Here is a 72089-nt window from a genome sequence, read left to right on the forward strand (position 1 = left end):
AAAATAACACCTAAAGATCAAGAAAAGATAGCTTTCACATGTCCGTGGGGTACTTTCTATTGGAATGTCATGCCTTTTGGATTAAAGAATGCAGGTGCCACATATCAGAGAGCTATGACAACGATATTCCATGACATGTTGCATACATTCATGGAAGACTATGTGGATGACATCTTGGCAGAATCATACAACAGAGAAGAACATATTGAAATACTGGAAAAGATCTTTGATTGGTTAGAACAGTACAAGCTATGGATAAATCTTAAGAAATGTGCCTTTAGTGTCACTTCAGGAAAGCTATTGGGATACATTATTTCAGCTAGAGGTATCGAAGTAGATCTAGCTAAGGTCAAAGCAATCATGGAAATGGCATCTCCCAAGAATACAAGTCAACTCAGATCACTACAAGGAAGACTCCAGTCAATCAGAAGATTTGTGGCTCAATTAGCAGATAAATGTCAACCATTCACCCATCTATTACATAAAAATGTTCATTTCAAATGGGACCATCAATGTGAGGATGCATTCAACAAGATCAAGGCATATCTCATGTAACCACCCATTCTAATGTCACCAATTCCAGACAAGCCATTATTGCTCTATGTATCGCCCATTGAGGTATCATTAGGAGTTTTGCTTGCACAAGGGATAATGAAGGAAAAGAGCAAGCCATCTACTACATCCATAGAACACTAGTGGGATATGAACTCAACTATTCCCCAATAGAAAAAGAATTCTTGGTGGTAGTTTTTGCTTCTCAAAAATTAAGACACTATCTACTGTCTCACTTCATCAAGTTGATAGCTAAAATTGTCCCATTGAAATATGTGCTCAGCAAGGCAACATTGACAAGATGACTAGCAAAATGGATCATGATCCTAAGTGAGTTTGATATTGAGTATGTAGATAGAAAAACTATCAAGGGACAAGTCATCGCAGATCAACTAGCAGAGGCACCACTTCAAGATAATCATCCTCTACAAATTGCGTTTCCTGACGCTGATATCCTAATAGTCACAACAAAAGCATGGCAACTATACTTTGATGGTTCATATACACAACACAGATCAGGAGCCAGAATTCTATTTATCACACCACAAGGTCATACCATCCCGAAAGCATACAAATTAAGCTTTCAATGCACCAACAACACTACAGAGTATGAAGCTTTGGTTATAGGTATCAAAATGGCTGTAGAATGGAACATTACACAACTTTAGGTCTTTGGAGACTCTCAGCTTGTCATCAATCAAATCAATGATGACTATCAAACAAAAGATGACAAACTCATGCCTTACAAAAAGATGGTGGATGACTTCAAGAAATATTTTGTTGAAATCTCTTTTGAACAAATTCCAAGAAATGATAACAAAGCAGCAGATGCCATGGCAACACTTGCTTCTCTATTACAAACATAAGAAAATCAAGAGTGTTATGAATTCCTGGTTGAAGAGTTGTTTTACCGATCTCATAATTGTCCTGATTCCCAAACCATTTGTCAACATATAGGACATGATTCCTCTCGTATGAATTCCTAGTTTAAGAGTTGGAAGATAATCCCAATCCATAGGCCCCAATGATCGATACTTTGCGCAGGCATGGTCATATGAAATAGAAGGCCCCCAAGTAGCCATATCCAATCTCTGACGAGCATAATGAGCTATACCCTGTGGTATCCCCTGTATCCTGCTATACTATCTCAACACCCTCATACAAGGAAATTTCTCGATGGCATAAGGTGTCGAGCCAATCAGATATCATGTCATGAATACATATGGCATCTCTGCTGCATCCTCGGGCCAAATATCATAGTCCCTGTATGGCCTCCATATCACAGTATCTAGGTCATCCAAAGTCTGTCTCCAGTACTCTAATTTGCCCAGCTTTCGCTGGACAATGACACCAGGATACTCATAAGCATAAGGTCTACCTACAGGTCTCTCTCTGTCTGCCAATGGTTATGTGATAGGTAAATGCTCCTAGGCCCATATCTAAAGCAGAGTCACCCCTACTGATAACGCAACTGATCCTTGATATACAACTCAGTGCAAGTCGTGATACAAGTGCAATAACATACATGATCCCCATGAAAATCAAGTCCCCTCTATCACCATTTGCTCAAGAAGACTACCCCATCCAATAGATAATCCCTTTAACCTATGATCAGGACAAAGGAAGCCTCTAATAAATCCAGCAAGCACAGTCGGTAACGTGGCATACCCTAGCTCTAACATCTCCTACCACACAATATCATACTCATTGATCTCATCATCCTCAAACACATGACAAAGTGCCTCTGTCCCACCCCACTCGCTGAGATCATAATATACTAAATCGCCCATTACAGGGATCTGCAAAATTTGGTAGACATCCTTAGGTGTCACCATCATCTCTCCAGTTGGCAAGTGAAACGTGTTATGTTCACTATGCCAGTGCTCTACTAAAGCTATCAGTATTCCCCGGTTTATCAGAGGCTGGGGCATGTCAAGAAGGGAAGACAGACCACTTCTGCTAATGTGATCTCGCTCCGCCGAACTAAGGCAGGGTATCAACATCCATGTCTTCGGGAAACACTCCCAAGACTGAAGAATGCTAAAGTGCTCCTGCAATCAAATCACTTCATCATATCAATTTCTTGATTTATCTATCTATCAAATCAATCTATCTATCGGTCTATTCTACTCAATTGAGATTTTTATCAAATCTCATTGGGCCCCTATCAATGACATTCATCTATCATGAGGTCATTATCAATCTTATCTCATCTCACGTATGCATCGAGATAATCAGAGCTGATCAGCAAATTTAACAATCAGGAGCATCTAATTTTATCAATTAGATAGCCAATCAAATCTTACCCTATCAAAAATCAAAAAATCAAATCAAACCTTACCCTTTCAAAAATCAAATCCAATTGATAGCTACTTTGAAGAATCGAAAAATCAAATCAACTCATCGAAATCAAAAATCATGAAAAATCATCAACCAATCGTCAAATTGAAATAAAAAACTGAAAAAAATCAAAAAATTATCAAAAAAAAAAAAACCGAAAAAAAAACCCATCTCAAAAATGCAATTTTTTTCCCAACCCATCTAATGAAAACACTAAAAAAATGATTTTTTATGCTAACAGCTAAATTTTAAAAAAAATCAACAAAGCTAGGTTTTCTCGAAATACGTATCGATGGACTGTATGCCAGAGGACGCTCATGTTGCTGAACTCGCTCAAACCTATGCTGGTGATACGGGATCACCATTTCCTTCCTCCAGAGCAATTTTTCTCCAACAACTGCAGTGCACAAATGAGGAGTGAAAAAAGGAATTCACCTTTTTAAACTCATAATGGGGCATTTAAGTGGGATTTTTATTCCACTTATTGTTAATCATCTAATCAACTAATCAACCTGGTAGGACAATATTTTCAAATTTCTTATCGGGAAATGAATCGGATCGACTCTAAAAATCAGAAAATCATTAAAATTTACAAATCGCAAAATTTCAAAAATTTCAAAAAAATCGCGAAAAATTCAAAATCATTTGAAAATTATCCGATTCATCTCCCGAGGGGGCATCCTCACATCAATATCTATCAATCAACGTCTGGGGCATCATATCGAGATTTATCATCTCCAAAATTGAATCGACATCATATCAAGATTTATCATCTCCAAAATCGAATCAACATTATATCAAGATTTATCATCTCCAAATCAAATGAGTATCACATCGAAACCAAATCCACATCCAATCAAGATCGAATCTACACCCTATCGGAATCAATATCAGCAACATCATCAATCAAGTTTTCTTTGAACCAACGCATCATCACACATCGCTTCAAAGAGGGGCAAAATGTATACACCTAAAAATGGTCTAAAGATAGTTAATTAAATACGCAGTTATTTGATTAATTCCCCTTCCCAATTAATTGTTCACAAGCAATTTAATTAATTTCTCTATTCATCTACTAGTAAATAAATCTAAATGATTTATTTATATAGTTCATCTCACATCCCCCTTTGATTAATTAATTCTCAATTAATTAATGTCTCCCCATACTAATCAATTCTTCTAATCCCTAATTAAGATTAACAAACTCAAGTTTGTTGAGATTAATTACCATTTTTCAATTATTTGAATTTCTAAATTCAAATGAGCACATGGCTCCTAACTTTAACCACCCAACCTAACCATCCCCTAACTTAACCCATTCAATCTAATCTTGGGTCTAACTAAACCTATCCTATCTTGCACATTCTAACCTCCTTATCCTAACCTCTCATGGTGTAGATATTCTCTCCTTGAGACACATGGCACTTTTGCCACATGTCTCCTCCCTTGGACACTTGCCCTCTCATGAGCAAGGCTCCTTGACACTTGTCACCATAGAGATGACAAGTATCCCTTCCTCCAACCTCTTCTCCAACTTCCTCAATCTTGGCCCTTGATATCTTCAGATCAAATCTGGACCGTCGATTCCTGCCACCTCAGCTTTGGCCTTGGAATTCCTATAAATACCCCTCATTTTGAAGCAATATGGATCCCATTTCATATCAATTTAGGCATCATTACTATAGGCAATTTGCATTTCGATTATCTAGTAATTGGATTTGGAATTGATCATAGCATGTTAATCTAGTTTCTTACATCATGCATTTCATAACATCTCCATAGTCAATCATGATCATTTAGCTACTCAACTCTTGAGTTGCCACTTTGGAGGTCATTTCTCCACTAAGAGCCCATCAATCCAACACCTTGAAGGTCCTCAAGAATAGAGAAAAATGGGACATTTCAAGGAAGGCTTATGGTTTGCATCTTTGATTTAGTTTTGAAATTAAGCTTTTCAATTATGTTTTTATTGTCTCATTATATGTGTATGCCTCTTATAATAACCATATTTTTAGCATCACAAGTTGCATTCATGTAGCTGGTATAGGAGATTGATGAAGAGTTGGATGATGTTGTTTTAAAGAAATGATGGAGATAAGTATTTGGAGCTATGTTCATGACCACATTGGAAGATTCAACCAGACAAGCGAGATTTGATGTACAGAGTAGGCATTCTGATGAAGACTTAACTAATAGTGGTAAAGTCACTTAAATAGGTAAACTAACACAAATTTTGTTTTATTTTTGGTTTGTTATGTTAGTGGCTGACATAAGTTCAACATGCAATGCTACTTTTTCTAGATTCATTGAACCTAGGAAATTGTTCCAAGGTTATTATCCGACTAAGTTGGTGTCTATACAAAGTGTGATGAGTTATGAATGCATGTATGAGATCGAAGGTGAATATTGAAATTTTGATTGTGCGGTGATTAGTGAAGCTCTATATTGATGTGTTGTTGATTTTTTAGGGATATAAAGCAAATATTATCAGACATCGAGGTGTTACATGAAGATCATTTGACTATGTTTTTCCTAAAAGTTAGTAGCAGTAAAATCCCCTAACCAGGTAGGTCCTGATAGGCATTAATTTGTAAATCCCCTAATAGGGTATCTTTATATCAGAGTCTTAAATCCTCTTGCGAGGTTGATCCTAATAGGTCAAAGCTCCTAACAGGGCTCATCATATTAAATCCTTCAACCAGGTAACTCCTAACAGGGTCTGCTCCTAACAGGGCATATTTGTAAGGCCTTAATCGGTCAAGATTTCTATTCTGCAAATAGTGAATCTTGTGGGTATTAAATCCCACTATGGTTTTTCCCTTTTGGGTTTCCACATATAAATCTCTTGTGTTATGAGGAATTTGTTTTATTGGGCATTAGCTTATGTGGTGATATTCCTCTTATGCTTGTTAAGTTTTAAGTTGTTTAAGTTGGTGATCAGATTCATATTTTTTTGTTTGCGCTGATTCACCACCTGCCCCTCTCAGTGCCTTATAAGTTTGTCATATTTACATAAGTCTAACATCATTTTTATCCTCTCTAGCAACTTCATCAAATTTATTAGCTTCACCAACTACTACTCAACTTATTCTATGGGGGCAATAACTAGATTTTATCAATTCAATTAGTCATCCTACCTGCCACAATTACTTAACACATTTGCAATTTTCCTAACCCCTGGCCTGCACTTTAACCACATACACATTGATATTTATCATATATGCATCAGGAATCCATATATGTAGTTTTACATTACACATATGTGATATAATTCCTATATGTGCTCACATTAACCACATATGTGCTCAGAAACCATAAATGCATAATTCCTAATTCCTATGTGCCCACATTAACCACATATGTGCTCATAAACCATAATTCCTATATTGGCCATGTACATGCTATCATACCATATCCATAATTTTACCTACCTTCTACCCAATTTTAGCCTAATCTTATCTTGCCACATTTTTGGCTGCCTAATTTTTGACCCCTATTTATGATGCATTAAATACACAACAACAGGAAAGTGAATGTGTACTTACCGACTCTCCATACTCCTCTGGTTGCTAGTACCTTTGTACACACTTGAACCTGTGGAATTGCTCTACCATCTTGCTATATGCTCTACACTCCTTTGTTCTTCTTTGCGCCTTTCTCTCTAAATGTGATGGATGTAAATAAGGAGATTCTTCCCCCAAGCTCCTATTTATAGGTGTTGTAACCCTAATTTCTCATGTTACCTTTCTTTGATCCCTTAGATCCCTTATGACCTATTCATGGTCCACTTTTTGCCAGGCCAACCTTGTCTTTTCCTTTTTCTTGTCTAGCCTATCCTCTCTCTTATTAAGAGATTGTCTAACCTTTGCATTCACTTTTAAACCCAATCTCTTGAGAGGTCATACCACATTCATATTGGGGCAAATCATGTATTAGTTAATCTATTAACTTTAAAACAACATGATAAAATACATTGTCTAAAAGAGGCCAAATGTAGACACCTAAAATTGTCCTAGCCTAATATAAAAAATATTTTAATTTATTTAATTATCCCCTTTTCTTCTATTAATTAAATGAATATTTATTTGTTTAATCAGTTCACTAAACATTTTCTAAGCCTTTTTTTCTATCCTACTTTAAATAAATATTTTTATTTATTTGAATTCCAAATTGAGTAAATATTTTATTTATTTAATTTATGTGGCCCTTCTTCTATTAATTATTTAATTTATTTAATTATTCATTTACCTTTTCCCCCTTCCACTCATCTAACTGATAAGTGGCCCCTTTCCCATCTTAACCACCTCCGTTATTTTATTATTTCTTCTACCTACCCTTCAATCTTAGTCGACAATATTTTGTCTCGCCTCTTAATCTCAAACCTCTATTTTTAGGATGCTCTCTATAAAAGAAGCTTCCTCCTCTCTTTTTCATCATCAAATATTGGAGCATACTTGCATTCTATCAAATTGATTTTATCCTACATAATCTTTGCTATCAGAGTTTTACCTCATCACAACTACATTCATTATTCATTGATCTCTTATACAAGCATAAAAATTTGAGAGCAACATATCAAAACAAGATTAAATGGAGATAGTAGAACAATGAAGATCAAACCAGTTTGAATTGTGAAGGTATCATTTGAATTATTCTATGATTTTGTATGTTTAATGGTTCTTCATTGATGTGTTGTTGATTTCATTGTACATCTAGGGTTTTATGGTTGGAACTAGGGCTTGCAATATTAGGGTTTAAATTTAGCATATATAGTATTATTAGCTTATCCCAAAAGATGGTGATAAGTGTGTGTGTGAAAAGTGAATAAAGTCTACAAGTTGTAAGACACAACACTTCAATAAATCGTTGCATGCATGGTTAGAAAGATATAATCATGAATATAAAAACCATAACAAATTGACCTATCTCCTTCTAAAAGATGTGAGTATAGACTTGCTCTCAGATTTGTCTAAGTAATACTAGTGACTAGAGTACACCAAGTTGAAGGATTTAATCTATATGAGCACAAGATTAAGCTAAATGTATGCAAGATTAAGCTAGATGAATGAATATTAAGCTAGATGAATAAATATTAAGCTAAATGAATTCAAGCAAGCATGATTAAACTAAATATGCAAAATGCTAAACTAAGATGCAATAATCTCAAAGAATAATATCTTCAATGACTCTAGAGCAAAAACTGCACAATAACAAAAAATCTCCAGGGTGTCTTGAATGAGAGATGCAAGATGAATTTATAGAGAGTAAAAAGAGAGACCAACAGTCAAGATCAATTAACAATGAGTGGTTGAGATTCCTCAAGAAAATCACAATCCAGGTTAATTGAAATAATTGATAGATCAGATTAAGTTAATCTTGAGATGGATTCCAATTGTAGCTTGACTGAGAGTTTGCAGATTATAAGTTTGAGTTGGCATTGGAGATAAAATTAGTTGATTCCATGAACTTGAGATAAAATTTAGTTGATTCCATGCACATGAGATAAAAATAGGTGATTCCATGCACTTTTTTTTAATTTGCTCAAGATTTTTATTTAGAAAAAGCCTTTTCAATGTAACTAAACCTCTTTCCTCAAGAAAAGCTTTGAGTTTTAAATTTAGAGAAAATGATTAATTCAATTAAATTGCCTTTCTGATTTCTCAAGTTATCTCAATTTTAGAAAAACAAATATCTTAAGTTTGATTTCTTATCTCAATTTAATTCTTTTCTTTTGTTTTCAATTTAACTTTCTTTTGTAGATTAATTCCTTTTTTTGCGATTAATCTCTTTTTGTAAATTGATTCTTCTTTTTGTGATTAATCTCTTTTTGTAAATTAATTCCTCTTTTGTAAATTAAATGGAAAATTTATTTATTAATTACATATGCCAAGATATTTAATTAAATAAATAGAATAATTGATCAAAATGATTTACCTGGAATGATTTAATCAATTAAATAAATATTTAATTAATATAGAGTGATTAATTTACCGGGTAACATCAATGATTGAAGAATTAATTAATTAGGTGCTCAAGATTGATTTAATTGCCTTTGGTTAGGACCTTGGTGATGTTGTCAAGATTAGGGGCCCATGGTTTAGGTGACCATTTTTGGGGTATTATAATAAGGCTTTAGTAAAGAGGCTCATAGAAATGTGTGAAAAATTATCTCTACAACTTAGGCTGGGTTTATCAAGGGAAGATACATATTAAAACATCTAATTACAAGTTGGGAAGGTATGCATTAGGCCAAGCCTTGAGATCATTATGTTCTTATGATTATTCTAGACTTTGAAAAGGCCCTAGGCTTGTCTTCCAAGTTATGTAGGTGATTAATATATCATGTTAAGGGATTCCTCCACACAAGTGGACATTAATGGAGAATCGATAGACCCTATCATTTTGCAAAGGTCAATCAGATAGGGGTATCCAATTGTCCTCTCCCTCCTTATTATTTCAATTGATGCCCTTTACTACATTTTTAGAACTTATATTACATCTCCCCCAATCCATGGGATCACCATTATCAATGAGGATATTTTGTTGAATGCTCTTTTTTTATGATACCGTTTTTCTTATTATGATGGATGAGAATAATTATAATAATATTGTTCAGAGACAAAATACATTTTGTGATGATTTTAAGACCAAAATATCTACCAATATATTTAAAATTTAAGTCGGAATACAAACCCTCCAAACCAAATTATAACTAGGAATTGGTTGTAGATTGGGTTGAATCAGACTATCAAATATTTGGGCATACCTTCTATTGTGTCTCCCTCCTTGAAACACGTGGATTGAATTTTCCAAATAACTAAAAAACACATCATAAGTGACAAACTCATCTCCTTTTTTTGGTAAGTAGGATTTAGGTTGTCCAAAAGGTGATTGCTTCTCATTATGTATATTTTTGTTCAATTAGGTTCTCTAATTTTATCACTTTCAAAACTTGCAAAAATATATAAGGGACTTTGTCATGTCCCTTTCTCCAAAAATAGAACTTACTAAATATAGTAAGCCCCTTTATCCAGAAATAGTAAGTCAAGGCCACATGATAACTTTGGAAAAATAATATCATTTTAATGCTAATTTATTACAATGGATTTTTTTATATTTGGAGCAAATAAATATTTAATAAAATATCAGCTTCTAGCAAGTGTGAGTTTTTGGAAAGTGCCCTTACCATCTTTTAGCATCTTTTGTAATTAGTGGCCTTGTAACCATTATGACACATAATTGATTATTCATAACAATCCTTATGGTAGTTGTCATAAATGGGGGATTTCTTTCACAAGCAAGAATTCTTTCAATCTTGGTGTTTGGATTTGGGCACCCAAATTGAAGTTTTAATTTAGTTAAACGATACAAATGTTTTATTCTTGTTCATTATTATTTTTATTCTCAAATAAATGTTTATGCTTGATTTATTTAATGGCTACTAAACTCGTGTAGATGGAGACATGTTGAATTGGATTTTCATGCTTTCCAAGTAATCTAAGGTTGGGATACTAAGGATTGTTGAGATTAATCTACTTTAGAGGTTACCATTGTGCAAAATATTTGAAGTTTGTTTTTAGTTTTCAATGTGTTATAAGATTTTGGCTAAGGGATCATAGCATGGGGAACCTTGGTCTTGGACCAGGGCACCCCCCAGCATTGTGGTCCCCCTTAAATAAGTCCCAATTTGGGACCAGGTGGTCTCTCTCCTTCCCCGATGGAATCTAGTTCTCGTGGCTACACTTGACCATTGGAGGTTGACCTAATCAGTAATTTACTTAGGGAAACCTATATAAAGATATCCTATCATTTCATTTTAACATCCATTACGTATCCATAATATTCATGCATCTGTTAAACATTCATCATCAAGAATTTTTAGATATTCAAGGCAACATTTCATTCTTCAAGCATTATGGAGAAAAGTTACACCAATCTTCATGCAAGAATGTGTGTTTGAGTAGGTATTTCATGTTAATGTGTTTTTCATTCCATTACATTCAACACTTGTGATTATAATTAAAGAGCGTTGCATCAAATTTCTTCCATCAACAATTGCAGATCAAACGTGTATATGCTAGCATTTACTTTAATATTTACAATATTCAATTCAATGTTAATTCCTAAACCAGGGTTTGACCTAAGGAAAACCCCTATCCACAAATTTTTGTTGGAATCAATGAATACTAAGGGGGGGGGGTGAATTAGTGTTTTGCAATTTTTAGCTTTGAGAATCTTTCCTTTAAACCACTTAATGCATATGAAAGAAACTAAAGTGCAGAAACACAAGGCAAATATCAACAACACCAAGATTTTTATGTGGAAACCTAGTTAAGGGAAAAAAAACAACCTAGAAGGCTCATTGACTTACAAAGTGTTTGTAAGAGATTGCAATGAAGTTTGAACTATTAAGTAGCATCAACAAATGATTGGATATAGTTCTAGTTAAGAACAAAACATATTCTTACCCTGCTCTGCAATAATTCTCTATTCTTATATTCTACAATAGACCAGAGCATAAATCTTCACCTTCCACATGTGAAACTATGTACAAAAACTCATACACATATCTCACACAATCACCTATTCCAAAAATGATCAAATAAACCTTTCTTATATATTTGCATCACCAATTTAGGTCACCACCATGTCGGGTTCAAGAACACATCATAAAAGATGAAATGTGTACACTAGTCGGCTCAATCTGATCAGAAACAACTAAGTAGACTAAAAAAAATGTCCACATGCTTCCCATAAGTTATCTCACCAACCTCGAACATATAATCAATCACCAAAATCTATCTGCAAGATCCACAAAAATTAATTATCACATGTTACCATTGATAACCACTGTTCTAGCCAAAACATGACTACCGGATCTTATAACTTACACAAAACTTATCACCGGAGGCCACAAATCTAGAATAAGGTAAATTGCATATCCACAACACATCTTTGAGATCTACAAAGAAAAATACTCAACCAAAATACTGTACACTCTGCCAGATACACTATTCTCTCTAGACCCCACCAATACTAAATCAATCTTCAATCAATTTTCCAGAATGATGAAAACATGAAGTGCGGATGCCAATTCTGATATGACTTGCCATCAATGAAAACATCTCAACACACATACAGTGTCTCTTGCCAACAATCTCCTCCTTTGGCATTTATGGCAACACTTAGTGAAAAAGGACTGTCAAACCAAGACCAAAATATATACACTGCAACCAAAAATCTAATCACTAGATTCCAAAGAATCAAACAATTGGCTTAATGAATTTGATCAAACTAATATGTATTCCTTCAATTTTGGTTGTAGTGTATATATTCTTTGATAGAAGATCCAACTAATATGTATTCCTTTAATTTTTCATCTTCTTTATTTGTTGCCAATCTTCGAGCATCCAAAATGTCATACAAACTCTTTAGAATGACAGATGATAACTCTATCAAGGCTTTGCTAAATACATAATTCATATATTCAACTATAGTTTCTTCTAATGTCCTCTTCCCACTTTCATCAAAATTTTCATACCACTCAGATAGTGGTTTCAAATTACCATCCTTGACAACTGAATTAACAATCTATTCTAATGTAATAGGGGGCACAATAGTGTAAATACCTTGAAGTTTTCCCAACTTCAATGCCTCATCAAGCTTAGATTTTGGTTTCTTGCTGGATTTGGTTTTGCCAAATGGTTTCTCCTTAGAGACCTTGGTGGTCTTAGGAGATTTTGCCTTTACTTCTCTTACTGCCTCATCTGATTTAGTTTATTCTTTGTTAACCACCACAAATTTGACTGATTTATTCTTCTACATTCCACCAGATGGCTTAACTGATGATTTGGGCTTGGGAGGTTGAGAAATAGGAGCATTAATTTTGGTTCTAGCTTTAGGCTTAGGTACTGCTACCAGTTCCTTATTCACTTTTACTTATTTCCCTTTAGAGGTAACATTTTCCTTTCTAGCTTTCCAAACAACCTCTTTTGATATCCCCATGCTTTCTACAAAATCTTCAACATCTTTTCAGACCTTCTTCTGAATGATTGATCTTTTAAATTTCAAATGAATTTTTAGGCTCTTCTCCTTGTAGGTTTTGAACCTATCTTCATTAGAGTCTGCCAATTGGCTCAGCAAATGTTGCGCATATATTTTCAAAATTTGTTCATCAACCTCATATCCCATTGGTAGAATCCATGAAATTCAAGGTTCCACCACTTCCATCAAGTACTGATCATTGTAAAAAATGAAACAAATGGTGTTAGAATATTTTTCCACAATATATTTTGGGATTCTCTCCATCTCATGCATTTCCTCCAGAAAGTTCTTGAAATATCCCCATAGATTCTTGTTTCAAGCTTTGGAGTCATAGGAGCTGTAGAGATACTCCCAGATCTACATTTCCACAGGCCTATCAAATGCCCACTATACCAGACCAACTCCTGGAATCATTCTTGAAATAGAAGAATATGCATAGAAGTAGAGTACCATATTTGAATGGGTGCTTCTTGTTTTCTTTGATCTTCTTTAGATTCTTAATGAGATCACTTCGGAGAAAATTGCAAAGATCATATTTCTTATTCTCCCTTAACATCTCATATGCAACGTAAACTACAGTACCAGATACAAAGTTCATTCAGCTGGAGTAATAAATCTTATAGCCTATCACCATGGATGCAAACTAGATGTCATCCTCCAAGATGTCATCAATAGTCATTTCTCGTTTATCAAAGTTTGACCTAGTTGTGTTGGTTACAATGTCATTCTTCACTATTTTTCAGAGATGGCAATGGATCGGATGCACACAACCCTATTACTTCCTAAATCACACCTTTAGTGATCTTATGTAGTTTGTCCAACCACATGAATTCATCATGAACATGACTCAAAATGTACTGAATCCACTCATGTTCATATGCCATCATAAACTTCAAAAATTGAGAAAAACCCTTGTTTTCCAATTCTTGAAATTCAGGTTTCAACATAGAACTTTGATCGGATAACCGGTTATTGAAAAGATTTAGCAACTATGAGCTTCCCAATTCTTCAATCATACCATGTGTGTAAACCCTTATATCTTCAATATGTAAAGCACTCTTAGGTTCATCCTCCATTGAAATGAGTGGATAATTCTTAAAGTTGGGTTGAGCATGCTCAATGATAGTAACAACCAGAGGGGTTGTGGTACCAGATGCAGCCATTTGGTAGATTAAAGATTAACCAAAAAGGGGTTTTCACTAAAAAATACCTTTGATTCTAGATTAGGTTTATTCATCAAATCTCTTTGGAAATCGATAGCACCAAATTTTGCTTCATCTCCTTCTTCACTGAGCTCTCTATACTTCTCTTCAATCACAAAGTGAGAAATGAAGAGGAAAAGTTACCTTTTATTCACCACAGGCCTAAATTAAAATTTTCATTGTAATTGTATACACCTAAAACTAGTTTGAAGATAATTAATTAAATAAGCAATTATTTAATTAATCCCCCTTCTTAATTTAATTGAATTCATTAGCAATGTGACTAAATTCTCCCTTTCATCTACTTATTAATAAATCTAAGGATTTATTTAATAGGTTCATTTCAATAATCCCCTTTGATTAATTAATTGAAATTAATTAATCCTCCCCCCCATTTCAATCAATTCTTCTAATCCCCTAATTAATTAAAAAAAATCAATTTATGAGTTGTTGAAAATTTATTAGTCTTTTCCTATTATTTGAATTTTTAAATTCAAATTACCCACATGCCTCCTAACTTCTAACCAACTAACCTAACCATCCCTCTAACCTAAACCATTCCACCTAACCTTGGGTTTGCCTAACCCTATCCTATCTTTCATATCCTAACCTCCTATGGTGTGGATATTCTTCCCTTGAGACACATGGCACTTTGGCCACATGTCCCCTCTCTTGGAAACTTGCCCTTTTATGAGAAAGGCTCCTTGACACTTGTCACCATAGAGATGACAAGTGTCCCTTCCTCCAACCTCTTCTCCAACCTCCTCCAATTTCACCCTTGATATCTTCAAACTCAATCTTGACCATTGATTCCTGCCACCTCAACCCTAGCCTTGTAAATCCTATAAATATCCCCCATTTTGGAGCACAAAGGATCCGATCTCATTATCAATTTAGGCATTATTACTACAAGAATATCATTTGAGCATTGTTGTTATAGGCAATTGCATTAGCTTAATTTGATCATTTTCTAGCACAATTGTTGAATCATGTAGCTTAATCAATATCTTTTCTAGCTTAATTACATCATCATCATAGCTTAATCATGCATATATTTAGCTTAATTAATCTCTTGGATAAATCTAGCATAATCAATCTCATCTAGCATTCATATCATTATCATTTCAAATGCTCCATCTAAGTGTAGTCAAGTCACTGGGATTTCTTATCCAGATCTGAGAGAAAATCCATACTCGCATCTCTTAGGAGGTGATAGATCGCTTTGCCATGGTTCACCTTTCTTTTACTTTTAATTTTCTAACCATGTGTGTAATGATCTATTGAGTGTTTGTGTTGCAGCTACAGGTATCACACTTTTGAGTGTTTGTGTTACAGCTACAGGTATCACACTTCACAGACACGACACTAATAAATGCACTATGCCCTAATTATTTTGGGTGCTCTATATCTATCAAAAATTCTTCACCAGATCTCCAAATAGGCTCAAATATTTTGGAAATCTACTGCAATCATAAACAGTTTTGCAACCTATCAAAAACAAGCATAGATCTTCAAATAGGGGGTTTGAAATATTTGTATTATAACTCCCCCAAGGCCAAATGCTTAGGTTCAATTACCAGATGTAGTTCTAGCACTAGAATCGGGTGTGGACCTACTTCATGCCTTTGAATCTTTCTTCTTAACCCATGTCTTCTTCATTTGATCTCTGATCTCATCAACTTATTCTTTTCCCTTCTCATTTGGTTTTTCATTCTTGTTCTTGTCTTTTGGACCTCTCCTATTCACATTTTTTCTTCTACAATATTTAGCAATGTGGCCGGATTTGTTGCAAGAATAGAAAACAACATTTCCTTACATAGGTATTAAATTCATTTGATTTCTTCTACATTTATTAGCAACATGTCCAAACATACCACATTCATAACATCTGACATTCCTCTTATCTTGAAAGTTATTCATCATACTTTTTCATATATTTGCCTTATGACCATTCTTATTGCATTTGAAACATTGACTGACAAAAGATGAAGCATTATTGACCATCCTATTTCTACATGAACTAGCAATATAACTAAATTTATTGCAAACAAAAAAATTTCCATTTAATTTATGAACATTAGGCTATCTTACCAGAGGCTTCCTTGAGTTGTTCTTCTGCTGCTGAGTCTTAGGATTTCTTTGGTCAGACCTGAAGCTTTCTCCTTTCTCATATCCAAGACCTTGAGTGTCATTAGGATTCTTTTGACTTGAAATCATTTCATCAAGCTTAGCTCAAATGATCTAGAACTTATCCCTGTATTCATTTGCAACATCAAGATCATATCTAATAAGAATGATCTTCCTTTCAAGATATTCTTCATGTTGTCTAGCATCTTGTAGTTCAAGCTTCAGTTTTCCATTCTCACTTTCAAGTCTGCAACATTCTTCAAATTTGTCTTTTAGGGATTGAGCAAGCTTTTTTTTCATTCTTCTTCTTTTCTTCAATCTATTTTGTTAGTCTCATCACAATAGCTTCCATTTCATTCTTCTGGACTCTATTCACTCTAGTTATTCTATCACATTATTTTTTCTTTTCTCTCAAGGCCTCTTCATCAATGCTCTAAATTTCCTTCTGCTTAAGCTGATCAACAAGTTCCTTTCTCTTTTCCCTTGACTTTTTCAATTGATCCTTCAATGTCTCAATGTATTCCGTAGCATCTTTAAGATTTTCCTTCACTTGCCAATTCTCATCTTGTGCATGATCAAGATCTCTAAGAGCAACAACCAACTACTATTTTAGACTATTGAAATCCATTGATTCAACTTCTTAGATCAACCTCCAACTATTAGGCTTCTTCCAAGGAACTAGGCTCTGATACCAATTATTGGAATCAATGAACACTGAGAGGGGGGTGAATCAATGTTCTACAATATTTAACTTTGACAATTTGTCCTTTAAACCATTAATGCATATGAAAGAAATTAAAGTGTAGAAACACAGGGCAAAGATCGACAACACCATAACACCAATATTTTTACGTGGAAACCCGATTAAGGGAAAAAACACACTGGGAACCTAACCCACAATATTAATATACTATGCTAAAAGCATAAAATATTACATAAGAGGAATGCACATGCAGTTAGACACACTACGTAGAGCTCACTGCTCAATGTACAAATAAGGGCTACAACCTAGAAGGCTCACTACCTTACAAAGTGTTTGTAAGAGATTACAATGAAGTTTGATCTATGAAGTAGCATAAAAAAATGCTTGGATATAGTTCTAGTTAAGCACAAAACATATTCTTACTCTGCTCTACAATACTGCTCTGTTATGATATTTTGCAACATAACGGAGCATAAATCTTTACCTTGCACACATGAAACTACACACAATTACATATTCCTAAAATGATCAAATAAACCTATCTTATATATTTGCATCACCAAATTAGGTCACCACCATGTCAGCTTCAAGAACACATCACAAAAGATGAAATATGCACACAAGTCAACTCAATCTGATAAGAAACAACTAAGCGAACTAAAGAAAATGTCCACACACTTCCCACAGGTCGTCTCACCAACCTCAAACACATAATCAATCATCAAAATCGATCTACAAGATCTGCAAAATGAATTATCACACGTTACCATTGATAACCATTATTATAGCCAAAACATGACTACTAGATCTACTCACTTACACAAAACTTATCACCAGAGGCCACAAAACCTGGAATAAGGTAAATTGCATATCCACAACACATCTCCCAGATCCAAAGATCAAAATACTCAACTAAAACATTGTACACATTGTCGGATACACTATTCTCACTAGACCTCACCAATACTAAGATCAATATTCAGTCAATCTTGCAGAATGATGAAAACATGAAGTGTGAATGCCAATTTTGATATGACTTACCATAAATGACAACATCTCAACATACATGCAGTGTCTCTTTCCAACACTTTCTTCTCTCTTTCTATGTGTAGGGAATTGGCTCGGGAGTTGTACTTAAATATTTTGATAGAGATGATGATGACAAACAAGTTCAACTTTTGATGGAACAAAAGTCAGAGGACTAGGGTGAACCTCTACTACCTAGTCCCAAAAAATCAGCTCAAACTTTTGGGAGTAGGTTTTGAATCTCTTCTTTTTCCCAGATCCTAGCTTGTGGTTATGTTGGATATCTGTAGCATTTTGTCTTTGCAAATTTACTTCAATTATCCCTTGTTTTGCCTTAGTTTCACAATTCACATCCAATTTTCAAAAAGAAAGAGGGAGCAAACTAAAAACCAATGAATCTAATCATAATTTCAGCCCTTTTCATATTTTGATTGTGGCTAGATCTATTGGATTCACCCATCTTTCAATGTAGTGGTTCCCAAGTAATATTAGTGATTTTATTATCTTAATTAGTGAAACCCTAGATTTACAACACCACATTACATCTTGGTGAACCTAATTTCTTAAATGCTTATTTCTAATTTGTGGTCTTAGATTTGATTTGTATGCACTTAATAATAAATTGTGTACTCATAATTCATATTTGTAATTCAATTGCATTAATTTTATAAAAACCCTAATTTATTATTCTAAAATTGACTTGTGAGTTGCATAATTTTTTACTTATGTTTTCAAATCTGATTTCAGCTATTTCATAATGGAATTTACTAAATCTAATCGGTTTTTTATTTCACATATAATTACATTATTTCTTAGTTACATATATCAAAATCATCTATTGGATAATGGTTTCTTTTACTTTACATTTATTATTTTCATACATAGGTACTATTGCATATTGCATCTATATAATTTCAAAGATATTTCCTACTTTCAAATCATCTCTCAAAGATTTTATCCATATTGTATGTTGTTATTTTATGATACTTTTAAGAAAATTCATTACATATGTAGATCACATAAAATCTTTCATTAACAATGATAATCCTAGAAGTGAAAATGAAAAAGATAACACGTGTACCTCTCCTAGGGTATCTCATGTGAATGAGGAAAGAGTAAATACTCCTATAAATGAACTCTCTATGGAGAGAAAGAATTGAAGAGAAACATGACACTATCTTCTTCTCATATGCATACTCTAGTGCAAGGGGGGCAAGATTAAAATGTTGGTATATCAATCTCTCTATATCCTACTTATTCTCCTAGATATTATCTTAATCAACAACATATTTGTAAAGAAGACAATGTTATGCATTTTATTCATGACCTATCTCCTCACATTAAATTAAACAAAGATGAAACTTTAGATAATAAGGACCCTACTTCCCAACCTATCAAAGAGGACATAAATGATGATAGAAAGGAGAATCTACCTACAAAGGATATCCCTTCCTCATATAATTATCCCTTTGATTCCTCTATGTACCCTTACACTACAAATTTTAAAGAAATTAATGTAATAGTCCATCTTCATAGTTAAAAAATTCTTATAGGAGTGGTTATAATATAATCTCTAAACAAGGTTTTAATGGGAAGGGACATGGAAAAAATGAACAAGGAATCAAATTCCTTATAAACCCTCCTTCACAAGCTAGTACAAAATGTCTAGGACATCCTCATCATTCACCTATGGATGATATCCTTAAAGTTCAAAGGTTTTAATGGGCAGGGACATGGAAAAAATGAACAAGGAATCAAATTCCTTATAAACCCTCCTTCACAAGCTAAGCACAAACTCTATGTCCATCTAAATGTGCTTCTTCCTCAAAGAATCCTTTATGCACATATCATCAAACTAATAATCACAATACAAATGAATGTCCTTATTTTCAAAATGAAATAAAAGGACTCATTGATAATGGAAGTCTTGAAATAATAAAAAAATATCCTTCTCCTTCTAGCACATCTTGTCCTACATCTCAAGAGACAACACCTACCCCTATTGACTTTCAAAAAAAATTAGCTACTAGAATATTTTGGAGATTGAAGTGTGATAAGAATGATGTTTTTCCTTTCATGAGATATAACAATAAGAATGAAGAAGGTGATGAGTAGTATATTTTTCATCATTATTATTCTCATTCTCTTATAAATTGTAAATATTTTAAATAATTTGTTCAATACTAATATGATCAAGCACGCATATCTCTTACAACTGATCTTGCAATTTTTATTGGTGAAGAGGTAGTGCCTTAGCACTCCATTCACCTTATTATGTTTCTCCCCACCCTATGGTACTAGTAGTTTAACCTTATTGGGGGATCTTTGTCATGTGTGGTGATGCAGATTCACTTTCAATCATACTTGGGTAGCAACATAATTCATCCTTGTTTCCTTGCTTGGGGGGAAAGCATGGTATATTTAATTTTATCTCCTTCAAAGACTACCACTTCTTTTGAGTTGCATTTTGTATATCTTGATGTCTTTTCTCGCATTAAATCTTCCTTCATGTGAGTACATGTGTATTCCTTCTTAGGACCTTTTATTTTCTTAAAGTGATACATCTTTTATTTATAATCTCTCTTTGGAGGTTGTGTAATCCTTCTCTTTGTCCCTATGCTTGGGGGGAATTGATTTCTCCTATCCTTTCTAAGGATCCACTTTTCCATTTTTGAGTGGTATTTTCTTATAATATGATGTCCTTCCTTGTGTGAAGTTTTTTTTTTTCTCAAGTATTCCCTCTTATGCAAGAGTTGTGTATCCTTATGTACAATCTCTTCTTCACTTGGAAATCTATATCGATTATAAAAAAAACCCTCACTTTGGGTCAAAAGTGTGTTATCCTTCATCAAGAATCTCTTTTTCCTATAAATAAGAGGAAGATATGAATTATTTCTCTACTTCCTTTCTTTTGGTCAATGGTGTTATTTTTGTTCAAAATCTCCTCTTGGAGGTAGATACCTTTGAGAAAAGATCTCTTCCTCCTTCTCCTCCAAAGGATTCCCATTACACTTGTTCCAAGATATCTCTGTTTACAACTATCTTTTCCTTTCTTCTAAGAGTCATACCTCTTTATCTTGGATTTATGTAAATTGTTTCCTAAAGGATATCTCCTTGGTGTTTAAGGTGTGAATCCTTGTTTCTATATTCCTTAAGATATTAACATACCTTTAGTTGACATCTTATTGGGGGTCCATACATATCACCCTCTTTGTACTATGTTTTTTTATTTTTCATGTCTTATATGGGGTGTACATTCTCAAAATCAAACCTAACTCTTATACGAGATGGTTCATTACTGAAACTAGGTGAAACCCTTTTATATGTCTTATGCAAGGTATACATTCTCGAAACTAGGCCTAACACTTATATGATATGTTCTTGAAGCTAGACATATTTTCTTTATTACATGTCTTATATAGGTTGTTGCATGCTTGAGACTAGACCTAACTCTTGAAATCAAACAGTGACATATGCAATAGTGTGAGTTGACTAGCATAAAATAGCTTGCTAGACCTTTCAACTCTTCCTTTTTCAAGATGAGTGGAACTAGCATAACAAAACTTGCTAGACTATTCTGACTCTCCTTATTTATAAGAATATAACAATATAGCACAACTTGTTGTCTTGTGCATATTCATGTGGGTCACCTAGGATAACACAACTTGATAGCCTATGTCATACATGTTATTGTTAGGATAACCAGTGAACAACTGAGAGGGGGGGTGAATTAGTTGTTAACAAATTATAACTTTTAATCCATAATACAACCTTAAACAAATCAAGTATCGGTAAAGCACAAACAGATGTCGGTAGAAACACATACCGGTAAACAATATAACTTAACAGTTAACCAGATAATCAATGCAAAGAAACCATACCACATAACACCATGATTTGTACGTGGAAAACCTAAAAAGGGAAAAACCATGATGGGAAGCCTACCCACAGTCAGATGATACTTATGCAGATAGTATGTGTTATAATGAGGGGCCTGCACTTGCTGGAAGGCACACTGCCTAGAGCTTACTGCTCATTACAAAGAGAGTCTCACTGACTACAGAGAGGCTACAACCTTCTCAAGATAAATGGACAACAATCCAATAGAATGAATTGCTAGAATAGAATTTACTATGCCTGATTACAGTCCCAATTAAGCTCAATGCCAGAGGACTATATCCTCTTCTAAAACCAATCCAATCACCAATGAATGATCAACTCCTCTGCCTGAATGATATTACAATTTTTTCGCATTACATTCCTTGACCATGACCTTTCCAATAACCATGATACTTTACAAAGAGTTTCTACCTCTTATTTATACAAACCCTAAGGCCTAAACCAATTAGGTTGGCCCCCTAAATATATTACAATTACACAATCCCTTATTACAATGATATGCCATGTCGGCTTAAGATCAAAACAATAATAAAAAATCCATAAAACATCTCGAATCATCTAGGTAACGTGTAGAGTACACGCTAGCAAGATACTAGTCCATAACCTAGATAGGTACTAGACCTATTCTGGGTCCACCACGCCAAAGCAATGTCTTCAAGCAATTGAAGCACGATCAACAAACATCTTCAATATCCTAAAATCCTCGAAGAAGCTGCACCAACACCAATTATGCATCATGTCATGATTTCTCAATGAAATCTCTATCGATAAAGCCTTAAACCAGTGTTAGTAAGGGTTTATCAGAGTGTATGATAACATCCAATTACCAAGCCAATACCAACTGACCAAACACATGCTCATAGAGCATATAACTCATGAAATCCAGTATACTTCATTGATCCAAATGTCTCAGAAGTGTCAACCAGATAATCTCTTTTGTCAATAACACTAGATCTTATACCGATAACCTGTATGTCGGTAACCATCCATATCAGCTAGTGTAAAACTATCTGCCAGTAATAGCTAGCATTGACATCAATGACAAAACATCAATGCCACACATTATTAATTCATCCATTATGCCAACAATCTCCCCCTTTGGCATTGATGGCAACATTTAATGTGAAAAACATCTGAGTACCAAGAAATGCCAAACAAGTCTCCCCCTATGGAAGACAACCAACAATAAATAGCTCTCCCCTAGTGAATGATATCTTTGTAAGGCTCTGAACAAATCTCTCTCTCCAATGTATACAACTTCTTTTATTTTCACATCAATATCTCTCCCCCTTTGACATCAATACCAGAAGCCTGAAAAAAATATCGAAGCAATGATATAAACCTTTGATTCTCAAAGATGACTACTCCGCCTGAGTAGTAGCACCACTCATCAGTGCGAGAATGAATAATGTTTCTGATAATACATGTTAGACTAATGACAAACTTCATCAATCAAGTCTCTGTCAAAGGGGCTGTAACCCCTAACCTGTCTCTCAAGTATTCAAATTATTCCTTAGACAACGGTTTATTGAATATGTCTGCAATCTATTCTTTAGTGTTCACATAAACCAATTTGACTTCCTTTGCTTCTACCTTGTCTTTTAGAAAGTTATACTTTATTGAAATATGCTTAGTTTTAGAGTGAAATACTTGATTCTTGGACATGTCAATAGCTGCAGAGTTATCATAGTAGATAACTACCAATTCACTACAATTTACCCTAATATCCTTCAACATTTGCTTCATCCACAAAACTTGAGTGCAATTAGTTGTTGTTACAACATACTCAGCTTCTGCAGTAGATAAATAAATGCATTACCAGTTTCTTTCCAAGAAAGAAAGCTCCACCAGAAATGATTTTCCTACCATTAGTATCACTTGCCCAATCTGAGTCAGTATATGCACATAAAGTGAAATCATCATTTCTGGAATACCATAAACCATATTCTGTTGTTCCTTGCAAATACCAAAATATCCTCTTTACTACACATTCATGATTTTCTTTAGGATTACTTTGATATATTGAAACAATACTTACTGTATTCATAATGTCACGTCTATTTTGAGTTAGATATAATAAACCACCAATCATAGATTTATACCTTGTTGGATTTATCGGTGAAGAAGTATCTGTGATAGATAATTTCTCACTTGTAGCCATAGGAGTACTTACCGGTTTGGAATTCTCCATACCAAACTTTTTCAACAATTCCCTCAGATACTTAGTTTGATAGATAAAAATGCCTTTGTTAGTTTGAGTAATCTACAAACCTAAGAAAAATTTCATCTCACCAATCATGGACATTTCAAATTCATTTTTCATGTTGTTATCAAATTTCATGCACAGTTTATCTTTTCCTTCCAAAAATGATATCATCAACAAAAACTTCAATAATCAGAATATCATTAACAACAATCTTATAATATAGATTACTATCAGCACTACCTTTAGTAAAACCAATCTTCAAAAGATATTTATCCAACCTTGCATACCAAGCTCTAGGAGTCTGTTTCAAACCATGTAAAGCTTTCTTCAATCTACAAACCATGTCTTTGCCATCTGTCAGTGAAAATACATCAGGTTGCTCAATGTAAACTTCTTCCTCAAGCTCACCATTCAAAAATACAGATTTGACATCCATTTGATAAACCTTATAGTTCTTATAAGCTGCATAGGCAAGAAATAGTCTAACAGCTTCAATTCTAGCTACAGGTGCAAATGTCTCACCATAATCAATTCCTTCCATTTGAGAATATCCTTTACAAACCGATCTACCCATGTTCCTTATAACTTGACCATCCTCATTCAGTTTATATCTAAAAACCCATATAGTTCCAATAACATTCTTATTTTTAGGCCTAGAAACTAAAGACCAAGTTTCATTCTTCTCTATCTGATCTAATTCATCTTCCATAGATTTTAACCAATGTTTATCCTTACAAGCTTCAATAACAGTTGCTGGTTCAACTTGAGAAATAAGATATACCTCTTCATTTTCCAGTTTTATTCTTTTCATTACTCCCTTGTTCCTATATCAAATAATTTGATCTTCAAAATGATTTAATCTTACATATCTTGGAGTCTTTTGAACTTCAGGTTCACCACTCTGATCATCAGTCATAGTTGAATGTTCAGACAGTGCCAGTGTAACTGTTTCAGCTTCTTGTACCAATTGAGGCATTGCTAGTTTAATTATGATCATTTCCACTACCGGTTCTGTGTCATAAGATATAGAATGATTTCTGTACTGTTCATCCACTTTCACATTAGCACTTTCAACAATTTTTTGCAATATTTTGTTATAACATCTATATGCTTTGCTTTGAATTGAATAACTAAGAAATATCTCTTCATCACATCTAGGATCAAATTTTCCAATTGAATCATCTCTTTTGATATAGCATTTACTTCCAAAAATTATGAAATACTTAATAGTAGGTGTATGTCCAAACCATAGTTCATAAGGGGTCTTACCAGTTTCACCTTTGATGTGAACTCTGTTGAATGTGTAGACTATTGTACTCACTACTTCTCTCCGGTAGATATGAGGCAAATTGTCTTCCATCATCATAGATCTAGTTGCATCTAAAATGGTTATGTTCTTTCTTTAAACTACTCCATTTTGCTGAGGAGTCCTAGGTGCATATAGTTGTCTCCTGATTCCATTTGTCTCACAATAACTATTAAATTCATTGTTAGATTCAATGACAGTCCCAAAGACACTAAGAGGGGGGGTGAATTAGTGTCTAACTGTTTAAACGAATATTTAAACTTATTTATAACTTTTCTACCCAAAATAGTGTACCGGCAAATAAAAATAAATGCAATAAACACAAATAACAGAGACAACATAGAAACACACCATAACACAAGATATTATAACAAGGAAACCCGGTGTGGGAAAAACCTTGGTGGGATTTGTGACCCACAATATTTACTCATTGGCCAATGAATAAATACTACTTACAATAAAGGGGCCTGCACATGCAGGGAGGCCAACAGCCTAGAGCTCACTACTCAATGAGGAGTCTCACTGACTACAAAATGGATAATTAAATCCAATACAATGTACTACTCAAAATAACATCTCTAATACCAGGTTCAGTACTGGTTTAAGCTCAGATAGATACCTTAACCAAAAACCTTCGCTGCCACTAAACAATTATCTTCTACCATACATATCATTTATATTTCCCACTACTCTCATCACAAAATGACCTATAAGATTTCCTACATATATGAGTCTTTTACAATATACCAAGACGGCTTACAAAAGATAATTATATTAAAATAAACAAAATTGCATCCCATGTTGTCCTGAGTGCTAGTATTCTTTGTTACCGATGTAATCTGAATGCCGATGTAAGTGCTTATCGGTGTCGGTGCCTGTCGGTGCATGTAGAAACCTATTTCCAGTTGGTTGCCAATTGGTTGCCATCAATGACAATATCAACTATTCTCATTAGAGTGTAGAATTCCAACAATCTCCCCCTTTGGAATTGATGGCAACACTCATGATAAAAATCCAAAACTATTATCCAAAAACTGAAGTCCAAAAAGATGTGCTCCCCCTGAGCAAGTGATCTCCTCTGTACATGCATTTTTCTCTCTACTACTCCCCCTTTGACATCAATGACAAAGGATGTCATAATAGTATAAAAATGCTACCTCAAGGTATGTAACCGATTGGTTACTATCTGAAAAATGTCCACCAAAACTAGATTCAAACTTTGCATAAACTTGTTGCTATTAGTTAGAGTTGCCTTATTCTGCTAGATCATACCAGTGAGATAGTGCATTTGTTGCTCCGGTGATCATTCTCTAGTAATTGTTGCCTTATTAATTTCAGCTCTCTGAGTAATTAGACTATCTAACCTTGCACCAAGTTTATTCTTTAGTTCCTAGACATTGGACCTTATTCTTGCCTTTTCCTTCTCAAGTTTTTTCAACTTCTCCTCAAAAACTGTCATTTCCTACTCAAAAATTGAGATAAGTTCAGATGAACCTATCATATTATCCGTGATGTCATCAATTTATTTTTTTGCCTTTTTAATCTCCTCATCAATGTCCTCTATCAAACAATGAGGTTTACATGCTTCTCTATATAGCTCCTTATACTCCAAAATTGTAGAATTAAGTATCGGTAAAAGTGTGTCCAAGTGATCGGTACATTTCTTTATGGTGTTCTCAAAGAATGTATTTTTCTCTTTGTCAACTCTCTCCTTAATGGTATCCTCATTCACCTTTTCTAGAGTTATGAAATTATCAGCAATGAATTTGGACAATGTGTCCATTTTACCTAAAGAATCATTAATGTGTTGGCATTTGGCATTATAATAGACAAGGAGAGATTGTTGGCATTTCAATAAGGATATGGAGAAGGTTGTTGATGATTATGGATAAAACTAATTAAGGATGTTTACTGTCTTAATATTATTATTTTGTCATTGATGTCAAGAAATTGATTTTCTAATTCAGTATGATGTTACCATATCTTGAGAAGTATGATTTGATGAGTATAAAGATGTTGGTAAAAGACATAGAAAGAATATGGTGGATAAGGGGAGAAATAAGTTATTCAATGAACAACAATTACCGAGTTAGACAATGATGAGATCATGATGATTAGATTGTTTTGATATCCTACATATGTTATTAATTGAAAGGTTAATACTATACTATGTTACCGAGCAAAGAACCTAGTCGGTAAACCCTAAGGTTATCGCTATCAGTTAATGAAGACAGAATGTCTACCGAGTGAAGTTTAGTATTTACCGAGTTGCAACCAAGTAATAACAGAATGCATTATTTAATGAAGGAAGCTAATGAGTTCGCTATGATTAAATGATTGGTATGCTGTGAATGAAGTTTGTTAAAGAATCTATGGCAAAGGAAAATCGGCAGGAAGATCTATTGCTTAGATTGAACCGCAATACCCTAGCACAAGTTCCAAGAAATATATGCAAGTTCCAAGGTGGGGTAAAACATTTTCAGATCGAAGGATACATTGAACCTGGTCAAAGTTTGAAGATCTGATGGCTATGATTGATCATGGGAAATGTGATCAAGGAGATTAAGTAGTTGGCAAATCATTTATAAATAGGGAACTGTTGATAAACAATGTATGTGGGCAAGTGTATGCACAGGGATGCTACATAGTGATTACCGAGCACAGAAGCTTGAAGATCTATTTTGAATAATAGAGTATAGAGCCTAGCAGATGGACAAGATTAGTTCTATGTCTATATTGTATTGAGAAAATAAGAATCTGCTTTAGTATTTTAGATGTGAAGTTGCAGATAGATTTTTATCACTGTTATTTTGTGAAGTGACAGAAAATCTCTTAACCAAGTGGACTTAACAGTCTTATTTGTAAAACCCTCTAGCAAAGTGACATTTAGATTGAGTGTTTGAAATCCTTTAACAAGGTCACTTCTAACAAGGTGAAGATCCTAACAGATCTGAGGGAAATCCCTTAACTGGGTCACATCTAGCAATGTGTTTGTAATCTTTAACAGGATTTTCTTTTAACCGAGCATACTCTTGAAGAGTATATTTCTTAGTGGGTCCGAAATCCCATAGTGGTTTTTCCCTATTTGGGTTTCCACGTTGAATCTGGTGTTATGAGTGTTATGATGTTTATATGCTTTTGAGTTTGCATGTTTAGTAGTTTTGGTTATATTACTAAAGTATATGCTACCGAGGTTGAATCTGATGTTTGAATGGAAGATTAAGTTTGTATGATTCATCCCCCCACTCTCATCTTATTAGCTTGGCATCTGTACTTATCTTTAAGTATCAGAACTATCATAATGTGCTCTATCTTACAATTAGGTGCAATCATCTTCAGGATAGGTAATGTGTTATCAATTGCCTTAAATGCTAAGGCATTGCAAACTGTAATCCTCTTGATGGAATCCAATAGAACCTCTTTTATGTTAGTAGGTCTGAATTCTCCTATTGATGTGCTCAGTTCTGCTATGGGTTTCTCCTCAATAGATGTTTGACTAATTACCTTCACTATATCCTCTTTATTTCCATTAGATGCTTCCACTTTACTTACATTTTCTTCTGGTGGATCTATCTATGTACGTGCCTCTGCCTTTGATGGTTTCTCAGTTTGATTAAGCACCTCTACAACTATCGGTTTCCCAGACTCAACATGAACCTCTATGTCAGATTGGTTCTCAGTCTGTACAACTGCCAGTTTCTTTGATTCTAGTTGCCCTATGTTAGTTGTCTTATCCTCTATAGGTTTCTCAGTATTCTAAGAATCAATAGTTTGTGTCAGTATCTCAGTCTCCTAAGAGTCTACATTGTGTGCCGGTATCTCAGAGACCTTGTTGTCTTTGAGATCATCTGCCTTAACCTCTGGAGTTTCTTTGTCCACAACAATGTTTATATCCTATGTATCCACACTCATGGTGAAAAGTATCTCAGACTCTGGGTTAGTATCATCATGAGTTATACCTTTAGTAGCCATATCTGGTGGATTGTAGAATACCAACATTCATGAGAAGTGAACACACTGCCATGATCTAATCTTAGACATTTGATTTTCAATCTAGTTTCTGTTTCAACCTTCGCTTTAAAGATCTTGAATTTCTCAAAATCTTTAGACTTCTCCCTCAAAAAATTCACCATCATTCTATAATAGTCATCAATAATCAGCATGAAATACCTATCACCTTGAAAGCTTCTATTCCTTGCTGGACCACATAATTCAATGTGAATCAAATCAAGTACATCATTAGATTTATCATGTATGCTTTTAAAATAACTTCTGACTGGCTTACCCAATTGACATTCCTTACATACCGGATTATGAGGCTTCATAATCTTAGGTATATCTCTAACTGCCTTGGTTGAACTAATCTTAACAATACAATCAAAATTAACATGACACAACCTCTTATGCCATAGCCAACTCTCATCAATATGAGAAATCAAACATGTCTATATTACTTCTTGTTTGAATACCGGTTGCAATCTCCAAACCAGTCTTGTTAATGATTTTGTATTTTCTATCTTTAAACTTTAGTTGAAAACCCTTATCAACTAATTCACCAATACTCAAAGGATTATGCCTTAAACCTTCTACATAATAGACTATCAGTGCTATGCTTGCCATCCAAAAAAAAATACCTCTACCTTTGATCATACATGCCTTGTCATCTCCAAATATGACTTGACCACCATTGTATTCTTGCAGGGAAAAAAATTTCCCTTTATCTATAGTCATATGATGTGAGCATCCACTATCAATTACCCATTCATCCTTATCTTCAACTTTTGTTGCCAAGGCCTTCTCTTTATTTTTGATAGCCGGTTTTGGTTCATCTTCCTTCAAAGCATAGAACACCCATTCCTTTTCATTTCCAAATCCACTAGCTGAGCCTTCTATTGATTCATCTCCAGAGTCATCAGTTACTCCTTCCTCATCTGCTATGTAGCAATGTTTTGTTTTTCTTAAATCTATATCTGTCTGGGCTAGGCTTAAAAATTTGTGACCAATCTTATTACATGCAAAACATTTAAAAGGTGTTTTTCCTTCATACTTACTTCCAATTGGACCTTTAGGTACTCTTCTAGCGAATAAGGTTTCAAGTTGTTCAAGTTCTTCATCTTCTTTCCTCATGTCTTCCAATTCTTTTGCATATAGGGCTCTCCAATCACTTTTTTCGGTAGATGTTGATGATGATGCATGAAAAGAAGGTTCAAACTTTACAACTCTAGAAGATCCAAATTCTTCAAGCTCAAAAGTAGATAATTTCCCAATCAGAATGTCTCTATTGACTGAAGTGTTTGCCATTGTTCTTAACTCATTAATTACCATTTCCTTCATCTTGTAAGCCGGTGGAAGGGATATCAATAATTTGGAAACTATTTCATCTTCACTTAGAAATCATCCACAATATTGAATTCCCATAACAATCTCATTTACTCTTTCCATAAACACAACAATTCTTTCATTTTCTTCCATTTTCAAGTTTTCATACCTTACTCGATAACCATCAAGTTTAGAAATTTTGACAGTAGGGTCACCTTCATTCAAAGTTTTCAATTTTTCCCATATAACCTTAGCCAATGATTTTTCAGTCAATCCCATGATCTATTGATCAGTAAGTCCACATAAGAGGGCTTCTCTAGCTTTACAATCATTTTAAATATTCTTGTCTAGGTCTGCAGGAGCAGGATTGCCAAATACCGGATCATAAGGTGTGTATCCTTTCTTAGTGATCTCCCAAATATCCTTTCCAAGACATCTAAGATGAGTCTCCATTCGAATTTTCCATATCCCATAATTTTTTCCATCAAGCTTAGGGATTTCTCTTCTGAAAATAGTTGTCGGTGGATTACAAGTGTTAGCTGCCATAAGATCTACCTCAAGCACTTAAGCTTCTCAAAAGAGGACCAAAGCTCTGATACTAATTGTTAGGATAACCAGTGAACAACTGATGGGGGGGGTGAATCAGATGTTAATAGATTACAGCTTTTAATCCACAATACAACCTTAAACAAATTAAGTACTGCTAAAACACAAACAAATGCCAGTAGAAATAGATACCGGTAAACAATATAACTTAACACTTAACCAGATAATCAATGCAAAGAAACCATACCACATAACACCATGATTTGTACGTGGAAAACCTGAAATGCAAAAAACCACGGTGGGAAGCCTACCCATAGTCAGATGATACTTTTGCAGAAAGTATGTGTTATAATGAGGGGCCTGCACTTGCAGGAAGGCACACTACCTAGAGCATACTACTCATTATAAAAAGAGTCTCACTGACTACAGAGAGGCTACAACCTTCTCAAGATAAATGGACAACAATCCAATAGAATGAACTGCTAGAAATAGAATCTACTATGCCTGATTATAGTCCCGGTTAAGCTCAATGTCGGAGGACTAAATCCTCTTCTGAAACCAATCCAATCACCAATGATCACTCAACTCCTCTACCTGAATGATATTACAATTTTTGCATATTACATTTATTGACCATGACCTTTCCAATAACCATGATACTTTACAAATATTTTCTACCTCTTATTTATACAAACCCTAAGACCTAAATCAATTAGGTCGGTCACCTAAAGATATTACAATTACATAATCCCTTATTACAATGATATGCCATGTCATCTTAAGATCAAAACAATAATAATAAATCCATAAAACATCTCGAATCATCCAGGTAACATGTAGAGTACACGCTAGCAAGGTTCCGGTCCATAACCTAGATAGGTACCAGACCTATTTTGGGTCCACCATGCCAAAGCAATGTCTTCAAGAAATTGAAGCATGATCAACGAACATCTTCAGTATCCTGAAATCGTCGAAGAAGATGCACCAACACCAATTGTGCATCCTGCCATGATTCCTCAGTGAAAGCTCTGTCGGTAAAGCCTTAAAATAGTGCCAGTAAGGGTTTACCAGAGTGTATGATAAAATCCAATTACCAAGCCAATACCAACTGACCAAAACATGCTCATGGAGCATATAACTCATGAAATCCAATATACCTCATTGATCCAAACATGTCAGAAGTGTCAACCAGATAATCTCTTCTGTTAGTAACACTAGATCTTATATCAGTAACCTGTCTATCGGTAACCATCCATATCAGTCAGTGTAAAATTGTCTTCTGGTAATAGCTAGTGTTGACATCAATGACAAAACATCGATGCCACACATAATCAATTCATCCATTATGCCAATAGTTATCTCTTTTATCCTCCCCATGAGATCATATCTTGGCTATTTGTGGATCGTGATACATCACTTAATGCATGGTCTTTCTCTTCTTATGTAACCACTTGTATTCTTGTGATAGCATTCTAAGGATGATATTAGTGGTTGAGACATTTTATTATCAAGGTCTCTTCAACTAGCTAACTTGGATCCTTTTTATTTTTAGTAATAACCCCTTGTGTTGTGTGTATTTTGTCTTTGTTTGGCTTTTTTTTATCTTTGTATTGATTTTTGTGATCTTTCACGTGATTGTGTGAGTTAAGATCCTAGGATTGGGACTTGATTCCTCAAAATTAGTGATGTCTTATCCCCTTTTGATCTCTCTCCTAGTTGCTCCTCTCTCTTATATTTATACTTTACTATGAGTATTTGCATAGCCTCATACTCCTATTAAAGTGGGGGCTAAATGTAGCATCTTAAATTGTAACTAGTACAATTCACACCTCATGTTTGTGATCCTAATTTAGCATGTCCTATTTTATTCCACTAGGCTTGTTTTAGTCCCATTTTACTCCAACCTTGATGTCACCTATTGATACCACTAAGTGGACCCCATCCTAGAGCAGCCCTCTCCTTATCTCTAAGTTTCTGGTCCTATTTTTGGAGGACTAGGGTGTGGGGTTCTTTGGTCCTGGACTAGGAAACCTCCCAGTGCCTTGGTCCCCCTTAAATGGGTCCCAATTTGAGACCAAGTGGGCTCTCTCCCTCCTTGGTGGAATTTAGTCCCTGTGGCTACCCTTGATCATTGGAGGTCAGCCTAATAGATAATTTACCTCGATAAACCTATATAAATACATCATGTTAATTCATTTTGACATCCATTACATATCCATAATATTTGTGCATCCATTAAGAATTCATTATTAATAATTTTCATAGATTCAAGGTTGCATTTCATGCTTCAGGCATTATGGAGAAAAGTTACATCAATCTTCATGCAAGCATGTGTGTTTGAGTAGGTCTTTCATGTTCATGTGTTTGTCATGCCATTATATTCAACACTTGTGTTTATTTTTTAAGAGCATTACATCATCAATACTTCCATCAACAATTGCATATCTGAGGTATATCTCCTGGCATTTACTTTAGTTTTTACATTATTCAAGTCAAGGGGGTGAACTCACAAAGCTGGTTCCCACTTTTTGGTACATCTTGATTTTTGCTGAAATCATACATTTTTAAAAAAATATAATGATTTAAGCTTTAAGAGGTCCCATTTGAAGTAATTAATTGAAGAGAGTTAGATCAAAGGCTCTTAGATCAAAATTTCTTGGATAGAACCTCTCTACTTCTAAATCATACTTGCAATGGAGTCTCCTTTGCATCTATCAAATGCTGATAAAAAACCAATTTTACATTATCTTTTGAGGGGTCAAACGAATTCATTTAGAAGTTTTGTTTTCTTAAGGATTTAGTCCTTATTACAAGCTTTCCAAATAGTATAATTTTTAGTATATTTAATTATGTTAATATATTTTTATTTTATTTTTTATGAATGTGGGTTTTTCTTCGAACATGAACTTCTTTGTTCAATGCATTGGGAAAAATAGTAAAATAATTCAAAAAAATTCTGAAAAATATCTATGCCCTAGGTATTGATGTCTTCTTTCTAAAAATAAAAATAAAACTGAATTTTGATATATATAGAACAAGTTATGTGTTCAAACGTGCACCTATATCTAAATTATAATTAGTCGAACTTCAAAACTTAATAAAATAAAAATTATTCAACATATCACTATCAAACCAACTGCATGCCCTGGGTATTGATGTTACAAACCAAAATTTAAAAGAGACAAGTTTTTATCATTTATAGAAAAAAAGTTATACGTTTTAGGATGCTCATCACTCTTAAAAAATGTTGTTTGCTATAAAAAACTACTTTTGAGGGAGATGGAAAAATCAATAAAAATTTATTCAAAAAAAGTTGAAAAAACTATATTCAGAATCTACAAAAAAGATGTTACAAATCCCTAGTTTACATCATCTTCAAATTATTAACGGTTTAAAAGTTATACGTGTCGGAAAGTGAAGATTTTTTGCAAAATGTTCATCTAAGTGTCAAAGTTGGTCAAAAAGTGGGAACTGGTATTGTGAGTTCACCCAAGGTTAATTCCTAAACTAGAGTTTAACCTAAGGAAAACCCCTATCCACAACACTTTCTTCTCTCTTTCTTTGTACGGGGAATTGGCTCAGGATTTGCACTCAAATATTTTGACATAGTTAACGATGACAAATAGGTTTAGCTTTTGATGAAGCAAAATTCAAAGGACTAGGGCGAATCTCTACTACCTAGTCTCAAAAAAACAACCCAAACTTTTGGGAGAAGGTTCTAAATCTCTTCTTTTTCCCAAATCCTAGTTTGTGGCTCCATTAGATATATGTAAAATTCTATCTTTATTAATTTACTTCAATTATCCCTTGAATTGCCCTAGTTTCACACTTCACATCCAATTTTCAACTAGAAAGAGGAGGCAAACTAAAAATCAATTAATCTAATAAGAATTTCAGCCTTTTTCCTGTTTGGATTGTGACTAGATCTATTAGGTTCACCTATCTTTCAATGTAGTGGTCTTCCAAGTAAAACTAGATGTTTTATTATCTCAAATAATGAAACCCAAGTTTTACAACACCATATTACATTTCTATTCAGTGTTTTGAGTTGCAGAAGCTATTATATGGTTTCTAAATGTATTTTTTCTATTGTGTGTCTGTTAATACCAATTTATAAGCATTGGGATAAGTTTGTGCAAGTTTAATATGGTTTCAATGATTTTCTTTACGATTTTGAGTAACTTGCACACTATGTGCTCATCCTCTTTAAAGAATCTACAGTAAGGGTTGGGATTTGTTGCGGAAGTTTTTGTACATGAAGATGAATGTAATATGTTTGTATTCATATATAAAATACTAAAACTAATGAGAATTTTCAGATTATGGTGTTTCAAAACAATTAAAAAATCAATCTCTCTATACATACATGCATTGTTTTGATGAATTCATAATGAAAGAATAAAACTACTTTTAGGTATGATATATTTATGATTAAATATATAATAAATTATTTTAATTTGTTTTCCTTGTTGGAAAGAAAACTAAAAGTTCATATTTTATAATTTGGGGACATTTGAATGGTATTAGAGCTTAGATCTTGTCACCCTATATGATTTTGAGTTGTTGATCATGGAAGGTTCCTTCAAACCTCTTTTCAAGAGTTGGGTAAATGAATGTTTAACATTAAAAGTTTATAATTGGTTTAATGAATATTTGATAAAATCTATAAGTTATAAGGTAGCCCATATATTTTATGAATATATTTAGCATATAGGAAAATAAATTCCTCAAGAAGGGGAAGTTATAAAAAAAATAGTACACTTTAGAGGAAAGATTTGAAATACCATTTTGTGATTACAAACTAAGAAGAAGAATTAAAGAAGATCAGTTGAGTAAGGTTGCAAAAAATAGGGAGTGGAAAGAATAGTTGAAGATGGAGTCACAAAATATCATCAAGAAAATCAATGAGAAAAACCAAAACAAATAAGATCTTAGAACTGGTAGAGGTGATTGTTGCAATGGAACCACAAAAGATCAAGGAAGACAATGATGAATCAAATTTGCATGTTTTTTATTAAGGCAAAACCAGGTTTTGAAGGGACCCAAAACCCTTTAACAAAAAGAAAGATCAGTCAAGACTTAACAAGGAGTTAAGCCAACAAAGACCACTAAAAATGAACAACCCCATATATAACATTATCCACATTAATCAACTTTGCATGTTGAAGATATATGTTGAAGCCAATTTTGTGTAAGGATGGCCTACCAAGAAGACATATTTATGAGCAAGAATTCATGAAGAATGAATTTAGATGAAACCTTTTCTATTGATGAATTTTATTTTGAGAATGATAATGATGTTACACTTCTTTCAAGGATTTTTAAATCAACAATAGGAGATGCAAATTGGGAGATAAATCCATCTTTACAATTACAAAATATCTCATGGATGATATTATGGGATATGGGCATCTTAGATATAACCAACATGTAAGTTGAAGGTAAGAACTCTTTTGTAATGAAATATGCTTCACTGAGTTCTAATGATTGCTTCCGTTAGCAAAATAATGATAAATGTAATAAAAAAAAGGCCTTGCTAGTTGGATGTGAGGAACTCCAAATGAGGATGCATGCATTTTAATTTGTACATACAAAGGTTTTGCTAGTGATGGAATTTAAGATGGAAGAATGTGTTGAGAACACCTCAAAAATATCTCTCATAGAAAGGATGGGTAAGCATGTTAATTTCAGCCCTAAAGTAGTGTAGAAGAATCATGATGGTATCTCCACAACTGTCAATTCCACAAGGATAATAAATACTTAATGGGCATCCCAATGTATGGAAGAGATTTTCAAATATTAAATTTTTTGCCTCTTCCCATGCCAATACAATATTCTCCATCAACAAAGGAATGCAAAAATGGGTGATAGAGCAAGGGACATAATTTGTAGTATAAAAGATGTGGGCTCTCAGTTTCATATTTCAAATTATTATAGCATATGGGATCAAAGTAATATCTTGAGGATCAAATAGGAAAAAATATTATTAATACTATTGAGTTATAACTTCTTGAATTTGGAAAGAGTTGAAATTTATGAGAAATCACATAGGATTTGTTGAACATTCTAACCACTCTTTGATGAGACTCGATTAATGATATGATATTTTGGATATCTAGCTACAAGAAATTTCAAGAAATCATGAAGAATCTAATGCTACAAGCCTCTAGCATCATGAAGATGGGGATATTGGGCATCTTTTTGGGTGAACAAAAGATATGCAAGGACTATATCATGAGTCTAGAAGCTGAAATAGTTATGTGGTTGAAAGAACATTGGGTGACAAACCAATTATACTTGACTCATATAATTCAAAATCTTGACCTACAAGTGAATGCAATACCTAAGGTATTTGATAGGCCTATGGAGGTATTTAGCTCATGTTTTTCAATTTTAATTTATTTCACATCTATTTGTAGAAGAGTATGGTGACTCAAGAGAAGCTAAGTGGACAAAAAGTTATTTTCTAGTGAAAATTATGCAAACTATGTTATACTCAGGTGAGCATCATAGATCTCTTTTTGTCATTCCACTACTTCCAAATCAGGAAAGGAAATTGTTAAAATATATGTTTCAGGGTCATCTTTGGAGAGGATATTTGAACATGCCATGGGTTGAAAAACTACTAATCCTATCTCATATTTTGATTTGACATTATGTTAATCGCAATTATCTATTTGCAAGGAGCACATGAAGTACAAGTTATTTTACAACTTGACTTTCCAATCTATGATTAATTAGTTGAAAAAAATTGATCTTATTTATATTGACAATATGTGGAAAAATTTGATCTTATTTATATTGAAATTATGTGGATCATTAAAAAGGCTTGGAAAGATGCTTGAAATTATTAGATATAGCTAGGGGTACATTCCAACAACAAGAGGTATTTAACGAGGCATTTTCTTGGGAGATTGGTGTTGCACACTTGAGTCAAGCTATAGGTGTTCAAAGAATATATGAGGGTTATACACAAGAAGATTTGAAATGGATTGAACCGGTAACTAATTCATTTGATGAAGTAACTATTTTAGATTTATCACAAATACTTTTTATATAGCGTGGTGCTTTAGGAAAGGGAGTTATTTGGATTCCAAAGAAAAATCACAATAAATTTGATGACATGTAGTTCCCGTGTTTGGAAAGATATTTCTCAAGGTAGGATGAGATACTTTATGACATTAACGCTAAAAAAATACCAATATCCTTTGGTTTACGATACACATTTGATGGAGATAGATTATATTGGAGACAAAATATTTTGGGTTCAATATAATGGGAATGTTGAGTCACATATATGGGAACTAGGAAATGTGTCATCAATGTAATTTTCAGTGTATTACCAATTTTAATTTTCCCACCATTCATGAAAATTGAAGTATTCCCATCATTATGGGTTGTAGAAATGATATTTCCACTATTGAGGCTCTAAATAGGATGTTAAAAAGTTTCAAGTATTTTCTCATGAATGGTTTCAAGAAGTACATTATCTCCCATTAGAGTAAGTTGTTTGCAATTAGTATCATAGAATGAGGGTTGTTGTTGTATGATTACTATACCACCATACCTTGGAAAATATATGAGCCATAACATGGAGCTATAAATAGTTTCTCATAGGTTGAGATTTGTATCACTATTAAAAATTTAGGATTCTTTTGTGCAAGTTTCTCAATGACTATGCATCACTAGTTGAAAACCCAAGACAAATTATATAGTCAATATTCAGATATAGGAGGAGTATGTGTTGATATTGTTAAATGTAATGACAATCCCAAAGACAGTGAGAGGGGGGGGTCAATCCGTGTCTAACTAATTAATGGAATATTTGAACTTATTTATAACTTTGCAACTCAAATCAATGTATTGGTAAACAAGCAATAGTGCAACAAAGAGAAATAATAGAGATAACATAAATGCACACCATAACACAAGATATTTTGGCAAGGAAACCTGATAAGGGAAAAATCTCGATGGGATTTGTGACCCACAATATTTACTCATTGGCCAATATGAATAAATATTACTTACAATAGGGGCATGCACATGCAGGGAAGCCAACAGCCTAAAGCTCAGTGCTCAATGAAAGAGTCTCACTGACTACAAAATGGATAATTAAATCCAAGACAACGTATTGCTCAAAATAGCATCTGCAATGCTTGATTCAGTACCAGTTTAAGCTCTTTCAGAAACCATAAATTCACTCACATAACCTATATGTCTTATTACAAAATCCTTTCGCTATCTTCTACATAATATTATTCTATGCTATATCAAAAATGACCTATAAGATCTCATACATATATGAGTCTTTACAATACATCATGTTGGCTTACAAATAATTAATTACATTTACAATACAATTCACATAAATAAAACTTTGTCTCATGTCAGCCCAAGTGCCGGTATGCTTCATTGCCAGTGTGAACTAGATGTTGATGAATGAACTCTGTTGTGCCTATCGGTGCAAGTGAATGATGTCTACGATGTTGGTGAACCTATAGAACCTTGTTACCGGTTGGTTGCCATCAATGACAACATCAACCATTCTCATGTGAGTGTAGAATGCCAACAATCTCCCCCTTTGGCATTGATGGCAACACTCATGAGAAAAAATCCAAAAACTGTTGTCTAAAAATGAAGTCCAAAACTGATCCCAAAAAAAGTGTTCTCCCTCTGAGCAAGTGATTTCTTCTATGCATTTTCCTCCATATATTTTTCTCCATACTTCTCCCCCTTTGACATCAATGACAAAGGATGTCAAAAAGAATCAAAGAAAGCAAAAATTCTACCTCATAGCCTATAACTGGTTATGTACAATTTGAAAGATATCTGCCAAAATTAGATTCAGGCTTTGCATGAATTTATTACTATCAGAAATAATGGTTTTAGTATGCTGGATCATGTCAGTCAAATAATGCATTTGTTGTTTCGGTGGTCATTCTCCTTGAATTAATGCTTTAGATAGCTCAACCCACTAAGTTATAAGACTGTCCAATCTTGGACCAAGTTTGTTTTTCAGTTCTTGAGCCTTCATCCTTAACCTTGCTTTTTCATGCTCTAGTTTCTCTATCTTTTCCTCAAAAACTGCCATCTCGTGATAAAAAACTAAGGTAAGTTCGGAAGAACCTATCATATTGTCTGCTATATCATCTATTTCCTTTTGTGTTTCTTAATCTCCTCATCAATGTCTTCAGTCAGGTGGTGAGGATTGCAAGCTTATTTATACAAATCCTTGTATTCCAAAATTGTTGATTTTAGTACCGGTAATGAGGAATCAATGTGCTTGGTATAGTCCTTGATAGTCTTCTCAAATAATTCTCCTTTTTCTTTATTCACGTTTTCCTTAATGGTTTCTTCATTGACCTTATTTACAGTAAGAACATTTGAAGAAATAAATTTGGATAATCCATCCAATTTACTCAAAGAACCATCAATATGATCTGTCTTACATGTCAGTGCAATCATTTTCAAAATAGGCAATGCATCATCAATAGCCTTAAATGCTAAGGAATTTCACTTTGTGATCCTCTTAATTGAATCCAAAAGAACATTTGTTACGTTTGTAGGTCTGAAGTCTGCAGTGGATGTGCTTGGTTCTGCAATGACTTTCTTTTCATCAGACACTTGATCAGTTATCTTAACAATTTCTTTCTTGTTTCCATCATTTGTCTCCTCTTTATTTACACTTGCTGCCGGTTTCTCACTCTCTGTTATTACCTCTGATTCTTCTAGTTTTTCAGTCTATGTAAGTACCTCTGCATCTGTCATTTTCTTAGTGTCTGGTTTCTTAGCTTCTATCATTATTTCAATGTTCTAAGAGTCAGCAGTGTTAACCGGTGACTCAGAGATTTCAACTTTCTTAGCATCAGATGTCTTTACCTCTATAGTCTCTTTATCCACAACAATATTAATATCTTGTGTATCTACATTCATAGTAAAAAAAATTCCAATTCCAGATTAGTATCAACATGAGTTGTTTCTTCAGCCTCCTTATCCGATTGACTGTCTGTATGTACCGGTATCTCTGAAGTCATTGGTGGGGTGTCCTTTCTTGATGGGGAAAGGTTATCTATGACCTTTATATGAAGTACACTACCAATTTTTCCTTTACCTTTATCCTTTTGATATAACTTAGTAAAAGACTTATCCATTTTTTGTCTCTCCCTTTCTTCTTTCTTTTCTTTTTCAACAAAAAATATGTCCCATTTGTCTGTAGTCTCATCTGCTATCTCTTTCACTCTCCCTGCCATTAGACTAACATGTCGGTGACCACTCACAAAAACTGATAGGTTGGCTTCAGTAATTAGTTCATCAATCTCCTCCCTAGAATTAATAGGGTGAACCACCAACAATGCTTCAACCTTTAGCTTTTTATCCAATTCCATCATTGACATTCTTTTAACCTCTAATTTTTATGTACAAGTCATTAGGTAGATCATATACAACCTCAATCAAAAATTTCTTGTAGATGTCAAGGTGCAAAATAATGCTTTCCTCTATTGTCTCCTTGTCTGAATCCTTGAAAGAATGATAAAATTTATTTACATTACTAAGATTACCTTCTTATGTTATTTCATTGATAAATTCCTCTGGTGTAAGGGTATCCGGTGCCTCAGTTTGTTTCTTCTTTGGAGTTAGTTTCTTCTTAGGCTCCCTTATAGCTTGTTGCTTCTTCCTTAATGTTCTTGTCTTTTTAGGAGAAGGAGAAGGTATCATGAAGATTTCCTCTTCTTCCTTTCAACTCTCTTAAACTCTGCTTCCTTACCACTATCTATATCCGAAGAAGTGACAACTGGTGAGACATGAGCTACCAGTTCCAGTCCTTCTAGTTCACTAGCAGAAATACCACTCATGTTCATCACATTATCCTTAACTTACTTGACCATTTTGGATGCATCTTTGATGATTTTTTCTCTCTTTTTTCATTGAAACAACACTATCAATAGTGTCAGCACTGCCAAAAATTTCTTCAGACGGTTCCAAAGGTGCATCAAGAAGTGTCTTAGCATAGCTTCATATCCCATCTCTGTTATCTGAATAGTTATAGGAGCAACAACTTCCATCCATATTTCATCTCTTTTTATTACAAAAAAAATTTCCTTGTCATACTTATCCACAATACTCTGCGGTATCCTTTCTCTAGCCTTCATTTTTGTTTGAAAGTTTTTGAAGTAGGCTTTTACCATGTCATCACTATTAGCACCAATGTCAGTAATAGCTTTCATGATTTGTCTACCTACCAGGATGTCATATGCAAAATCCTTGTGACCAATGTTGGGTATCTCCTTTGTGAAGTAAAGCATTAAACACACAAGTAGATTCCCAAAATGGAATGTTCCCTTCTTGTGACCCTTAATCTTCTTCAAGTTATCTATCAGTTCATCCTTAAGCCACTCACATATGTCAATTTTATCATTTTTCTTTACCATCTCATATGCACTATGAATACACAAGGTAGAAACAAAATTTAACCTACTTATATGTGTAACTTTGTAGCCAAATACCATGCTCACATATTTCACATTTGCATCAGTGATATCATTAATCCTAAGATATTTGTTGTCAGACATAGCTCCGGTTAGGTCTATAACACCCTTGTTTGGTATCTTCTTCTTTTTGTCAGGTCTACTACCGATTGAGGGTAAACCAGTAACTGCCTTGATTGCCTCCTTAGTGATTTTAAAAATAGCATCTAGCCACATGAACTCCCCATGAACTCTGCTCAGAACAAGACAAACTATTTCATCCAAAAATTCAGGAATGTTCAGAATTTCAACAAATCCTAAATACTCAACAATCTTATGCTCCGGTTTGATTAAACATTGTTCATCAATGATTAAATTTCTATACATGTTCCTCAAGTCATCTGACCCTAAGTTCTCTATGTTGTAGTGAATATAAATCCTCGGGTCTTTGACAAAAACAACTCCCTTTGGAATCTTAGAAAAGGCTCCGATGGAATCATCTTGCTTAGCAGTTTTAGGGATGATTTTAAACATGGGTCTAGGGTGCTTAATGTTTTCTACCATAGCAGGGTTTGCAATAAATTCATGTGCAGAAAATGAAGTTGCCATTGTGAAAGATAAATACCTTGAAATCCTTGAATGCCTGAAAACACCTTGTTGCTTCACCTTTGAATTCCTTTGCTCTATCTTTGTGCTCTTTGAATACTTGGATGCTTGGTAAATTGAAATGAGGGTTTTCCAGTGCTTTATAACCAAAATGTTTTCCAAAAATTACATTAACTGCTTTCCAGTTAAGTGAAATCTTAACATATCTATCGGTAAAGAATAAATATAACTTCTTACCATCAACCGAGGGTAGAATGCATGATTTTTAGGTTTCTTCCATACCCCCTAAGGATTATTCCTTAGTTAGATAAATAATCTCCTACCGGTGGAGGGTTACTCCATTTTACTAGTGCAGAGATAGATTCATCAACTCTCTAATCTCTCTTCTTAATCCATTGTTTTGAAAATTCTTTCTTTATTTTGTTTACTTTTTCTTTTCCCTTATCATTAGATCATTTATTGTTCTCCGGTATAGTCTTGCTTCTACAAAAAATTTCTATATGCCCAATCTTGTTACATGTATAACAAGTTACATTATTCCTTTGAATAGCTTTTCCATATCCTTGACCGGTTTGTGTTCTGCATTGATTAGATAAGTGTCCAAATATACCACAAATATAGCATTTCACATTCATTCTACAATTTTCTGAGTTATGACCAACTTTATTGCATTTGGAGCATTGACCAATGGGTAAATTTGTATTCTGATTATTTTTGAATCTGCACCGATTTTCTTTATGACCAAATTCATTGCAATTAAAACATTTCCCATTAAATTTATAAGCATTCGGTTGTCTTACTGGTTTACTATGATCTTGATTATTTGTAGTCTCGAAACTTTCTCCATGTTCAAATCCAAGTCCAAAAGTATCTCCATCAGGTTTCTATCTTTTCAGCATGTCATCAAGTCTTTCTAAACTTTTCTTAAACTTGTCTTTGTGTTCATTTGCAGTGATCAACTCATTTTCCAGAATCCCAACTTGTCTCCTAAGCTCCTCTTTATCATGTTGCATGTGAATCAGATTTGTCTTTAGCATATCATTTTCATGACAAAGTCTCAAATTTTCATTACCTCCATCATTAATTCTTGTAGTCAGTTCTTCTTCATTCTTCTTCCTATCTTCAATATCCTTACATAGCCTCATGGTTAAATCTTGCATTTCATTTCTCATGTTGATGTCCTCTTGTCTCGGCTTCTCTTTAATATCCCTAAGAGTTTCCTTTTCATCATCATGTTTCTGCATTTGCTCATGAAGTCCCTTCCTCTTGTTTTGTGCTATAACCAGGTTCTCTAGAAGTCCTTTAATGAATTCCTTATCAGTCCTTAGATCATCTTCAAGTTTGATATTCTTCAATTTTTCAACATCAAAATCTTCAAGAGCTCCTTCCAACTGTTTTCTCAAACTCTCCATTGGTACCGGTTTTAGAATCTTCCTCAAGTTGTTAGGCTTTTGCAAATAGAGGACCAGGCTCTGATACCAATTGTTAGATGTAATGACAATCCCAAAGATACTGAGAGGGGGGGGGGTGAATCAATGTCTAACTGGTTAATGGAATATTTGAACTTATTTATAACTTTGCAACTCAAATCAATGTACCAATAAATAAGCAATAGTGCATCAAAGAGAAATAATAGAGACAACATAAATGCACACCATAACACAAGATATTTTGGTGAGGAAACCCGGTAAGGGAAAAACCTCAGTGGGATTTGTGACCCACAATATTTACTCACTGGCCAATATGAATTAATATTACTTACAATAGGGGCCTGCACATGCAGGGAGGCCAACAGCCTAGAGCTCACTACTCAATGAGAGAGTCTCACTGACTACAAAATGGATAATTAAATCCAAGACAATGTACTGCTCAAAATAGCATCTGCAATGCTTGATTCAGTACCGGGTTAAGCTCTATCAAAAACCATAACCAAAAACCTTACCGGTGAATGAAATTCACTCACATAACCTATCTGTCTTATTACAAAATCCTTTCGCTGTCTTCTACATAATATCATTCTATACTATATCAAAAATGACCTATAAGATCTTATACATATATGAGTCTTTACAATACATCATGTCGGCTTACAAATAATTAATTACATTTACAATACACTTCACATAAATAAAATTGTCTCGTGTCGGCCTGAGTGTCAGTATGCTTCATTGCCGGTGTGAACTAGATGCCGATGAATGAACTTTGTTGTGCCTGCCAGTGCCGGTGAATGAAGTCTGCGATGTCAATGAGCCTATAGAATCATGTTACCAGTTGGTTGCCATCAATGACAACATCAACCATTCTCATGTGAGTGTAGAATGCCAACATATATTATATCATGAAAATTTCTATTCCTTTCTTATTATATTACTATCATACATTGGATCCTAAAGTTTCATACAACATCCCACAAGCTAAGGTGAAGTTTGAAACAGTTAGTGTTGTTTCCTATAAGAAGTATCCCCACAACTCCGAGGTAAAAAAAGGCAATTGTTTTCAAGTTGTGTATTAAAAATTATGGAGGATTCCTTTACTATTGTAATAGTTTTATAGATTGCATAAACCAAATTTATATCAATAGGGAATGTTGCAAGAGCTAGCGGTCTTCTTTTCTTGGTGATAGTGCACATACACGATTTTGGAAATAAGTTGAAAAGTAGATGGTAATGATTGAAAACAATACATCGCATGATACAAACACATAAGTAATATGGAGAAAGAGATTCTGCATTGAATATTGTTTTAAAAATATTACAAAGAATATTTTTTAGGGAATTTTTTCAGGATGCTTGGAATGAAGATGCAACATCCCAAGAGTATGGGATCTAGATTTAATTTGTAGTTTGATATGATTAACTATTCTGGCATATAGATCTTAGAGAATCATGGTTACAATTTCTTGAGGACAAGAAATTTTGGGAAGGGGTCACTTGTAATGTCCCCTTTTCCAAAAATAGAACTTACTAAATATACTAAGCCTCTTTATCTAGAAATAGTAAGTCGAGGTCACATGATAGCTTTGATAAAATAATATCAATTTAATAATTTATTTATTCCAATGTAATTTTTATATCTAGAGAAAATAAATATTAGATATAATATCCTCTTTTATTAGGCATGGGTTTCTAGAAAGTTTCCTTGGTATCATTGAGCATCTTTGGTAATTAGTGTCCTTGTAATAGTCATGACACACACTGATTATTTAGGATGATCCTTATGATAGTTGTCATAAATGGATGATTTCTTTCACATGCAAGATTCCTCCTAATCTTGGTGTTGCAATTTGGGTGCCTAAATTCAAGTTTTAATTTTGTTGAAAGATGCAAATGTTTCATTCTTGTTTATCATTTTTTTGTATTGGAGATTTATGCTTGATTAATCCAATCACTATTAAACCATTGGAGACAAAGACATGTTGAACAAGGTGTTCATGGATTTCAAGTAATATAAGGTTGGGATACCTTGGATATCCAATATTAATATCATTTAGAGGTTATTATTGTGTAAAATATCTAAAGTGTGTTTGCAGTTTTCAATATGTTGCAAGATTTTGGTTTGTGGGTTTTCGTAGAATAATTTATAGTATTTTATTGAGTATTTTGAGTTGTAAAAGTTATTGTATAGTGTCTGGATGTGGTTTTAGTTTTGTGTGTTTATTCATTACTTGTTTCTAATTACTGGGATAAATTTTTGAAATTTTAGTGGGGTTTCAGTGAGTTTCCTTGTAGTTTTAGGTGATTTGCATAATTTGTCCTTATCATGCTTGGATTGATTTATAGTAGGGGTTTGAGTTTTATTGTAATTTTTTTTATAAATGAATATGAATATAATTGTTGGCATGATTGGCATAACTGATGCTGATGGAGAATGTTGATGAATCGATAAAAGATTGTTAGTAATGATATAATGATGAAGAGATTGAGACTATTGGCTTAATGACTTTGATTAGTTATTTGTGTTTTCATTGATGGAAAACTATGCTCCAACTATGTTTTTCATGTTTATTTTGTCATATAAGTCTTTTTGGTCTACCGAAAATACCTTATCGGTAATGAAGATGGTGAACAGGGATTAGGACCTTAACCAATAAACGTGGAAATGTTTTGATTGGTTCTAGACATTGGTGATGAGTCAAGTGTTGAGGTTTGGAACATGTATTTATATCATTGTAATGTATATTTGACTAGAACCACATCATGCTTTGATTGTTGAAAGTCATGTTTGTGATTGACTGATGTATTTTTTATAGGGTTTAAGAAGGGTTTAAGAACCGGTATTCAATTCTTATAACCGGTAATGATTTTAAGTTCAATCATGTATTACATTATGTTTGTAAGTTGGTGATGATGTGGCTTAAACCAAGTGTTTGAATGATGTTTTGACGTGATCAAAGAGGGAATTTCTTGGGAATGTGCAAAGTGCTTAGCGGAATGAGTGAAGGGTTTGAAAGTGTATCAAACCGAGGTGTGGTGATCATTCAATGATTATAATTGATTTATAATTGATTTTAATAATCCATTTGATGATCTATAATGAGTTGTAAAGATCTATGATGAACTGTATTGTAAATTCATTTGAATTTTGATGTATCTAGGGGTTTGTAACCAACTAAGTTGTAAAGGTTATTTAGGTTGGTATAGTTGATGTTTGTTGTGTCAGTGATTTGAGAAAAGAGTGTGAAGCTGAACCAATGTGGTGTATCTTCCAGAGTGTAGTAGAGTGGAGTTGAATTGGATCTAAACAAGCAAGCAGTTAGTGCTATTTCCAGATCATTCATCTGTTGTTCCCTAACAGTTGCAATAGACAAAATCCCTTAACCGGGTAGGTTCTAACAAGCCTTAAATTGTAAATACCTTAACTAGGTAGCTCAACATCTGAGTCTTAAATCCTCTTGTGAGGTTTCTTCTAATAGGGAAAAGCTCCTAACATGGCTCATCATAGTAATCCCTTAATTGAGTGACTCCTAATAGGGTCTAATCCTACTAGGGCATCATTGTAAGCTCCTAATCGGGATAGGATCCTAATTGGGCGCATTTCGAAAGAGTGCACAATTTTTGTGGGTACCAATTCCAACCATGTTTTTTCCCTATTTGGGTTTCCACGTGAATATTCTGGTGTTCATATGCTGAATGCTTTTGATGTGTTGTTTTGATTTACTTTCAGTTTATGCATGTTGATGAAAACTTAATGAGCAGTTCTGATAAATCATTTTAGCAGTTGGATATCAGTGATTACCGTTACTAGTAAACAATTTATTTCTCATTTATGATTGATTTGGTGAAGTTTAATCAGTTTAAGTTTTAGTTATTAATTATTGTCAATATTGATTCACCCCCCTATCTCAGTATTAACTGGATCCTCTCAGATTAATAGTAATATGTCTGTGTTGGGTGAAAATTTTGTAAACTCGGGGAGGTTTACAAAATGTGGGTTTTCACCATAGTATGTGAGACCAATATCTCTTAGAAGACAAGATATGGTCCCTCCTACTTATAAGGGAAGGCTCCCCCTTTCTACTACAAACTAAATTTAATACTATTCTCACTAATCCAAGATGATACAATTACTTTACTCTCTTTCTTTAGAGTAAGTATCTAGCCAATTCTCTATTTAGAACAAAGAAAAAAAATAATTTTAACTTGCACTAATCTTAAGAATCTATTCTAATTGGAAACAAAGTGTCCATAAGAGTACAAAACCTCACGTTTCTCCCTTTTTTAAAAAATAACTTTAGGATGGGAAAGTAATAATAAATCTCAAAGTCTTATTTTTATCACTATCCTATCAACCTTTACAAATAGATGACTATTTCTTACAATAAACTTTCGAGTACAACCAAGTAGAATTAACCAGGAAGCTCATGAAAGCTCAAAGACTTTCCATGACTTCCTATAAAGCTTCAAGAATAAAGATGAAATACGTGTAGCTAAAATACTTCAACATACACTTCACCTTAAATGCATAAACATAGAAGGTAAAAATAGTACAAAGTGTAATACCTCGTCAAGATACCCTAAAGGAAACAACTACAAACACTCGAAAAGAGTGCAAATAACTTTTTTTTAAACATTAATAAACTTTAAGATGCATTAAGTTAAACCTTGCAATAACATTAGCACAAGCGGAAGACTTATATAAACACCTAAAGGGTTTCCAACAAAGATTACTCGATTAATCCAATGAACATAAGGTGTATTAATCCAATTAACAATGAGATTGATTAAACCTTCTCATTATAGAATGATTACCACATGAACATAGCAATTAAATTCCATAAGAGATTAAACTAAGCATGATTGAATATATACAACTGCCATTAGTTTCATTACATCACTAAAGCTACATTCATCATAATCCATATTACCACATTTTATTTATAACTTCATACATCCAATTAAGATTAATATCACCTATATTACATTATACATTTTAACTATAATACCATTCATACATCCAAAATTAAAAGGAACCAAATAAACACATACACCATACAACACCAATTGATATCGGAGTTCACCCCTAATGAGCTACATCTCCGGGCCCGCTTCAAGTGCAAGACCATTCTAATAAATAAAATATGAAAAATACATAGTTTACATCAATTACAACCATCCATCAAGGCATACATAAATAAATGATACATATGTCCACATAGGGTCCAAGAGATACATGAATGATCCGAGAAGAAAAAAAGGATCCATCTGAAACATGGAATGGAGTAAATACATAATAACAACTAGAGCACCTGCAATGCTAATCCATCACAAGAAGGCACATACAAAATACCCAATGGAGAGTGGCACTACCACCCGACCATGTGACACAAAAAGAACTACCCTTCATGCTAGGAGATAGTACTAAAGCCCTCAAACAAGCCACAAAAGCATCACATGGTCTCACATGTACATCAGGTATTGACACAATACATAAGCATACAAGCATGACTCTCACAAGAGTGCTTCAAGTAAATACAACACATGACTACATACTAGTGAACATAAGGGAAGAGTGTCATCGTATAGCTCGTATGGGTTACCCTAGCAGGCCTCTATAGGCCCCAACCCCCATCTTGGGTTACACTGGTATCCTCTCCCAAACCTCTAACCCCCATCCTTGTCTCATGCGGACCCAACCAACCTTTTGTGAAGACAAGGTAGTTGGTTTTCCATTCCAAGCCTTCCCACTGCATCCTGAGTCTGTACTAGCACTCAACCATGAGCGAGGCACAATTTATCTTGATTAATGTTTGTAGAACCCAACCCCCCATTTTTTAATTAAGTTATCACATTACTCAAATTTTGATGGGTTATCCTACTACCTCTTTGGGTGCGGCCCCCACTCAAGCCACTCTTCTTTATGACACTCCACAACCTCCAAAGATCCCCAAGGCAAATCACAAAAGCCAACCAACATAAGGAGTTCAAAAAGAAAAACTGAAGGACAACTTGATTAAACAAACCTTCTACCAAGGTTAAATCAACTGGAGTTGTGAAATGAACAATTGGTCTATCCACAAAAAAAGACCAAAACCACAATAAGGTAAGTACGACCACAACCAAAACTTAACCCAATCAACTTGCACAATAAACATACATTTAACAACATGCCATCATGACACAAAAATGACTCTTACAAATTGGCACCAAAAATCCACCAAGCAGAGTAAAACTCAAATGAATACACTTGCACTCTAAATCATCCATGTTAAGGAATCATAACAATCACTCAAAATATACTTAAAAGTCAATGTCAACTAATTGCAGCTTTATCAATAATTGACTCTTTCATGATAATAAAATCCACATTAGGGAATAACACATCAAAAGGGTCCAAGTAAACATACACCCCAAATAACTTTGCTCAATAATTGATTTTAAACCACACACCTTAAAGGAATAACAAAAACTCGTAGCCTAATTAAACCATCATTTACAAACAAATATATAATCATTTCAATTTAAGCCAATTTGGCTATAACAAATACCATTTGAGTTCAAATTTTAAATTAATGACAATAACATTTAAAATACTTTTGAGAACTAAATTCAATATTTAAATCAAAATAATCTTTTCCAAATTAAAATTATTTCGACTAACAAAATTGATGGTTATTCCTATAGCCTTTGTTTTCACAAAACCATTTACTATTATATCCAATCAAATTTAACATTCTCTTCATATTGTTAATTCAAAATACATAGTATAAATATATATTTATATATTTAATACTAAACTGATATTTCTTTTAAAATCCGAATTTCCTCTAATACCATTTTCCAAATACAAATTACAAATTACAAATTAAAAATGATAAATTATAAATTATATATATATATATATTTAAACCGAATTAAAAATAATATAAAATATTACACATTGCACAGGAAATAACATTTACTGTGATTTTGTTTTGACTGAGTTTTTTTGTTTTTTACACAAAAAACTCATGGCAACAATGCATTTCCAACACATGTATTCAACTACTCAATTGGCCCTAATGCTAGGAGAACGGATCCGATTCAATCCACAAATGAAATTTTCATATATAATAACATTATTCTAAATAATAATTTCACATTTAAAACATCAGATTCACATTTTTCAAAAATTCTAAGGAGACAAATAAGCAGGTTTTGGAGGCCATTCACCATTGATGGACATCCAAAAACTCAAAATTAAAACTTGCAAAATCAAAAATTCCTTAAAACTCATTGGTTGATGGGTGAACAACATCACACTTTTGAAATAAAATTCACTTTCTAGGCATACATAAAAATTTGGGTAGTATTTATCCAAAGCAACTCTCATTTAAAAAAAATGTTGAAACAGACAAATTCATATCTAAACTAAAATCTCAAATTCAAGTTGGAGAAAGGTTCTAAATCCATTTTCTATCCATTTGCAACAAGAATTACACAATTTCATAAAGAATTAAGGGAGAAACCAAATAAGCTCACCTTCAAGTTGAAGAATTTCAAAAAGAAACATGGAGCCAAAGACTCCGAAAGAACTCACGAAAACCGAGTAGCAACAAGAGTTTTCCCACTCGAATCCACAAGCTCCTAACCACAAAATATCTCCAAGCAAATCCTTCCCAATCAAAATTTCAAAAATCCATTGTAGGGTTGGAAATCTCCAAAATTTGGAAAATAATAATCCTTGTTCAAGCAAATGCATAACACATATTTAATTCCACCATATCATAATAAATAAATACTCTAATTTTCTAGCTTAATAGAATTTGATTTATCAATTTATAAAAACAATGGTCTTATTTTATTTTTTTATAAAACAATTGCTCAAGCCAAATATAATTTAACTTTCACTAATAATTCAACATTCACTCTAACTTAGATCATTAAAAATAATCGATTAATTAATTAACCACAAAAATGATTCTAATATAATTTATTCTTAATTCCCTTTAATCAACACAACACATATTAAATTCTCATTACCTACTCAAGAAGAGAATAATTAAACACACAAAACGCATAACATGCAACACTCAACTAAAACCAAAATAGAACATGGCCCACATACCAACGTTGAAAAAGTGGCCTACTTAGCAAACCAATAGGGAAAACAAAAGACTGACGACACTCACAATTGAGCAAGGCTAGGGATGATGTTAGGACCTTAGAACTACCTCCTTCACTTCCATTAGTTTAATTAGGTATGCTCAAACCTATGGAGCCAGGTGGAGACAATACCTTGTACTTGCAATTCCTTGCATCACCGAACCACACATACATATATATACACAAACATGGTAAAAACACCAGTGAAGGAGAATCATGACAAAAAATCATCTCCTCACACCCCATACACTTCCACACATCATGATGACATATACATGAAGAAAATCACATGTAAAGTAAATGTTTTAGTCCATCATTAGTAATGCATAAATAAACTTAACATTTCCTCATTAATAAAATAAGATGTAGAAGCAGAGTTAACAACTACTCATCAATAAGCAATAATGTATATTAATATCTACTCCTCAATGAACTATAATGCATAATCATATTCACCAAACACACTTCAAAGCGTAATACCAGAATACACATCACAATCATAATAATTCAACCATCCACATAAGCCACTGAAAGGTCAACCTTGGTCAACGAGGCCAAAAAGGGTCTGAATAGGGTAGGGGTACTATACAAAGACTACAAGTTATCTCTTTGATTGAGAATTAAACATTAGCTTCAAATGTGATAACTATCTCAAAGATTACAAGATCAAGTTTGACAATATATCATTAATTATAAACACAATTAGCAGCTGAAAGACTAAAAGATTGCGTGTAAATCTCTTTCAAATAACACCACAATACTCACAATCAACTCAGAATAATATTGTCACATTACAACTTCTTCGAACACAAATGTTGAAAGCAACTTGTCCCTTTTATTGATTGCAATTTGATTTACATATAAAACAAAGTTTTAGAGTGCTTCCCAAACCGACAGAGTTTTGTTGCATTGCCCAAAATATTTTTTATTACAATGAGTACCCTCATATATATAAAGGAGGTGCAATGAGAAAAAATAAGAAATATACAACAAACTATGACTACGTAAAAAATGATTCCTAGTTGACTTAGAACTTATGCATATTCTAGATGCAAAACTGTATATACAAAAAGACACTTAAAGTGTCAATTGGAATTACAAAATGACACTAAACTAGAAATGCATAAAAATGAGCAAGTGTCTGGATCTCCATTTTGAACATCATCATCTCCATTTTTCTTCAAGAAATATTCACAATTGTTGCAAGGTAGCATGTATTTAGAGTTATCTAGTCCTAGTGTGTAGAATATGGCATCTAGAGTGGAGTGCAGTATGTATTTGAAGAATTCCCAGAGTTGCACAAAAAAGACCAAAAATTGCAAGTAGGTGTTACTTTGGTGGAATTCAGATTTATAAACCTAATTTACACCAAAAAGGGTGACTTTGGTGCAATTCAAGTTTATAAACCCGATTTGCACCAAAAGGGTGACTTTGGTGCATTTTAGGTTTATAAACCCGATTTGCACCAAAAAGGGTGACTTCAGTGCATTTTGGGTTTATTAATTCGATTTGCACCAAAAGGGTGACTTTGGTGCATTTTGGGTTTATAAACCCGATGTACACCAAAAAAGGTGACTTTGGTGCATTTCTGGTTTATAAACACGATTTACGCCAAAAAGGGTGACTTTGGTGCATTTCGGGTTTATAAACCCAATTTGCACCCAAAAAGGTGACTTTGGTGCATTTCGGGTTTATAAACCCAATTTGCACTAAAAGGATGACTTTGGTGTATTTAATGGTTTATAAAATAGATTTGCACCAAAAGGCTGACTTTGATGCATTTTGGGTTTATAAACCCAATTTGCACCAAAAAGGGTGACTTTGGTGCATTTCGGGTTTATAAACCTGATTTTGCACAAAATAGGGCGACTTTGGTGCATTTCGAGTTTATAAACCCGATTTGCACCAAAAAGGGTGACTTTGGTGCATTTCAGGTTTATAAACCCGATTTGCACCAAAAAATAAAAACTAACTCCTAAAAAAACAATTTATCAATCTTTTAGATTGACGAATTGAGACTCAAATTAAGATGATTTCTTAAGAGCTTGAATGCACAAGAGGGGATTTGACAATAACCCTGACATGCATGCTTAGATGATGTGGGCTATGAAACAAACAAATTTTGTAGGGGTTAACCCACAATTTTGAGCAAGCCAAAATTGACGATAACATTGGCTCTGACTAGGGAACTTTTTTCGATTGTTGAAAATATTGAAAGAGGTAGAATCCAAAACTCTAAGTGCCCTTATCATCCATTGGGATATAGAGTCAAGCATCAAAAGATACCAAAAATAAAAAGGATGATTCAATTAACTAAAAAAAAATATGACTCAACTTTGTGCAACTACACTTATTGTAAAGGGAAATTAACCTAACCTAGACTAACCAACAATGGAAACTTCTTCAAATGAAACCATTAACTAGTACTCTAAAGTATCCCTTCTTCTACAAGGTAGAGTGTGTTACATGGTCATAGACCGCTAGGTGTATATGTTAATCCTATGAGGATCCGATTAATACTGAGATGGGGTGAATCAGTATTAAGACCAATTCAAAGTTTAACTCAAAATCAAACTTATCTCAGATCTGAAACCATTTAACAAATATCTCAATTTCTGTAATCATTTCTAATAACCTCTTTATCAGATTTATTTAAAACATTAATCAAATCACAATACTTTCACAACCAAATAAATCATATAAACTTGATCATTTACCAACTCATTAACCTTATCAATAAGATCAAATACTTTCTCAAACAACTTCTTATTAGTACCGGTAATTGTGTGTGTGAAATTTGGGGAACCTCCAAAGGCACAAACACTTCAATAAACCATTATTTGCATGGGTTAGTTAATCAAAAACATCAAAATGAAATTCATTCTAATTTAGCTTATTGCCTCCTAGAAAGTGCGAGTGTGGATTGCTCTCAGATTGCTAAGCTATCCAATGACTAGACTGCACTCAAACGGAGGATTTTTAAATGCATGCAACTAGGAGAATGCAAGATTAATAGTTAAGTGTAAGATTAATTGATTAAGTGAAATAAGACTATCAAGCTAAATGATCAAAGCTCTAAATGAGGCGAAGCTAGATTATATGCAAGAAATTGAATCTAGATAAGAGAAATGAATCTAAGTTAATAAACTAGAAATCTAAATGATTTTTTTGGTATTATGGATATGTTGCATTGGTTTTATCATTGATATCAACACTTATCCTTCTGGAGATCTTTGGTTATGTTCACCGACAAGTTCAGTGACTTATGCATAGTCACTAGTATTTGGTTCACCAGCAGGTTATATTGTTCACCGACATTAAGGATGACTTGTTATCATCTGGAGATCACTTGGTTATGTCGAAGACATGGTTTGGACACTTGGTTTTGATGATTTGGTTATTGGTCTAATCAGGTTGACATATTTGTTGTTACTGGCAAATTGGTCTAGGTTATGGACCAGCATGCGTTATCTATTCCAGATCAACACGACACATTATGGAGATGGTTTAATCAATTAGTATTGTTGTTGAGACGACATGATGCATCGTATCTTGGCTTACTTGTAATTGATTTTATTGTAATATTCTTAGTGAGCCAACCTACACATTTGGTCTTAGGTTTTGGTATATATGTAAGATCTCATTTGTGAGATTAATGTATGGTATGTAATACGGTATGCTAAGGTTGTGATATTCAGTATATGTGAATATAAGCAGAGCTACTCACGTAGACATCATTTGAAGATTCAATGAAGGTTTAAAGGAGATAAGTAGAGCTTAACTGGTACTAAATCCAACATTGGAGATGCTACTTTGAGAAGTACATTATTATTGGATTTAGTCATCCAATTGTAGTCAGTGAGACTCCCATTCTTGTGATTGAGCAGTGAGCTCTAGGCAACTAGCCTTTCTGCATGTGTAGACCCATTTGTATACACATACTATCTGCAGTAGTATCATCTGATTGTGGGTAAGGTTTCCCACCGTGGTTTTTCCCCTTACAGGGTTTCCACATACAAATCTCTATGTTATGTGTTGTGGATGTTGTTTCTCTTTCTGTTTCATTCATCAAATTTCACTGGCATTGTTATTAACTATTAATCTGTTTACCGGCATAAAGTTTGGTTTACCGATATTAAGTATCAAGTTTGATTAAGTTATATTTGGGTTGAAATTAATAGACAACTAATTCACCTCCCTCTCTCAGTTGCCTCCGGGTCCTAACACATTCTAAGATTAAATGAAAGCTAAATGAAGACTAAGTTGATTGATGAATTAACTATCAAAAGCTTCTTCAGATTTCCTTGATAACCTGTAACACAATATTAGCATAATAACGATGTAAAATTCTTGGATCCTGATTGAAGAATGAGAGCCTAAATTTATAGGAAAATGAAGAGGGAGACCAAAGACCAGGATTGATCTTTAATGAATGGTCGAGATTGATTCGAAGGAAGCACAATCTAGGTGAAATGATTTGATTGGACAATTTAATTCCATTTTGGAGAGATAAAATTGAGTTAAAATTAGCAACTCTGATTCTTTCCTTTTTGAGTTTTTGTGCTCATAATTTCCAATTAATTTTTCAAATTAAATCCTCTTTCTTGATTTGCTTCCTTTTTGAAGATTTGTGGCAATTTTTATTTATTTTTCAAATTAAATCCTTTTTTGAAGATTTTATGGCAATTTTTATTTATTTTTCAAATTAAATCCTCTTTCCTTATTTGTTTCCTTTTTTGAAGATTTATGACATTTTTTATTTATTTATTAAATATGCAAAAGATATTTAATTAAATAAATGAGATATTTGATTTTAAAAATATTTTCTATTTTGAATTTTGAATTTGATCAATTAATTAAATGAGAATTTCATTAATTGTAATTGCCATGTTGCATTTTTATACCTTAGAAATTAATTAATCAGGCTCTCATGATTGATTTAAATTGATTATTTGATTCAAGACCTTGATGAATTTATTGAATTTAAGCACATTAGTCGAGATTAGGGCCCCATGGTTTTGGATGACCATTTTTAGGGTATTACATTTGCCCCTCTTTGAATTGATGTGCGATAAGCGCATTGATTCAAAGAATAATTGATGTCTAGGAGATACCAATTCTGAACTTGATTGATCGCAAACCAGATGAAGAGTGAGGTATTCAATTTGTTTTAAAGCAAAGAAACTGAACAGACTGATTGAAAGTGATATCGATCCCAAAATTGATTGAACTAGGACCGATGAAGAGCAAAGATACTAAACTTGAACTTGATGGATCAAGAAGCAGATCTTACTAATCTAGAACTTGATTGAACTAGACACTGTGAGCAAAGATAAAAATAATCTTAAACTTGATGGATCAAGACATGATGAGTGAATATAAACTCTCCAGCTTGATTTGATGCGATGAAACTGAACACCTACTTAGATTGAGTGTGTAATCAAAGATAATCTTTAAAACCTTGATTGAGTTTAAATGAATAATCACCTTGATGAAAAGAGATGAAACTGATTAACGTTAAGAGACTAATTTAGATAAAGACAATATTAGCTTGATTTGATGCGATGAAACTGATATGCCCCTAGAGATTGATTTGATTCAGATGATTGAGAAATCTCAACTTGAAATGAAGTGATGAAGCTAAGATTCCCCTAGCGATAAGGTCTTGTTTGATGTTCTGTAAAGATTAGCTTCTCTACTTGTAATGAAGATTTTGAAACAAATTCTTGACTTTGAGGATGTGATCACTGATGATGATGATGTCATGAATATGCTCCCTCAGGAGTGAAATCAAAAGATCAGTAGGTTGGGTAGTGATTTCAAGCAATTTGATAAAAAGATTAAGAGATTAATTATTTGAGTGCAAAGAATGATTCAGAGGGCCATTTAAAGATTTAGCATCCATTGATGAGAAATTGAGTGCAAATTGAAGAAAAGAATAAGTAGTTGATGAAAGTGTTAAGTGGTCATAGTTGTGCGAAATTGACTAGGAAGATGATCTCAGATTTTTATTTCAATCTTGAAAATGGAATTAGGATGGTCAAATTAACCAAGGGTGCAGTTTTCACGCCAATCAGAGCAAGTTGAAAATTAGGGGTTTGACTATATAAGGCCATGAAGAGAAGGTTGATTTAAATTCAAGCTCCAAGTGAAGAAGACCAAAATCATTATTAGTATGCCAAATTCACCATGCAATGCATGAAACTTAAGATGAATGCAGAAGATGCAACTAGGACCTAGTCACTGGATATTGATTCACTTTCTTATCATCATTGAGCACTAAATGTAGGAAATAGATATAAGCATAAAGGCACAAAGAGCCAGGATGACTTGAATGTCATTCCCTCTTTGATATAGCAGTCAAACATAAGCACCAAGGGAAAAGGAGGCCAAGACAACCTGAATGCTTCTTGCATGCAAACAGAACAGACACTTAAGATAGACAAGTAAATAGTTCCAACCTCATTGAAGCATGTATATAAACGGAGTCAAGGTATGTGAGGCATTTCACCTTAATGCAAAGGCTCTTATCATAGACACTCAGTTTATAGGACATTTTCAGATCATCGAAATCACATCCACAAGAAGAAAATAAAGAAAGTTATTATGCCCCCATTCCTTGTACCTCTTAGTCAAGATAGACTTTCTTGAGTTACTCAAAGAGAATAATGAGCAAAAGCCAATATAAAAGACAACATACAAAGAAAATGTCAACATAGCTCAAGTGGTTTGAGTTATTTTTTTCAATTGTTCTTGTTTTGCATGTTTGATAGGATGCCAGTGATCAAAACATTGTATAAGGTAGGAGATAGATGACTGACTCAGAGTGAACAATCCAGACTTGACTAACACAAGGATGGTTTGGGAGAGCTGCTAAGGCCTTTAAGATTGAAATACCCTAGGACTATAATGTTGATCGATTGCAAGCCATGAGGGTTCTAAGGAGAACCAACGGGGGTCACAAAAGTGACTAAAGATTATGCACAAGAAAAAGCAAAGCGAGAAAGCAAGGAATGCCAAAGTTACGTTGATAAATGGAGCGCTTGTGAGTACAAGAGACACCTATTTGCTAGGCGAATGATCAAAGTTACCTTCTTGGCATAGATCATTTTTTTTTTGTCACTGAGCGCTTGTTTGCCAGGTTTTCACTACAACAACCATTTTTTCAGGACTTTTATTTTAATTTTTATTGATTTTTTCAGGACTTTTATCTGTACAGAGTAGTCGGAGCTTAAAACTGCTTTAGGTGTAGAATTTCTTTAGATGGATGGTGTTTATGGGATCTCGGAGTTGTATTCCTTCTGATGTAGAGAGACGATAGGCACCTGAGCCAAATTTGGTCGTAACAATGTAGGGACCCAGACAGTTGGGTTCAAACTTCCCTTTTTGTTCTCGGTCTTGCTGATTCTTTGGATTTTCTCTTAGCATGAGGTCACCAACCTAAAATTCTCTATGTCAAACCTTTTTGTTATATCCTCTAGACATTCTTTGTTGATAAGCTCTTAAGTGATTGAACACCGCTTGCTGACATTCATCAAGCAACTCAAGTTCTTGCAACCTGGATACTCTCCGGTCTTCATTGATGATTAGATTCTACAAGGAAACTCTCAAAGATGGGATTTCTACTTCTATAGGAATGACTGCTTCATCCCCATATACTAAAGAAAAAGGAGTAGCACCAATAGGAGTTATGATTCTTGTTTGATAAGCCCACAGTGCAGGATTGATCTGCAAATGCCAATCCTTTCCAGATTTGTTCACTATATGATGCAAGATTCTCAGCAACATTTTATTGAATGCTTCAGCCTATCCATTACCTTGAGGGTAATATACAAAGTACCAGTACTGTTTGATCTTGAATTTGTCACATAGCTCAATTATGTCCTTATTTTTGAACTACCCCCCATTATTAGTGATGATTGAAGAGGGAATCCCATACCAACAGATTATGTAATTCAAAATGAACATGGCTACTTGTTTCTCAGTTGCTTTGATGAGTGGAACCACTTCAACCCACTTTGTGAAGTAATCAGTAGTATTAATGATGAATTTATGTCCATTTGAAGAAGCTGGATAAATCTGACCAACCAAATCAAAAGCCCATTGTTGAAATGACCAATGTGTTAGAAAGGGAATGAGTTCCCTTGTCGAGGCATGTATGATATTACCATGTAACTGGCATTTTTGACATGTCTTATCATATTTCAAAGCATCCTTTTCCATATCAGACCAGTAGTAGCCAACCCTTAGTAATTTACATGCTAATGTTAAGCCATTCGAATGAGATCCACAAATACCATCATGGACTTTGCTCAGTGCTTGTTGAGACTCTTTTGATTCTAAAAACCTAAGAAAGGCCCAATCTAACCCTCTCCTATATAGATCATTAGCAATGATGACATAATGGGAGGCATTATGGATTAGGTTACGCTTTTCATTACGGGTGAAATTTTTTGGGATAGCTTGGTCTTGGAGATAAGAATAGATATGGTTGTATCGGGATGAATCTTGTCCAATAATGGTGCAAACCATCTGGGAGTCATAGAAGTCATATGTAGGGTAGAAAAGCTCTTCCACTAGAAATTCATAGTGGAACTCTAGCTCTTGTAGGTGTGGAATGGATGCCAATGTTGCCATAGCATCTGTTGCTTTATTTTTTTACCTTGGAATTTGCTCAAATGAGATAAACACAAATTATTTCTTGAAGTCATCCACCATTCTCTTATAAGGCATCAACTTTTCATCTTTGGTCTGATATAGGTCATTGATTTGATTGATCACCAACTGAGAGTCACCATATATGTACATTTCTATGACATTCCATTCAAGTGCTAGCTTAATCTCATTTACCAAGGCTTCATATTCAGCAATGTTATTTATACAAGGAAAGAGTAACTTGTATGCCTTTGATATGGAGTATTTATGAGGAGTAATGAAAATAATTCCAACTCCCGACCCTTGATGGGTGAAAGATCCATCAAACAACATCTTCCAGGATCTTTGAGTGAGATGCAAAATTGATTCGTCTGGAAATTTGATGTTTAAGAGTTGATCATCTTCTAGAGGAGCATCTACAAGTTGATCCATTATGGCCTGCCCTTTTATAGCTTTCCTTTCCACATATTTAATATCAAATTCTATCAACACCATGACCCATTTAGCCAGTCTACCAATGAGGGTAGCTTTACTAAGAAGATATTTTAGTGGGTCAATCTTAGCTACTAACTTGATGGAGTGAGATAACATGTAGTGTCTTAGCTTTTGTGATGCAAATACCACTACTAAGCAAGCTTTCTCAATTATTGAATATTTTTTCTCATATAATACCAATGTTCGACTGGTGTAGTATATAGATCTTTCCTTATTGTTTTCATCTTCTTGAGCAAGGAGTGCCCCTAGCGATGTCTTAGTAGTTGAAATGTACAGAATTAATGGTTTGCCTTGAATAGGCAACATCAGAATAGGTGGATTGGAAAGATATTCTTTGATTTGTTGAAGATGCTACTCACATTCCTCATCCCAGTTGTATGTTACTCCTTTCCTTAATGCTTTTATGAAAGGTTGAGCTTTGTCTGCTAGCTGAGATATAAAGCATCTAATTGATTTTAGACATCGTTGTAGTTTCCTCATTTGACTGATATTCTTGGGCGGAGGCATTTCCATTATGGTTTTCACCTTCTCAGGATCAACCTCAATTCCTTTCTTTGAAATAATGTAACCAAGCAATTTCCCTGATGTCACTCTGAATGCACACTTTTTAGGATTTATCCGGAGCTTGAATCTTTCCATTCTATCTAGTTTGAGGCCCAATTCTTAGATATGTGTGGATCTCTTCATGGTCTTTACTAGGGCGTCATCAACATAATATTCCATGTTTTTGTGCATCATATCGTGGAAGATGGTGGTTACTGCTCTTTGGTAAGTTTTTCATGCATTCTTTAGTCCAAATGGCATGACGTTCTAGTAGAAGGTTCCCCATGCACATGTGAAGGTTGTCTTTTCTTGATCCTCAGGAGCTATCTTGATCTTATTATAACTAGAGAATCCATCCATTAATGAGTACATCTCATATTCAACAATCATGTCCACTATCATATCAATGTTGGGCAATGAAAAATCATCTTTCACACATGCTATGTTGAGATCCCTAAAGTTTGTGCAAACCCTAATAGATTTGTCTACCTTTGATATAGGTACTATGTTTGATATCCATTCTGCATAGTCTATAGCTCTGATAAATCCTGCTTTGACCAGATTTTCGAGTTCAGCCTTGACTAGTAGTGCCACATGAGGATGCATCTTACGAATTTTTTGCTTGACTGGTTTAACTCCTGGTGCAATAGAGAGATGATGCATGATGAGTTTAGGATCTAGGCCTGGCATATCAAGGTATGTCCATGCAAAGTTGATCTTCTTCTCTGAAAAGAGGTTGCTGAAATATTTTAACTCTTCTCCTAATAGTGATTGAGCTAAATGGATGATATGTGGTGTCTCTTGACTTCCAATATTCACTAGTTGAGTTGGTTTAATCAATATTGAAGACCTTTCTTGAAAGTGACTTGGCAGCATATCAAGTATCTCACCCTCAGGTGCCTCAAAGAGGTTTTCACCCTTAGGTACGTCCTTTATTTTTACTTTTCTTTGTTCTCACACCACCATAGTGTGGTTTTTGCCATCAGAACTTTTCTTTTTCTTTTTACTTTTGCGACTAAGATACTTGAGGTCTGGCTCAATCATGTTCTCACTATGGTTACTGATGAAAGAGCCAATTGGTTCAATTGCATTTAGATAATAGGTTAGGGTATGGTCATCGAAGAAGATTGGTAGGTTCATGGGTTGGCTTTGGAGTGTAAGGTCAATCAATTCAGGATGGACAAGCATTAGAGATCTGACAGGTTCAAGGAAGTTAATGGTAATGTCATCATTGCTTCCAAATGCTAAGTTGAAGCCTAGAAGATTGCATTAATTTAGTGTATTTAGCCTAGGAAGAGTAGTAACAAGGTTATCAAAATCCACATCAGTGTTGTGAAGACCCAACCCGAACAACCTACCACTAGACATGTCTACCACCTGAGATTGGACTATGAGTTGAGGCATACCGACTTCGCCAGACAATGGTTCAATATTTATCACATAGACATAGTTTTTTTCAAAGTCATAGGAGGAAGCATCTGAGTCTTCATCATGTTATTCAACATCAAAAATTTGATTTGTATAGGTATGGATAACATCAATGTAAACATCTTTATTGCTACAAGTTCCTTCTCGATCTGGTTCTCCAATGTCTTGTATCTGACATACTCGCTCAAAGGGCTTTTGTCTGCGTGTCCATTCAAGTTCCTCGAGACTCATGATAGGTCCTGCCTAGCTGGCTTCTAGCTCCTCAGTTGTGTTTCCATATCTGACTTGTCTAGATCCATGGGAAGATATGTTTTGTGAGTGATTTTCTTTTGCTGGTCCTTATCTCAATTTATGCTCATAGGCATCTTGTCTTTGTAGAGTGACCTCTTCTAATTCTCGTTGTAGTCTTCTATGTGTTGTTGCTTATGCTTCATCTATAGGCTTGGTGAACTCCTAAGGATTCTCTTGTGTAGAAGCATCTGATAATGGTTGAGGTCCCCATTCATACTCATTTTAATCTGTCACTAAGTCAGTCTCTGGCATCAATCCAGTATATGTGATAGGAATATTTAGAGATGAAAATAACTCTCCGACTCTCTCCACCTGTTCTCTCATATCCTCTGAGACTTCAACTATTGGTCCTCTCATTTTTTGTACTCTAGGAAGCTAATTAGGAGCTATTTCTTCTCTTCTGACAGCTACTTCTTCTTGTTTTGTGTCAAAATCATAGTATTCTTCAACATATTCTTCATTAGATGGTTCTCCGGTGGATCTAGATACTAGTTATAGTCACTTGGGCTTTTTGAAGTTCCTTCTAGGACCATTTATCTAAATGAGATTGGATCCTAATATGGTGCAAACATCTCCTTGACCCTCCATACTTGTTCACTTATTGGAACCTCTTCTGGTGTTTCCATTATAGGTGTATTGTGAACTTGTTGGTGAGCTTCTTCTTCTCTTTTAATTTCAAGCTCTTCTTAGGCTGTCTCATATTCCCCTAGGTCTATAGTCTATTGGAGTGCTCTTGATCCCGTTGTTCTATAGTTTGATGGGACCTCCAAACTTGTCTTGTTGGAACCACTGGTCTTTCTGCTTGATACCCTAGTCTAGTTTTATCATTTGTTGCCTTTGTCTTTAGGTGAATAGGTCCAGTGATCCCTTGTTGTCACCTGCCAAGAGGACCTACTCCTGAGTATCCCATGCAAAGGAGTATGTTATAACCTTGTTAATACAATTCATAAGAAGCTTTGTAAGATTGGAATTCTGAATTTTCATTATCTTCCCTATAGAGCCCATCTAGAATAGTTGCTTCTTCCATTTCATCCGCCAGTGATGTTGAGGACTGTATGAATACCCCATTGTAGATGATATTTGCTTGTGTAGTTTGTGGTCTCATTGATTCTAATGGTCTACCTATTTCTTTAGGTGATGGAGGAATAGCTGTTAGTGTAAGAACATGTTCTATTCGATATCCTCCCATGCCATCTCTAGTGATTTTAAGTTTTTACTCCATTTCTTTCAGAAGAATCTCTGAGGTTGCTCTATTATTTGGCACCAAATTATCAGTCCCTTTCCTTAATGTTTTAGAAGTATATTTAGGATAAGTAGGGATACTCACTTCCACTCCATTGTAGGGGAGCTTCAAACATTGATGGTATGTGGAACGTACTTCTTGCATATCATGTATCCAAGGTCTGCCTAGCAGTATGTTGTAGGATAGTGAAATATCTAGTACCTGACAAAGAACATCTCTCTTAATAGGTCCCACTCTGATCGGCAAGAGAACTAAGCCTTTTGAAGTTCTCTCCTTTTCATCATAAGATTTTATTTTGATTTTCTTCCTTAGATCAATGACATTTCTGAGAAACCCAGCTATATGAGTAAATCAAAGGTACAAATATTCAAGTTAGTGCCTCCATCTATCAGGACACATTTGATGTAGTGTTTGTGAATCATTACTTCAATGCGGAGGGGTTGATTATGTGGATGACTCAGTGAGTTATCATCTTTCTCAAAGAAAGATGAGTGATGAGGTGAAGTTAAGTGACCCACCATAGATTGAAATCGGTTTAGGTCGAGGTCTTTTGGAACATTGGTATCAAGCAATGCTTTGTCTAGAATCTCCCTATGTGCAGGAGAGGTTTTCAGTAGTTCTAATATGGATATTTGAGCAGTTGTTCATTAAAGTTTCTCTAAGATGCTATATTTGAAGGAATTTGATGAGACCATTTTTTCATGATGAAGAGGGTTTGGTCATGTTGGTAGCCAATTGCTTTGAATATTTTTGTCCATTTGATGACACAGGTTGATCGGTAGAGGATGAGGAAACTCCTTTGAAGGTCACTTTACCTTGAGCTCGGGTTAGGACATTGGCAGATTTTGATTTGTTGTGATTGTATTTGATTATGATCACATTAAAACATTCTGATCCATTTGGTTTGATCATGTGAATGACATTGTCATTATTAAAATAAGCGTAGTTGATTTTAGCTCCTTCCTTAGATTTTGAGGAATCTCCTTGCTCATAGGTGGGCAAGGGGTCTTAGAATGCTTTGTGATCTGATTTTGTTGCATGACCAAAAACTATTTTACCACCATCAATTAAATCTTGGATCTCATGTTTTAACTTCATATAGTTGTTGGTAGCACGTCCTTTGTTCCTATAGTATTCACAATATTCATTTTCTCTCCACCATTTTGGTTTGACTTCTGGATGGTATGGTTTTGAGTTATCCAGTAAAGTGAGTAAATTGTTGGCCAATAATATTTTCAACATTGATTTGTATGGCTCTCCTAAAGGAGTGAACTCACATTTTGTTTTTGGAGCCCAAGGTTTGTTTTTCATAAAGGTTCTCCACTTGCTCGAGGTGTGTTCTATTGCATTCTCAGCAACCTTAAGCGCTTGTGTTCCAGTAGTCAAGTTGAATGCTGCTTGTTTTTGCTTTGGTTTGATATTATCTACTACTCCATCGTTGATGAAATTTTTTTGGTTGTCTTTTTCGTACTTCCAATATTTATTCTTGGAGCTAGATCCATGCGATGTTTTCATATAGAGAGAAATCTCCCCTTTATTGATCAGCACATCTTCTATTTTCAGAATGCCTTCTACCATCTTGTCGAAAGAAGGGTGTGTTTGCATTGAGATTTCATAATTCAACTTAGGTATTAAAGTGCTGATGAAAATCTCCATTTTCTCTGATTCTAGGACCGGTCTTGGATATCTAGAGAAAATTCTCCTCCATCGTTGAAGGGAAGTAAGGAATAGTTCTCCTGTTTTTTGTTTTGCATTGCATATGTCAAGCATGGTGATTGGGTTGCGAATGTTGTAAGCATATTGTTGTAAAAACAATTTAACCATCTCCTCAAACATTTTTATTCCAATTGGAAACTTTGAGAACCATTCCATGCCCTGTCCTCCTAGACTCCTCAGAAAATGGTGCATGAGGTAAGTTTGTTCATGCATGAATTCCATGCATAGGGCACAAAATTCTCTAACGTGGTCCTGGGGATCCGAGTTTCCATCGTATTTGTCAAATTTTGGTATCTCGGTCCTAGATGAAAGTGGAGGCATGTAGAGATTTTTGTCGAAAGGGAGGGGAAATCGAATCCAGAGAGTATGGTGAGGAAACCTTGTCCTTGTTTTTCGTTTCTTTAATTTCACATTGTAGGGCTTGAATTTTTTTAGCCATTAGTGTTATTGGTGTTTTCTCTTCTTTCATAATGATACTCTCTACATTAAAACCAGGAGGAATTTTCGCTCCTTGTCTTTCTACCTCTAAGAAGTGCTCTTCTTTTTCTCTTTCTAGAATAACCTTCATCATTCTCCTGAAGCCTCTGACATTTGTTTCCTTGATCTTGGAATCACTAGATGAACTACCATTGTCATTTTTGTGATTGCCTATGTTATCATAGTCTGTGTTGAATTGATAGTTAGTTGTATCTTTGTTGAAGGCCGACATTGTGTTATGTAGTGGTTCATCAAAGATTGGAGAATCTTCAAACAAATTTTTGATGTAAGATGTTGTGTGAAACCTCGTTCCAACAGGCATGGGCAACTTGATGTGGTTGATATAGGAGGTGATGCAGAAGTCAAGATCAAATCAAAGCTAGTTTGTTCAATGTGATGTTCAAATAAAGAGATGAGGTCAAAATTTGGTTTTGAGAAAAATCTATCCTGTTTAAGATGTGACCTAAGATGATCAAGAAGATTGAGGTTTGATTTGATGATTGATTGATGAACTAGCTAGGACGGGACCGACAAATTGCACAACACTACCACAAGGGTGTCTTATCAAGAAGCCTTTTGCTCAAGATCCAAGTTTTCTTAGTTTATTTCTATGTTCATTGTTGAAGAATGAAGATCAATGAGCTTAACAAAGACTAAGATTAGACAAATAGAGTTTGGACACAAAAGTGGACAAGGTAGTTATCTTAGTACAATTCTTGTCCTACGAAGGGCAAATTGACTTCTTGCTCTCTCTCAAGGGTTGGAGGTTCAGGTTGAGCCTCATTGTAAGTGATGCAAACTTCTGGAAATAGAGTGGGAATGATCTTCCCTCCTTTGTTTAAGCAATAGCTGAATGTGGATATCTAAGAAAAAGCCCTACTTCTCAGGGGTTCTTCATCAAATGTTAGATTTCCCTTGAAGGTATAACCATATATGTCTTAGGAACACCCTATGTGACAAGAAGAGCTAACGATTGATGTATAAAAACTTTCTCCTATTATAGATTTGCCTAGGACTAGGATGCTTCTTTTTCAGTTTAGCCTCTGGATTGAGGCTTCTTCTTCTCAACACTTGAGGGTTGGACATACAAGATATTGATGCTCGATCAAACATGACTACTAACTATGGAAGATAAGAGGATGTTTAGACAACGAGGATAACAAAGGTCTTCTCTAGGATAAAAACTGCTTTCAGGACTTAAGGACAATTTTTTGTATAACAAAGTATGAGACCAGAACAAGTAACTTTCAGGGTCAGACAATAGAGACATAGATTTGTATGAGTTGCTGCTCTAACTTTTATGAGGACCTTTCTGATTAGAACAACAATTTGGCAATAGTGATGTTTATTCGTATGAGTTTAAATTTGACCAGAATGACAAAATGATGACTTGTTGTTGGCTCATACGACCTAGGACTAACCCAAGATGAGTTTTGATAGAGTGTTGATCACTGACTTGGTTTTCAGTTTGTCTTTTAGTTTCAGTTTGACATTTCTGATTGTCTTGAAGATTTTTTTCAATTGTTTTGAGGGATGAAAAGAACAACAAATAGTAGGTGTAAAATGATAACAAGCACAACACGTTAACCCTATGGAAGTTGGTTGAGAAGGAAAACCTTTGTTCACAACCTAGGTACACACCCAATAGCTAATCAGAATATAGTCATTGAGTCTCACGCAATGGATTCTCAATGTCATATTAGCCGACTCTAAATGCTAATGGGGGCACAATATGGAGAGTAATCTTGGGGGGAAAACCAACTATCCCCTTGCACAAAGATTATCCTCCTTTTGGAGGTGAGTTGGGTAGCTTCAAACTTAAAGTTTGTAGTAAGGGTTCCATTTGGAAGGACCACCTGACTATCATGCAAGCACAATTTAGATTATAAACCTCAACAGGATGTTTAAACCATGTAGTCATGCAAGTGTGATTTAGACCACGAGGCCCTAAAAGATGCTCAACATGAGACACTCCTCATAAATGAAGCAGTGCCACCGATTATTTTGTCTCCTAGGACTTTCGCCCTAGAAGCATTTTATTATAGAGAGTTGGACTCCTAGCTTTGGCCAGAATCACTTGGGTCGTTCCCTCTCACTGATCCTTAGGGTATTCTTGGGAGGCAGACCCTCTAAAGGTATCAACAAATATCAAACTCTAATAGAAAAAAAAATCTCAAGGTCTGGATTTCTGATTGTCTGAACGGAGAAGAGAATACTCTCCTACTTTAGATTTTTCCCCAAAACATGTAAAACAAAGTTCTTTCCCTTATATAAATTGAGATGTTCCTAAAAAGATTAAGAAGACATAATGTTTTTTTGTATCTCCCGAGGCAACTTGCAAAACAAAGATATCAGTAGTTTGAGTTTATAATCTTTGGCAAGTGTATGTTTAATGATTGAATTCTTTGCCAAGAAAACCTGCAAACATTAAAAGCCCAAAATTAGTTTCCAAAATAACATAAAAAAATCATCAAAAGAAAATTCTAGCATGCAAATTGTAAATTAAACTAATCTAACAAGAATTTCCATTCTTTATGACTATCCTAGTTATGGTAGTTTTGATAGTACTGCACTCTGTCATTCATAAATTTCAAACCAGACAAAATTAGGGAAATCTCTCTGGTGAAAAATATAGAAAACTTGGTTTGAAACAAAATATCCAAAATTTGTTTAGATCCAACAGTTCAATAACATCTTATGCCTTCGAAAAACCCTCCGAATAGAGACCATTTTTTACTGTCACAGAAGAACAAGTAAAATGTTAATACTGCACTCTGTCATTTGTAACTTTCGAACCAAACATAATTAAACAAATCTCTTTGGTGATAATGCAAAAAATATGGTTTAAAACAACATATCCTAAATTTGTTTAGATCCAACAGTTCAATAAAAAATTATACCCTCCGAACAGAGACCATTTTTTACTGTCACAGAAGAACAAGTAAAATGATAGCACTACACTCTATCATTTATAACTTTCACAACACACAAAATTAGGAAAATCTATCCGATGAACATATATAAAAATTGGTTTTCAACAACAAATCCAAAATTTGTTTAGATCCAATGATTCAATAAAACGTTATGCCCTCCAAACAGATACCATTTTTTATTGTCACTGAAGAACAAGCAAAAACAAAGATCTTTATTTGCAAATTTAACACATGTTTATTAGTTATAAAGACCAAACATCAAATCTGTTCAAGCAAAATTATAAATCTTATAATCATGGGTTCGAGGCCTAGGGTGGGTGCCAGAAATGTGTGTAAAATTTGAAGAACCTGCAAAGGCACAAACACTTCAATAAATCATTATTTACATGGGTTAGTTAATCAAAAACATCAAAATGAAATCCATTGCAAACCGGCTTATTGCCTCCTAGAAAGTGTGAGTGTGGATTTCTCTCATATTGCTAAGCTATCCAGTGACTAGACTACACTCAAATGGAGGATTTTTAAATGCATGCAACTAGGTGAATGCAAGATTAATTGATTAAGAGAAATGAGATTATCAAGCTAAATGATCAAAGATCTAAATGAAGCTAAGCTAGATTATATGCAATAAATTGAATCTAGATAAGAGAACTAAATCTAAGCTAATGAACTAGAAATCTAAATTATTCTAAGATTAAATGAAAGCTAAATGAAAACTAAGTTGATTGATGAATTAAGTATGCAAAGCTTCTTCAAAATTTCCTCAATAACCTGCAACACAACATCAGCATAATAACGATGTAAAATTCTCAGATCTTGATTGAAGAATGAGAGCCTGAAATTATAGCAAAATCAAGAGGGAAACCAAAGATCAGGATTGACCTTTAATGAATGGCCGAGATTGATTCGAAGGAAGCACAATCGAGTTGAAATAATTTTATTGGACAATTTAATTACATTTTGGAGAGATAAGATTGAGTTCAAATTAGCAACTCCGATTCTTTCCATTTTTCTTGAGTTCAATTGATTTGTTTCCTTTTTGGAATTTTTGTGCTCATAATTTCCAATTAATTTTTTAAATTAAATCCTCTTTCTTGATTTGTTTCCTTTTGTGAAGATTTGTGGCAATTTTTATTTATTTTTCAAATTAAATCCTCTTTCTTGATTTGTTTCTTTTTTTGAAGATTTATGACAATTTTTATTTATTTTTCAAATTAAATCCTCTTTCTTGATTTCTTTCCTTTTTTGAAGATTTATGGCAATTTTTATTCATTTATTAAATATACAAAAGATATTTAATTAAATAAATGAGATATTTGATTTTAAAAAGATTTTCTATTTTGAATTTTGAATTTGATCAATTAATTAAATGAGAATTTAATTAA

This window comes from Cryptomeria japonica, chromosome 6 (assembly GCF_030272615.1).
Source record: "Cryptomeria japonica chromosome 6, Sugi_1.0, whole genome shotgun sequence".
Classification (NCBI taxonomy): Eukaryota; Viridiplantae; Streptophyta; class Pinopsida; order Cupressales; family Cupressaceae; genus Cryptomeria; species Cryptomeria japonica.